The following is a 72,089-nucleotide window of genomic DNA, read 5'->3' as shown; positions in this document are numbered from 1 at the left end:
AAAATATGCCTAGAAAGCAGCAGTGACAGGATTGAATGTCATTCTTTATAGAAGAGTAAGAAAGCAGGGTAGTTATGTCACATTAATCTATGTGACTGTCAGATATTGCCTGCATATGATGCACCAGGGACTACAAGGGGTTAAGTCTTTACAGATATCACATGTGACTATATCAGCCAATGAACTCTCTTATTGGACTCTTACCCAGAGATCACTTGGATATCTTCCTTCTCTCTTCTCATCTATCTCTGAGCACGACAACAGGTGAACTTCTCTCTCCTCTCAACATCTGAGTCATACAGTTAGGGTAACAAATGTAACAGGACACCCTGTTCATTATTGTACGCATGTATATATTTGTAAATAATAAAACAACCTTTTGAATCTGAAGCTGTATTGACCAAATAACTTCCTCATAGAACCAAATGAGCACGACCGTCAATATATATCTGACAAATGGTAGCAGACGATGGAAAATTATTGCGCAGGTCTATGAATTTTTTGAAAATTTTAAAATCATAGAACGATTTTTCCTTACATGGAATCCTTGAACCTAAACGGATTATCTTTACAAGAGATTGATGCATTAACTGTATCCTTAACAAAACAGCACCAATCATTATCCAAAAGACTAAAAAAACTTTCTATTGAAGCTACACAGCAAGTACAAACCTCTTTACGAAAGGACCCAATTTTTTTTTCTTTTCTTCACCCAAACACCGAAAGAACAGAACCACGCTTACAACAACCTTGCTTCAATCTCAATTCTACTCCACCTCATGACTATCATCAAGGACTTCAACCTTCAGAATCCCTTATATGTTCCAAACCTATAACTTCAGACCAATTTTTATTTTCTCAAGCTTCTCCAAAACAGCATTTATATCAAGTTTTACATGCGACAGGACTGCTAAATGCAGGCTGGACTCCTCAAAGAACTCTTGAACTGTTAAATACCCTTTCAACCTCACCAGACCTGGTAAGCGACAATTTTTTGCTTCAACCCATAGATTCCCAGACTGACCTTTTAAACACTCATTTTATCAAAAATCCTCCCTCCCCACCTATTGACTTTATTGCTTCCAAAATGGCTTCCACCTTCCCCGAAAGCATGGCTTCAAAATGGCCAACAAAATGGCCGCCCACATACCCCACCATGCAGTCCACAAAATGGCCGACAATTTATATGACCACACTTTAAACAAAATGACGTCTACCACTTCAGACCACAAGGTCCCAACCAACCCCCTTACCTCCATACATCCTACTGCCCACCCCACAACTGGAGATATTCAGACTGATTCCCTACCTTCTTCATCCAGAGCACCGAGTTCGAATCCTCCCAATTTTTTTTCAATGTTCAAAACTTTTCTATTTGTGCTGCCGCTGCAGACCTCCCCATCTATACCGCTGCAGCTGCAGCAGCTGCTAATATTCCTACTGATACCAAAATTGTTTCCAATGTAAAAAGATCCTTTTCAGTCTTTGCAGCCGCCGCCTCGCTCCCCCCACTTATCGCCGAAGATGCCGCCACTGCCGCTGCTGCTGCCGCCTCCAACACTACAGATGCCCCGTCCAAACAACAAATTCACACAATTTTTGCAGCCTTTGCATCAAAAGCCAATCTACCTTCTACTGCAGCCGACGCCATCGCAGCAGCTCTTCAGAATCAAACTACAACCACCACCTCCATTATTCCTCCTATCGTTGAATCACCTATGACATCTTCTCTCACACCAGATGACTCCAATCAACAATCCGATGTTCAATTATCTATCTCTGCTAACAGTAACTCATTTCAGCCTTCTATTACTGTAAACTGTAATGATTTAAATATTAAAACTAATAATTCCTTGTCTTTATCTACTAATGTAAATTTATCTTTAGAAATTGAAACTGTTTTGCAACATTTTAAACAACATGGCCCATTACCTTTATCACCAAACTTCAAAAAATTACAAACCTCAGGTAATAATTTCCCTACTTGGGAACAAGAAACTCATTTACATCTTTTAAGAGAAGGCACATTTCTTATAATTGAATCTCCCCCTAACAAACCTTGGTCATCTGACTTAAATTTTCTTCACAATAGTGTTTATGCCACTCTTATATCAACTTTAGAAAGTGATATTGTTCATTCTGTACCTACAGGTTTTACTGCACAAAAAGTATGGCAATACTTACAAAAACATTACAACAAACCCTCACATACAACTATCGCTACTCTTGCTGGTGACTTTTATAGCACCATATATAAACCTGGCACATCTATGGCCAAACATCTTTTCCAACTCAAATCCATGCGAAAACAACTGATTCAACGCAATCATCCTGTACCTGAAACTGCCATGATTGGTATCATTTTTAATTCTATTAAACACATCCCTGGTTGGTCAGGATTCATTAATAGTCTCCACTCCTTATCCACCCCCCCACATGTACACTGTCCTGAAATCAAATCCAAATTAATAGATGAAGATAGAAGAGGATCTAATACTTATAAACATACATCTGAACCTCTCTATGATAGAAGACTCTATCATACTGATAAATACCCTACTTCTTTTGACCACCCCTTTTACCCTAAACATGATTCCCATCCTTCACATTCTCCACACAAACCCTTCTACCAAAACTGGCAGAAACACCCCTCTCAATATCAAAATAATTTTAATTATTGTAACTATAGAGGACATTATCATACCTACAACTCCAATCCTCCACACGGTGACAACACCACCCACACTCATGATACAAGGGGATACACCCCTACAGACAAGACTAACAAAAGAAATCATACTATCAAAGAACATACTGAACCTAAAAGATCCATGCACACTGAATTTTACATTAGAAAGGGTCCCACACACAAAGATTATAAAGACAGAAGGGGACAGAAGGGGAATCTATATATTCTAACTCCAAATCCCAAACATTTGGCATCTTTCCCAACACCCAACAATACCTGTGTGACACCACGCACCTATGGGTCATCGATTCTGGAAGCATACACCATACCACCAATGACAAATCCATATTATATGATATTCACCCAACCAATATTTCTATTACAGCTGCTAATGGTACTTCCAATACTGTTGAATATGAAGGATCTAACTTTATGCCCGGTATAGGGGAAATTAGACAAGTGCTCTATACACCTAACTTTGGCCACAATATTTTGAGTACTTCAAAATTAGGTAAAATCGGTTTTAAAATATCTCTTGATGATCAACATGGTTTTATAAAATCCAAACATGATAACACTATTATTGCGAATATTTCTGTCATTAATGATTTACCTTTTCTTATTCCAGATTCCTTTACATCATTCTCACCCACGACTCAACTACCTCAATCCTCATCGAGACCTGACCCTGACAATCATTCCGACCGTACCCCTGACACCTACCACGAAGGTAACACACCTCACCATACCAATACACATGACACTTCCGACTCACATAACGACCAACACAACACACCTCTCTCCAACTTCACCCACATCACAAAACCAACGAACCTTGAAAACAAAAATTCAAACTCATATCCATTAACCTTTACACGATAATTGTGCCCATTTATTACACAGACGTTTAGCACATGCCAATACTGTTGCTGTAGACAATACTCAAAACTTTTCCCAAGGCATATGCACTAAGGATTGCCCTATCCAACTTGACTGTGAGATTTGTAAAGCTGCAAAATCAAAGGCAGCCCCAATTCCCCACACCAGCACCAGACGAGCACAACACATATACGAATTGGTACACGTTGACATTGTAGGCCCTTTTCCACTTTCTTTGGGCAAACGCAAACAGTGACATTGGTACTTCTGGAACTCAGAGGACTCAGGGTTTGGCCCATTGAATATCCTAACTGCTGACTAGTTATTTCAACATTCATGATGGTACAACCTAAAGCCAACTTGGGAATTAGTTCCTTTGAGTTTAAAAGGTAGAACAGCATAACTTCATTTGACCGAGAGCTGTCTCAGAGAGTAGATGTCAAGGACCACACTCCAAAAATGTGTAGAATCGGGACCGGGTATGTGATTCTTTTTGAGTGTGTTTGTGTGGAATTTGTGCATTAAACTTCTTATAGCAGTGAAAAAACTAAATTTTTTACTTCGCCCACTCTGGAGGCAGCAAACCAGATCTATTTTGCATTTAACAATCAGGTTTCAAGAAGAAAAGTCAAACCAGTCACTTAGATGTCTTAGGTTTAGGTTTTTTGTTTTTTTTTGTTTTGTTTTGTTTTTTGTTTGTTTGTTTGTTTTTTGCTTAATTTGGTAAAAACTAAGAGTGATAAGATTGAACATTAGAATTTGGTGGCATTAGCTGTATTATTGTTTAATTTGAAATTTAAGTCTAAATATTCCTAAATATTCCTTCTCCAGCCTGATGCCCTTGAGGCGTGTCAATTCAGATGAGGCATTAGGTTCGAGGAGAGTGCTCTAGGCTTGGGATGCACAAGTTCTAGAATACGCCTATAAAGTATTTTCACCTGGAAGATTTTAGTGGTATGACTGCCTGCCCATGCTTTTTTTAACTTATAGTTCCACATCGGTTTGTACTAAATACAAATTAAACCATCTCTATATACTTGAATTCTATACTTTTCTTAGGTGGGAATTGCAATGTACCTCCAAGAAGTAGAATTGATTGTGGATATCCTGGAATAAATGAAGAAGTATGTTTAAGTAGAGGATGTTGTTTCAAAACCAGTTCCCAGATTGCAATATGGTGTTTTTTTCCCAGGTGAGTAATACTTTTCTATGGGACATTTATAGCCTTCTTGCAAAAAAAAAAAAAAAGTATTTGCAAAAAGAGGAGACCAAGAAGGATGAAAATGGGTGCAATTAAAGACTTCGTTAGAGTGATCTCCTGCTACTGCCACCTGGTTTTTATGAGGCTGAGTGAGCTGATGCAGCTTACTAGACATGGATCCTCTTTGTCTGTCTTGAAATGTTTAAGCAGATGGAAGAAGTACATAGAAGTAACTTCATTCTTTTTTCAAAGAAACAGCATAAGCTGTAAGCCACCCAGAGCCATTCTGAAATGAGATAGACAACAGATTAGATAGACAGACAGACAGATAGATGATAGATAGATAGATAGATAGATAGATAGATAGATAGATAGATAGATAGATAGATAGATAGATAGGTATGCAACAGCTTAACAGATTTCTTGCTTGTTCCTCTCCTTCAGATAATTATAACAAAATGGAACCTGGAATCAAAAATAATTTGAATGGAATGGAAATGGAAACAAGATGGACATGTCAACGGCATGACATATTATCTGCTGTTTATCTAATGTCTTGTAGCTTTTCTTGCAGGAGGTGAGATATAGTAGACATCACTTATTCAATAAATCATGTATCAGGAAATTCAGTTATCCTGCCAAAATATTTGGATGGGGACATATTGAAGAAGTATGGATACTTTCATACGGCTTCAGTAATTTTCCATATTTAAAGTATTCTGAAGACCTATTTGTTTACTGCAGCCTGGCTAAGCATTTCTGACAATCTCAGCTCCACGCCCTTATTGTTAAGCTTTGCTATCACTGTAAAATCTAGAAAAATGTCATACACAGCTCGTCTTTTCAGCAATATATGCATGAAACATATATGTGAAAGGTATTAAAACATGATTTTAAAAAGTCATAAGTTGCATTTTTCCATCTTTTTTAGCATACTACTAATTGTTCTTAATTTTCCTCTGGTTTTGCCCCCATTTAGCTTAAAAATTATAAATAACTTTCAAAATGTAATTTAGCTAGCAGGAGATTCATTCAGATCCTGGCCTGTGGGGTAGCAGAATTCTTATGGTCTTGTCCTTCTACTTCCCAATACAGCTCTACCTGTTATAATAGATATAAGTGGGCAACCTGAGGCTGCGTATCCCCCCAGCACTTCTTTGCTCATTTTCACATTTGGAGTATTTAAATTCAATGACAAATGACAAATTTGGCCACTTTGGGATTAAAACCTGAGAGTGTGAATTTGGACTACCTTATAGGGTTTAAGGGAGGGTAATAGTCATAATGGAGGGGCCTCCCACTCCCATCTTGAAGATCCCTCTCAAAATATTGAGCTAGCTGAATCCAGGACTGTCACCCGATAGTATGTTGTGGCCCTTTAATAAGATTGAACATTAGAATTTGGTGGCATTAGCTGTATTATTGTTTAATTTGGAAATTTTAGTCTAAATATTCCTTCGCCAGCCTGATGCCCTTGAGGTGTGTCAATTCAGATGTGCCATTAGGTTCAAGGAGAGTGCTCTAGGCTTGGGAAGCACAAGTTCTAGAATACGCCTATAAAGAATTTTCACCCAGAAGTTAAAGAAATATTTTAGCGTTTGTTTATTAAATTTGTTTGCCACCATCCCACCACAAGGCAACTCTGAGCAGTTTATAACACTAAAAGCAATAAAACTATGACAATAGGAATACAAAATTATAATGAAAAGAATATATGTTTATACCGATATTTTGATTATTTTGAAATTATATTGCATTGTTAAATTAGTTTTTCTTCTGTTACGTTTTGGATTAGCTGTGAAATTCCCAGATTCTGGGACAATAGAATACATTCTAAGATCACCAACAATATTTTCCATATGATTGGGACATGGTCATTTCTCACAAGTTACCTTGTAGTTTCTGTTTCCTATCTTCACAGTTAAGCTTTGCTATAATTGGTTGCATTTCTCTCTTGTTGATATTCCTAATGCTTGTTCTACTCTTGGTTCTTACTGCCATTTAGGCATCATCCTATATGTTGTTTTAAACATGCAGCTAGCAGGAACTAGCTATATACGTTTCATGTATCTGAGTCATAGAATCATAGGCCTGGAAGAGGCCTTGGAGGTCTTCTAGTCCAAATCCTGCCATGACAGGAGTACTTTTTCAAGTGCCTTTGATTTTTTTCAGGCCTCAAGATCTTTGTAATCAATACAACTATAAATTGAAGAACTAACTTAAATCAAAACAATTTCTGATTCAGAAATTTACTCACATTCACCTTACCAAAAGTTGAAGAAAAGATCAGTTGTGATTGAAGTACTAATAAATAATATTGTTCAAAAATTGAGTTCAGATTTGAAGAGATTGAATGACATCTAAATCAAATGGACTTTCACAATTGGCTCACTATCTTAAAAAATGTAATTTAGATCAGAAAATTTGGTGGCGGTATAGACTTGTACAGATAACCTATAATCAAATTAAAGCAATGATTCAAATTAAGTTGATTAGAATAAAAACACAATTCAAATACTAAAGAAGATATTTTGAAACAAATATTAAAATATCACAGAAATTATCCTGGGAAATGAAAGACAGAGTTCTGGGCTCTTCCTGAATGACCACTATTGGATATAACATCTGGTCTTGCTGAATTTGATTTGGTTTTAATAGCTGGAAGTTTGTTATATCTCAAAAATATTGTTGTAACCTGAAACAGACACAAAAGATTCACCAATATTCGTTCATTTAGGATTTGTTTTTTTTATTTAGCATGACTAAATCAGAAGTAAAGTTTTAATATATATATATATATATATATATATATGTTTTCTCAGGTTTTCGCGGGTGTTTGTATGTAGGTCTTTGGTTATTCGGGTCTTCTCCCACGTAAAATTGGAAGTGTCTTGGCGACGTTTCGACGAAGTCTCATTCGTCATCTTCAGGCTGGTGTTCTCGGCTTCGTGCTTCCAGGAGCAATGTGAGATCGCAGCTGTCTCTTCCTTTTAACTGCTAGTGGAGGTGTGAGCTGATTGGGTGGGAACTTGGCTGTGTTCTGATTGGGTGGAGGTGTGTTCTGATTGGTTAGGGGCTTGGCTGTGCTCTGATTGGCTGGGGTTGTGTTCTGTTTGGGTGGGGGCTTGGTTGTGCTCAGCTTAGTCTGAGTTGCAGGGGGATTTGAGCTGGTGAGCTGCGTTGTTGTTGTTTGGCTTCGTGTTTGTGGCCGTGCAAGCTCTTCATGGTGGGTGTCAGTCTGCTTCATGTATGGATTGGAGGGGTTTAAAGTGGCTAATGATGCAGCTGCAGTCTGGCTTCTGGTCCTTGGTCGTGGCTCATTATCAGTGTGGGTTTGAGTCTGCTTTCTGCGTGGATGTGTGGTGGTGACATCAGGTGTGGCACTTGTGAGTGTGGGTCTGGTGTCATTCGTCGTGTTAGGGACTCGTTTGTCAATAAGGGCGGGTTTCCAAATGGCTGGTAGGCGGGAGGTATCGTCTCGTTTGTTCATGCTGTGTGGGCGTTTTTCTATCTCAATGGCTTCTCTGATTATTCTGTTGTTAAAGTGTTCAGTTTTGGCGATAGTTCTGGTCTTTTTAAAGTCAATATCATGTCCTGTGGCTTTAAGGTGTTGGACCAGGGAAGAAGTTGGTTCCTCTTTTCTGACTGAGTTCTTGTGTTCTTCTATGCGTGCACTTATTCGTCTGTTGGTTTGTCCGATGTATGTGGTGGGGCAGGCGGTGCATGGGATTTCATATACTCCTTGATTTTCTAACTCAATTTTGTCTTTGGGGTTCCTTAGGATGGTGGATATTTTTCGGTTTGTGCAGAATGCTGTCTTGATGTTATGTTTGTGGAGGATTTTGCTTATTCTGTCTGTGGTGCCTTTTATGTATGGGAGGAGGGCCTTGCCGTTTTCTTGTTCTCTGTCTTGGATTTTAGTGGGGGTTTCTTTTTGGATTAGGTTGGTGATCTTATTTCTTTGGAATCCATTGGATGTGAGTACGTTAGTGAGGGTGTGTAGTTCGGTTTTTAGGTGTTGTTCGTCAGCTAAGCGTTTTGTTCTGGAAATGAGTGTCTTGGCTACAGAGTTGATCTGGGCAGGGTGGTGGTGTGAGAGTGCGTGCAGATAGCGGTTTGTGTGTGTTTTCTTCTGGTATATAGTGTGTCCTAAACGTCGCCAAGACACTTCCAATTTTACGTGGGAGAAGACCCGAATAACCAAAGATCTACATATATATATAGATATAGATATAGATATAGATATAGATATAGATATAGATATAGATATAGATATAGATATAGATATATATAGATATATAGATATATATAAACAAGAGCCTTTCTAGTAGAGGTGTCTCTACTAGATGTGTGGTGTCTGGTGTCTGGATTGATGCAATTTTCTTGGAAGTATGACAGAAGTGATTCACTACTGCTTTCTTCTGGAAATTTTTTAAATTATTATTTCATAGTTCAGCCTATAGCTCTGGATACCAAAAAAATGTTCCCTTCAAATAATGACCAGGAAGAACTTTGCAATAATTTCAGATCCACCTTTGGCCAATTGATTAATCATAATGAATCATCAACTGCCATTTTGTTTGTACTAAACATCCCAAATATATTTGCCACTTATTACACCATCTTAAATATATACTGCTCAAAAAAATAAAGGGAACACAAGCAGAAGACATCCGAGATCTGAATGAATGAAATAGCCTTATTAAATACTTATTAAAGTATTAAAGACATTGAAAAGATCAAAGGCATTTGCCACCAGAAGAGAGGCTGATATCTCTTGCTACATAATCTTCCTACTAATAGTAAATCCATCGTTACCACATTTTGATACTATATCTGGGTATACATAGAAATCTTTGTATCAAAACAAAGGTGGAGTTATGAGGACATAAAAAGCCCTCCAAAGACAAACATTACCTAAAAAGATTGAACAAACAGGCTAGTATAAAAATTATTTTCAGCAAATCTTTTGCCTAGACCTTGCATAGTTAATTTCTTGCAGAACACTAAAACTTCCTGACAGAGGAAAGCAAGCTGCCATGGAACAGAAGAAGTTCTGTTTACTGGTGATGGTCCTTTTCTTAGGATTCAGCAGCCTGGCTGATGGGTTTTTCCTGAAATTACGTGAGTGGAACTTTTTAAAAATGTTTACGGGGAATTATTGATTCAGTTTATATAAAGGCTGCCTATTCTATACTTTCTGCAGCAGCCTTTTGCCATCAATATTAATTTTGTCAGCATTTGATAACATGTGAAGGGTAGACAGAATCTTCCTGGGATTCCTAGTACATAATCTTTGTTACAATATTTTTACAGTTGTTCATCCTCAAGTGGTCAAACTTCTTGATTTATAGTACCTTGAATCTGAGGGAAGGGGTGGCATTTGCTGTCCTGTCTAAAGCATCAACATATCGAATCAAATACCCTAATGGCTTTACCTTTCTGAGGTGGTGCAGTGGTTAGAATGCAGTACTACTGCAGGCTATTTCAGCTGACTGCTAGTTCAGCAGTTCAGCAGATCAAATCTCACCGGCTCAAGGTTGACTCAGCCTTCCATCCTTCCGAGGTGGGTAAAATGAGGACCCAGATTGTTGGGGGCAATTTGCAATATGCAATATGCTAACTCTCTGTAAACCGCTTAGAGAGGGCTGTAAAGCACTATGAAGTGGTATATAAGTCTAACTAATAAATAAATAAATAAATAAATAAATAAATAAATAATAAATACATTAATCTACTGGATTAATTTAGACTGTATTTAACAGTTCCAGAACAATGCCAAGTGCAACCAAATGCCAGAGTGAATTGTGGATACCCCTACATCAGTGCCAAGGAATGCTACAATAGAGGATGCTGTTTTGATTCAAGTGTTGTTGGAGTCATATGGTGTTTCTTTCCACGACATAATCCAGGTATTGATTCAGTGACTGATGCTACTGGTTAAGGAAAAGTCTTTACAAAGTGATTGTCATAATCATATAAATGCAACTCGTATACCAACACTAAGATACCTACCATCTGGAATGGGATAACATGTTGCAGTCAACTTGCCACGGCCAATTTACCATAGCCAACTCACCATAGGACAACTCACCACAAGACAATTCAACAATTCAATTTAATTATTTAAAATAATTTAAAATTTATTTTAATTTTTGCCATTCACATTTCATTTTTATCCCTCCTTTTGCATTCTTTCTTTAATGATTCTATTCCACCATTTCTTTGATATTAGTGTAACTCTTTTCCTGTGGCAAGTTGCCCCATGGCAGGTTAGCCATGGCAAATTGTCTGGGGTGAGTTGTCATAGACATCTACTATCACCCCTCAAAGCCAAAAAACCATAATTAGAAAACATTATAATCTCGCAATAACAGTAAAGTAGTAAATGACATGGAATCAACCCATGATTTAATGGACTGTTGGGGAAAAGGAGTGCCTGTTTTATTTTTTATTTTATTTATTTATTTATTTATTTATTTATTTATTTATTTATTTATTTATTTATTTATTTATTTATTTATTTATTTATTTATTTATTGAATTTATATTGCCCATGGCGACTCAAGGCAGCTTACAAAATATAAAACCACATTTAAAACAATAAAATTAATAAAAAGAATCAAATAAATGAATATAGTATAATAATAAAATCACCCCCCACTCCCCACCCCAGTGACAGCAGATCACACAAGCCATTTAATGGGCTCCATCCCACTCTGGGTTTCCCAAGCTTGCTGGCAGAACCAGGTCTTCAATACCTTCCAGAGGAGTATTAGAGTGGGGGCCATTCTAAACTCTGGGAGAATGAGAGGGAGCCACCACGGAGAAGACCCTTCTTCTGGGTCCCACCAGGTATATCTCCCTTGGGGATGGGACCATAACATTCCCTCCCTCCCTGTCTGATGGATCGGATAGATGTGACTGGCAAGAAACGGTCCCTCAGATAACCTGGTCCCAAGCCGAATACCCATTCAATCTGAATTGGCCTAACTAATTTTCATCTAAATCAGGGGTGAAATCCAGCAGGTTCTGACAGGTTCTGGAGAACCGGTAGCAGAAATTTTGAGTAGTTCGGAGAACCAGCAAATATCACCTCTGGCCCCAGAGTGGGGTGGGAATAAAGATTTTGCAGTATCCTTCCCCCAGGAGTGGGGATTTTGCAGTATCCTTCCCCTGCCATGCCCACCAAGCCACACCCACAGAACCGGTAGGGGAAAAAAAAGGATTTCACCACTGATCTAAATGTGTCATTTGACATAGTTATGAAGTAATATAAATTAACATGAATGATGTTGAAGCAAGGACTTATTCTGCATCAACTCATCCCCACACACTTTATAGAAAGAGCTACAGATTTCAGTTCTATCCTTTTATAGCAACAACAATATCAGCAGCAGCAGAGGAAGCAACAACAAAACACATCTGCCAACTCATTTACTTTGGAGATAGATAGCATCATACAGTGTGCAGAAAAGGATGAAGAAATAAGAAGCCAAAGAAATTTCAGACAGGAGAATTTTTAAAAAGGAGGGTAAAATAAAAGATAGCAAAAGTACTTTTCACCAACACCATCTACTATACGAACCATCTTTGTTTCTGTCACAATCATGAACTATTTTATACATTGCCATTTGTTTTTTAAACTTTTACCTTTTTCAGAATTTCAGCTCCACTTAATCACGACTCTCTTGGTCTTCCCCTGCATTTCAAACTTATTCAATATTCCTTTAAATATCTCTGTGGCAATTAACTTTTCTTTATATGACCAAACTATCTCAAAGTATTTATTTTGTAGCGTCACTCAGTTCTGTATTTGTTTACATTCACTCAGTACCTCTTCATTCTTCTATTCCTTTTTTTTTTTTTGCCCCATGCAATGTACATTAAAAAAATGTAAAGCCCACTTATGGCCACCATTTTGATGTTTTTGACCCCCTTTGAAGATGCCCCTGCTTTGGCCAGGTTTTATACATAGCTATTTGTGCTTGTTTTGACAAACATTCATTCTTTGCAATAGACAGCATACTACCTACAACCTTTCCGTGATGATTTGCATATTAATATTTCTCTTAACTGTTTTCCCCATCTTTAGGAGTAGTTTAGTATTTAGTAGTTTAGTAAATATTTTACTTTATCATTAAACTCCTTGGATGGGAGGTCTAGAAACATGAAATATAAATAAATAAACAAATAAACAAATAAATAGAAACCTACTTTCCTCATTTCAGATATCTAGTTGAGGTCAATAGGCCTATACTATAATGGGAATATTTGGCACTGCAATTTGGATGAAAGTACTAATTGTTTTTAATTGTATTTTGTTTCCAGGATGCTCCATCTAAAATAAATGGGATCCCAGAATCTGTCTCCTCCTTCTAGAGTTCCTGAGGAATTAAAAGAAAATTATTTTTGAATCTGTAGACATATGCTCTCTTCTGTTAAAATAAATATTGGTCTTTGAAAACATGTCAGCCTTATCTTAAAAATTAAACAGACTATTTAAACACAAATGTGATTTTTCCAGTCTATTGTTCTGTCAAATACAAATCTTGAACTGTCATAACTTTTAAATCTATGTCATTTTTCATATTACTTTGTACTGTTTTGTTCTACAAATCCTTTTGGTTTTCCCAAAAATAAATGTATATTAATACTTCAAATCAGAGTCCATAGTTAACATAGCACTGTTGTATTAACTACAAATATTCTAAATTCATTATATTTGTTCTTCAAGCCTAGTGCATTATTTGGTGGGCATTACACTCTGTTGGCCCAAACTCTGAGCTTTGGCAGAGTAGCATATTGAAGAAGTTATAGGAAGACATTCTTTTCCAACCTCTTTCCTTTTCCAGAAATAGTTAGAGCAACCCATTAGCCTGGCAGCAATCATGTCAAGAAATCTTGGCAACTTTTAGTTATATGGATTTCAATTCCCAGAATTCCCCAGCTAGTATAAACATTGTTGCAAATTTGGGGAAATGAATTTCACACATCTGGAACTTGTCAAGTTTGGGGGATATAGTGAATAAGACTAATGGAATTAATATGAACTATTATTTTCTCTCTGAAATCCTAGTAATTATAGTTTTATGAAGAGGTAGGAATCGCTAGTCAATAGAAAAAGAAAAAGGGCCTATGGTACTGGTAACCCCTAGAGCTCTTACACCAAAGTTATTATTTAAGTTCACCCCAGGATATATATATGATTTTGCATATGTATGTATGTATGTATGTATGTACTCTACCCAAGGGTTAGCATTACCCAAGTTCTACCCACTGCCATATCAGTAACACGAGGAGGATCTATGAAAACTTTTTTGAGGCTTTTGTTACAGAAGCCTGTTGCATATTCCCAATTTTTTTATTGCCAATCACTTTAGCTACAACATTTTCATTTAAAAAGCTCTCCTTGAAGTTTTACTAAATAGAGTGTAAATTTTTATATATTTCATTTTTTTTAAAAAAATTAAAAATAAAAAGTATACAGTTCTAATCTCTTTCTCCCCTGAAAATACAGAATAAGATATAGAGAAACTTTATGAGGGAAATTTAATTTGAGCAAGACTTAATTTCATTGTTTATTGAAGAATGCAGCACCCTCTAGTGTATAAACTTGGCTATATTCTAAAAAACATCATAAAGAGAAAACTTTTTGCCTACTGGCCAATTTACATTTATTGGATGGTTTAGAACTCATTTTGTTTTCATTAGTTTATATGCCTCATGAATTCTAAAGGAAGGAAGAAATAAGAAAAAAGGAAGAAATAAGAGGCAAAAACAGGAAACAAAGGAAAAGACAAAGAAGAGATAAAAGAAAATTCTAAAAGGGATCCGTATTTAATCCTGGGATAAAGAAAGCTTCAAAAGCTGAAAACTGAAGTCCCACTGAAACAGGACAAGGACAGCAGTTTGAAAATATCAATGCTTTTATTTAATTATTCCTTTGTTGCATTATCATAAGAGTTCCCCATTTTCAGAAAATGAGCTCTAACCTGAAAAATAATGCACATACAAATATTCTACAGGAAATCAACTATACAGTCAGAAATATACAAAGCATTTTGTTAGTTTATGCAAAATACAGAATTAGAATGCCCAACATCCTAAATCTTCTAATACATGAATCAAAGTACTCATAGTTCAGTTAGTTATTATCATTATCAGAACTATAAAAGATAAACAAGCCACCTGAAAAAAAGACAATGTTTACATGTATCTACAACAGTGCAAATGTATCACAGCGTGCAAGCAGCAGCAGTCTCTAGAATAGCAAAACCAAGAGGAATTCAAAGTAATGCAGTGTGCATTACACAACCAAGACAGAAGAACTGTTATTATACAGTAAATGCACTCTAGCACGCTGAGGTTTTGAAATTACTTGCATTGACTTTTGCTTTTCTTAAAAAAAAGAAAGAAAAGAAAAGAAAGGAAAACCACACATATGCATATATGTCTTAAATAAGTAAGTAGGTTTTTAGGGCAACAACTCACCACAACTAGGAATCTACATTGCACAGAAGGTATAATTTAAAAACAAAAGATGTCAAAAATACTGTCACATTGATACTCACATACAGGTGATACCATAATTCCTCTCTCACCATTTAAAATGCCTCAGATAATAATAATAATAATAATAATCCATTATTGGTTTTAAAACTACAAATAAGAAATTTTGTTGGGCTGTTTTTGGAGTAGGGGTTTAGCAAAATTTCAGCATACTTAAGCATGAAGCTCAGTAGAATATACTTCCTGAAAGAAAAGCAGGATATGTATAGCGTGAAACTTAGAACATGCATATTAACTGAAAAGTTTCATGATCTCTATACATCATTGTTCTGATATTTCTGAAAATAGCAAGTTTCACGTAAAAATGCAATAAACCAAATGGCTATATTGGCATGACATGCTTAAGCTTGTTTATTAGAATAGTAATTTACCCCATTGATTCAATTTTCTGGATTCGTATAACACAGTGAATCATAAACTAGCTGCACAGACTGGAATTTCATGATGCATTAACCTAAATTGTGGTTTGCTAATTTGTAGTTTAGTGTGTTCTATGAACCAGTGGTGGGTTGCTGCCAGTTTGCCCCGGATTGGGCGAACCAGTAGCGGTGGCGGGAGGCTCCGCCCACCCGCCCGGACATCTCTGCACATGTGCAGAAGTGTTGCGTGCACGCACGAGCGCACATCCACAAGCAAACTGGTAGCGACAGGATTTGAAACCCACTACTAGTATGAACTCATCCAGGGGGTTGGGTTAGTTGGGTTCTAAGCCAAGCTCAGATATATGCAAATATATATGCAATTAATAAATTTTATTGAAGTGGGAGAGGGACAAGATTCCTGCTTGTCTGTCACAACACCATGAGTGTCTTTTGTCTTCAGATTAAAACATATTGTAAAAGCCAGAAATACCGTAGGGAGCAATCCTGAATCCTTTCCTCCTGCAATGCACTCCCAGAATGTGTGAAACAGACTTGGCCACTACTCTAACTGAAAAGCAAGGGAGGTCCTGAACAACCTCAGTTGTAATAGCTGTATGTGACTTCCTAATAATGCTTGTCTGTTGTAGATTCTCACTGTATAATATATTTAAGGTATTTTCAGGGATGTCAACAAGAAAAAAAAAGTTTATTTTTTATATTACATTTGCTATATGTGAAATCATTTTTGCTTACTAATTTCTCACAGTAATTTCTTCCAGTTTCCACTGATGAAAATAATTCATGTAGATTTACAATTTGTAACAGAATTTTCTTCATTGTGGAAATATCATGCCAATTATTATTTTGGCTTAAGAATGGAACTGCAGTATCTAGGACAGCTATATTTTTAAACTTGATATATTAGACAATTCTGGCATGTTAACAAATTCTCTAATAATCTTTTAGAAACAACATGATTAAGTTAAACTGGCCAAGTTTAACTAACATAACAGAACCTAAAGGGGCTTAATGTGGATTGTGTTCTTTCTTTTTCAAAAGAATTAGGAATTTATTAGTGACTTGATCCAATATAGTATCAGAATATGGAAATGATTACATTATCCAAAACGGATACATCACACTGGACATAAAAATGATTATTAAGGATGTAATATATAGTCCCAACATAAACCAGTTTCCTTCCACCTGTTTTATAACATGATGGAAGAATGTGGAGATGGCCAACTCAAAGGTTTATAACCATTGCAAATTGATTACAGGGTTTTAGATTACTCACCACAGGGTGGATCTTATTTGAAAAACCCACCACTTGGCCTCTTCCCCCCTTTCCTTAATCTAGTGGCCTTCGGAGAATGTATTGCAAAATTATCAAGCCCCATATTCTCTGTGGCCCATGTTTCCTGTAACAAAATAATGTTATATTTAGAGATATAACCCATAAATGATTTATCTCTACACTTGCAGTACCAACCTACAGTATTCCATGAAAGGATGTTCAGTTCCTGTGAATGCCTTACTTGTCAATTAGCAGATACATCAGAGGAGTTTCTTGGAAAGCACTTCTTGTGTGACTCTTCCAAATCTGGTGGTAATCCATCACAAGCCATCTACTGATTTTGAGACCAATTATCCTCCAAAGTGTATAAGAAAAGTTTTCTTGTTGAAGGTGTTGAAGATAATTACATTCTTGGAGGTTATCTGTGCTAATCACAAATGTTGTTACATATCTGTTGTTAATTTACAAAGTTCTTAATGGTTTCTGGATACAAACCTACAAGTACCTAATTAGCAGTGCAGATTTGAATCCTGTGATACGTCTGGACTAAGTTGCATGCTAATTTAAAGAACAGTGTCTGTTTTTATTTTTAACTCTGAAGTTAAGATTAAAAGACTAGGATTATGGAGAGAGAATGACTTTGGCTTTGCCAATGAATACAATCCTAATTATTTGATTATTTTCCAGCAATATAAACTATGCACTTCAGGAACATGTTCTAGTCTAGAAGAACTGTGGAAGAGGCAAATCTTACAATATGGATAAAACAAATTTATCTTCAAATTTATAACCTTGTTTTTGTTTCAATTTCTATTTGTTTTGCTTTGATGCGCTAGTTAACTCTGGAGATCTGGCTTGGGTGATTTAGTATCCATTCAACAACAGCCCCTGGTGGAAACAGCCATTTGATTTGGTTTCTGAACATACAACTTGAAATCTGTTTTGGATTGAAAACAGCTTAATCGGTTTCTTTAATAAACCAACCTGAATCCATTGCACTGAGGTAGATAAGACTGGCCCAGAGTGCTAGTCTTTTTTCCTATAATGTTAATTTTATCAAATAATGTTCTGAGACAAAGTGCTATGTACAGCTAGTATTTGAAATCAGGATGTAGGCACTTTTAGTAATCGGCATCAGTTTACACATCTCCGTTGTCAAATTAGATGTCAAATTGGCAACAAACCGTTTAGATAAATTTGGTTGGAATACAGCAAAAAGTGAGTGAGGGAAAAATAAACTGTCTAGGAATGGGTTTGGAATCAACTAGCTTTGCTGGAATGTGAAAATAGCATGGTTTGAATTTCTTTTTGAGAAAGTCATAATTGGTGAAAACAAAAATAATAGGTTTTGTACACAGTATTATGTATACTGCTGGGTAGAGCACAAACATTTCACTGAGACCTTTTTAACTAAGTCCTTAAGCATTCATCATACCAAACACTAAACTATGGGCAGTCCTTTCTCTTTTTAGAATATGTGTTATTAAAAACATGCTAGAGTATTCAAATAGGCTTTGAGATTGGTTTCCATTTTGCTCTGTTTCGGGTTTTGCATTCACAAAAAATAGATAAAACAGACAATGAGTATTTGAAATTCCAAAGAAACTAAAACCGAAAAGACACTACAAAAACAGAATGCTAGGAGAAAGGAGCTAGGTATGCATCTTGATTTTCAAATTCTTCTACATCATTCACTGTAATATGATACAATATTAAAAATTTGGTACATGAGACCAGCTCATGTGATTAAAGCTCCAAAGCTGGGTATTAAGGAGAACCAATATCAGATTTCTCACTTCTTTATTTTTAAACATTCGGTTGAAAGAGCACCTTTTCATACAACTGGAAAAATGTGTGGACTAATGTGGAATTTCTTGTGGGAAAAACACTTGTAAGATGTAGCAAGAAGTGATGACACATTTCATATTTTTCCCTTATAATAAAAGATAGACACTCTCATTCTAGTTCCAGATCTACAGCTACCTTAGAAGAAATACATTTTCCAGGAGAGGAAACCCTTGGGATCAGCAGTGGCATTTTTCAAAACTGAAACAAGTTTCCATTTTAGTTCTTCTAGGGGTCAGAAGACAACATGATTTGCAACCGAGCTTTGAAAACTCATCAGCCACAACCAAAGAGCAACAGTCTAGAACTTCATGTTATCACATTTGTTCTCTATCTCTCTGCTCGGATTTTGTATCTGAGAACAAAATAGGCAATGAGACGTAAGGAGATGAAGAAAATTCCAAGCACAATGAAGTCCAAATAAAGTTTAGCATTTTCTACATCCAATTCTTTGAGGATAGCCTCTGACTTCTGAAAATGGCAAGTGTCATCTTTGTCACAATGAAGATCTTCTCGATCCAAACCATAGATGGAAAGAATGACACCTTCAAATCCATACCTATAGGGAGGAATCATTTGCGAAGTCAAACTCAAAGCAAGCATAGTTCAGCACTATGCTAGCAAAGAAATGCTAGAAATGTATAGCAACAGAACTACTTTTTGATTAGTATTTTATATTTGGTTATCCTGACCACTCAAGGCAGTTAATAATAAATGAAATAAAGACTATAAACAGATATTGAAAACATACAGTTCAATTAATGCAAAAAAATAGTTATTTTTTTTTTAAAAAAACTCTCCAATTGAAAATACAGGTGTTGTCTCAACAAAAATTTGTTTACCCCTCATGGTTAGCAGAGTTGCATTTAATTATTAGTCTGAAAACAAATAACTTGACCCAAAACAATTCAGAGACTTTGTGCTGGTCCAGGCTTTGAACTCAGGCTGTACAACTCAGGTACAATTTCAGATATCCAGCAGATCAAACTGGCTTACTCACATCTAGACTCCGTAAAGTGAAATTATATACAACTTTCCTGCACATTCATCTTTTTTAGAAGCACAAGAATGCATGTTTGCACAGCACGTGTATCTGTGTATATATACAAATACACATACCAAGAATAGTTAAAGATGAAAATAGCTAGCTCTGTGAAAATAAAGTTCCAAGAGAATGATCTAAAAAGATATAGATTTTGCAGAGTTAGCTTGAAAAAACAGGAAGCACCCTTCAAATGTACCTGACATAAGAGATGTAGGATATCCACTGAAGATAAGCAGGAATGGTATCAAAGCTGACAAAGAAGCCTGAGAAGAGAAGAACTGGGATTGCTGTAACAGGACCAACAAATGTTGCCACCTTAAAAAACAAAAGAAATATTTTTTTAAATTAACAAATCAAATTGTGGATCAAACTTTTATCAGAATCATATTGGCTAAAAAAACCTGTTTTAGTGACATATGGTATGGACTACAAAAGCATAATGAGTACAGTTCAGTTCCAGCTACCAATACATCATTCCCCAACCTTTGGCTATGCTGGCTGGAAACAATGGAATTGGAAATCCCAAGCCCCTTGGAGGACATCAGGTTGAGCCAGGCTCACCAAAGAAAGAGATACAGAAGATCACATAAAGCAGAAGAGACCTGAAGTGAGGTGGATGCTGCTCCAATCAGAAGTCCAAGGGACTGAGCCACAAGTGATGTCATGGTCCCCAATGCTGCAAACAGGACAAATCGCAGAGCATCAGAGGGCTGTGCTGTCATCCAGTACACAATGCTGCAGTAAGCCACAGGAAACATAATCTGTAGTAGAGAAATAACAGAATATGGTGCTCTGTTAAGTCAAAGTAAAGGAAGGAGTTATATCCCTATTTAACATCAAGAAAATAAAGTGAAAGCAAGAGGTGGGTCTTTGTCTTTATGAGCTGAATGATATTTTTAGTTCCTGTATCTATCAATTCACATGAAAAGTCAGATACTATAATACGTTTCCTACTTATCAGATGAGTCATGTCCTGTCACAGTGATGGTGAATCTTTTCGACACTGAGTGCCCAAAGCAGAATGTGCATGCATGTGTGTGCACATGCATGCTGGAGTGCTAGAAACCCGAAAACCAACTGGCCATTGCACATGCTTGTTTTTTGGCTGCTTTTGGCCATTTTCTGGGTTGTTTTCGGCCATTTTTCGGGCCATTTTCAGACTGTTTTCAGGGCTGTTTTCAGGCCATTTTTGGCCCAGAAAATGGCCTGAAAACAGCCCAAAAATGGCCTGAAAACAGCCTGGAAAACGGTCTGGAAAATGCCCCCCAAACAGCCTGGTTTTTGGCCATTTTCAGGCCATTTTCTGGCGATCTGGTGCCCGCGAAGACCAGCTGGCCGACATGCATGTGCATGACGGAAACCAGAAGAGAAGCTGGCAATGGCGTGGGTTCCCACAAAGAGGGCTCTGTGTGCCACCTCTGGTACGTGTGCCATAGGTTCACCATCACGGTCCTATGAGGATTTTTCCAGAGTTAGAGCTCTAGTTTACGAAATGGTTGGCACATATATGTAGATGGGGATTACTGGAGCAACTTCAGAAGCAGACACAGTCTTGTGAAAAAATACAGCTACTGTGATAATTTGAAGTGTGTGTTTTCTTTGCCCAGGCCCATAGAATGAAACATATTATTTTAAATGCTCAGCACATGCCTAAAGTTTTGTTTATTTATTTAATTTATATGTAGCTTGTTTCCCTGATAAGGCAACTCTAGGCAGCGTACAGTTTTAAGCTAATCGCAACTGAAATATAGCTGGTTTATATTTCTCCTCAAAATTTGGCAGTGGAATAATGGAAACTGATTCATGAGACCATCTGTGACTTAAATTTCATTTCTTGATATAATTATAAAATGCGATTTGGGCATCCCATTTTCCATTGTATAATAAAAAGAAAACATTTACAACTGGTTGTATACCATATAGCATATATTTATGTACTATAAATGGATTTTTAGCAGTATTCATATTCCTGATAAAATGACATATTGCATTTTGCAAACCGCGTAAGAAAATTTCATGTGATTACTACTGTTATCTATCTTCCTGTCCTAAAATAATGATGAGGTGCAGAGAGAGATTTACCTGAAAAGGGACATCCGCCATAGTTTTAGCCAAGTAATAAGCCTTCAAACTGTACCAATAATTCAGATGTTCTCTAAGAAATACTCCCATCTCAAGAGGAACTATATAGAAAAATAAAAATAGCACTTGAAATAAATAAAATCAAAAGCAATTCTAGAAATTAATGCCATAAATGATAGTTTCCTACTCTACAGCAAGTAAGAGAAAAAGCTACTTAGATGCTCTCCCGAGTCTCTTATATTTTGTCTTGTCATACTTAGCCTCTCCTTCATTTGAAAATGTATGATTTAAATGTGCTTATTCATTAATATATTTTATAGAAAAGCCATGAATCAGTTTTATTTTTATGAATATGTACTTCTGAAAAATGCAGATCTTCACAATTTGTTTTTTCAAAAGTGAATTGCACTGTTTTAGATATTTCAGGAAATTCTTTCCCTAATATATTATGCAGGAAAATTCAGTTTTTGGATATTTTTTTTTATTTTCCAGGTTTTTTTAACTGCCATATACTGAACCAATAGCAACCTCTATTGAATTAAGCATAATTAACCACAAAATCTAAGTGTAAGCAGTAGGTTTCAAGCTTGGCTCTTGGAATAACTCCTGAGGAGGACATGATTCCTCCAGAGACATATAAGATCAACAATTCCTGGTGGGAATCCATCCTGACTAGATTCTTTCAAGAAATGGGTAAAAGATACTGTATGTTATACTTCCCCATTGGAAACAAATTATAATATACCTAATCTTTAAGAAGGGCAACTGACAGGAATTTGCCAATTATCGTCCATTTAGTCTGCTATATATTTCTTCTAAGCTGTATACCAAACATCTTCTGAATAAATTAGATGTTTGGGGAGCAGGGTTTCAAAAAGGACATAGCATGCTAGATTACTGTACCACTTTGAAGGTGATTGTTCAGAAATATACCAGTGGGTATACAAAACAACTCTATGTTGCTTTTACTGATCCCTCTGCCTTTGATTCCATTGACAGGTATTGATTATAGGAGAAACTAGCTAGAGCAGATATCAATAATCATCTTCTTAAACTATTGATTGGATTACAGCTAGAATAAGAACAGGCCCACAAGGGTTCTTGCTAGACTCTATGTTATTGGAAAGAGGAGTTAAACAGGGCTATTTACTTGCTCACCTCTTGTCCCAAGGGTGTTTTTTTCAGGAGGCAACTGGACTTCCTTGTTTTTTTCTTTTGAGTGAAATGTCTTCAAAAGAAAAAAAACAAGAAAAGTCCAGTTGCCTCCTGAAAAAAAGCATCTCTGGGACAACAATGACCTGGATGACTGAGGATCTTTATAGACTTCTCCCTTCCTATTTAACTTCTATATTAATGATATTACAATGGTCATGAAGTCACAAAGTATTTTTCTCCCTTTTATTTAATGGATAGAAAATGCCACTATTAATGTATGCTGACGACATGGCTCTTATTTCCTGTATTGAAACTGGCTTTAGCAGATTAATGACCAGCCTTGTTGTGAAAATGGAAGATAATGGAGAAAATGGAAGATAAATAATAAAACAAAGATAGTAAGGAGAAAAGTAAAAGTGAATACAGATGGACAATTGATACTAGACATGAATCAGCAGCCTTAAAAGTTCCACAACCCACTTGACTCCTGGAAGATTCTTTTCTTTTAAATAATAAGTCTTTAATAACATGATTGTACATTGTTGGTTGATCAAAGGGATTGTTTGATAAGCAAGCACAACTGCAGGTCTCCCATCCTCCACTTTGGAGCAGCTGTTGGCACTTTAAATAATCAAACCCTAAAGTGAAAAGACAATTTCCCTCTTAGTTGCACAGATTTAGCAATGAAGGACAAGGATTAGGTTGGAAGACTAGATCTCTTTCAGCTGCTGAATTCACTTACCTTGCAGTAAAGAAAAAGGATTAGGATGAAAGGATGCTAAAACCAAATTAGCTGATTAACCAGAGGGAAGGGGATAAATAACCCCAATAAATGGTCAGAGAGAGGGAAGAGTTTTAACTGGTAAACAAGCTTCCTTTTATTGTTCTCATGTTTGTTGGTGAAAGAGTGCTAGCCAAAGTGGTAGATTTAAGATATTTCTCCTGAATCTTGATTGGGAAACATCACTTGTTACTGATTATAAAGGTAGTCTTTAACACTCTACAGCAGAGGTGTCAAACTCACGTCGTCACATTGTCGTCACGTGATGTATCATGACTTTTCCCCCTTCACTAAACAGGAGTGGGCGTGGCCAGCTCATGATGTATCCGGCCCGCAGGCTGCGAGTTTGACATCCCTGCTCTACACTCTAATCTGTCCCCATCCAAGTTCTTGGGTGTTTGTGTAAATAGAGCTATCTACATTATCTATCATTAACTAAGCCAAGCAAGAGTAGCTGGGTTGTGTGAAAATGGGGAGTTATCTGACAATACCCTCCAGTGGAAGAACTAGGAAACACATATGGGAAATAGAAAGGAATATTTGAATGATCAATTGATAATCTCAGATTCAGAAATATTTAAACACATGCATATTTCAGGTACCAATCACTTTTCCGAACTTACACCATGTTGCAAAGGCTGCAAACACTGCCCAGCCTCACTGCTCACTGAGGTAAAATTCAGTTTGGGAACCACTGCAGTTTACACACATTTTTTCCTGCCAACTTATAGATTGGAGGAAAGTGGATGTATGGATGAACTATATGCTGTTTCCTGGGATCATCTGCCACATACTCCACAGAAAAGATACATTGGCTTGGGCAAATGCAGGCAAGTGCTGACCTTAATTCAAGAAAGCTGACTGGGAGACATTAGGACAGTCATTCTTTCTCAGACCAACTCACCTCACAGGGTCATTGTTGTGGGGAAAATAGATGGCAGGAGTATTAGGCATCTTCACTGTCTTGAGACATATATAAGGCAGAAAATGATGATAATGGTGATGATAATATATGCACCTCTGTAAACTCTGTACAGCCTTTTTTCTATGAACCCAAAGTGCTGCTCAGTCCTTGTGTGTGTATGCATGTATGCATAAAACAACTACATGGAGTTTTATTAGTATTACTGAAACCATCTAATAGATGGCTTATCAAACTATTAGCATATTAGTAACCTTCCACCACTGGTGCCATATAAACAGTTCGAGCTTCTCTTGTGTTTCCTTGCCAATGAAACCAAAGACTAGGTTTTTTGGGAATTGAAGTTCAGGATATTTGGGAAGCAACTGATTAAAGAAGCCTAGTTGGCTGTGTGATACTGGTTACTCACATGTAAGCACCGTTGGCATGAGAGCAGCAAACATAAGAAACAACATGGAAAAAAAGAGGAAGCCAGAATTGCTTAGGACTTTCTTAGCTTCATTTCCAATCCCCAAATACAGCAAGCCTATCAGAAGTCCAATTCCAATGTGAGATGTTACCCGCAGATGTGTCAGGACCTGTCAGGAAGGAAAATTATCTTTGAACTAAGAATATTTTTGACTTAGCAACTCCTATACAGCATGCTAATATCTACACATATGTATACACACTTCATGACAAACAGGATGATGTCTCTGTATAGCATAGAAGCGGGAATGCAAATAATTTTATAAAACAATGTGATTTTTATTCTAATCTCACCTAAGAGGCTTTTTATATGTAATGCTTCCAGTTAATGGTTCCAAGTTAGTGAAAAATTAAAGTATCTTCCTAAATTTTTCAGTGTGAAAAAAAGGAATAAGTTTGCAGTAACAATCAGATATGAGACAAAAGTGAGGGACTGGTGGGACGACAAAAAAGGTAGAAAATATACTTGGGAAGAGAATACAGGACCTGGCAGAGATTTTTGCTAGAGTTCACTTTATAATTTTAATTCCATACATTTCCAGTATTTTGTACTCATTAAGGTTGATAGGGATGCCCTAGAAGGGAGAAAAACTGAAGAACTCTGCTAAGAGCATGGATGAAGCTACAGAGATGGTAGGTCAAAACAGATAAAGAAAAAACCTCAGAGGCTTAAATACTAATAATGTGTTTAGTATTATTTAAAGCACGTTATACATCCATATAAAGCTTTATATTGATAGTTCCCTTTACATCTCCTGACTTTGAAATGTAATGATTAAATTATGCAACACTAAAAGAATCAACCTATCTTTCTTTTATTTTATGCACTTAATATCAGTAATATGGCTTCATAGATCAAAATGATACTGGTAGTTTACAATGCACTTTTCTTTCTTATACATAAAATCTGAACCTTACCGAATCCCTCATTATGGTGAGAAAAGTTCTTTTAAACAGAATGCAAAACTGAGTAAGACAGCTGGCTGAGAAGCTATGACAGCCTTCCATAGATGAAGAATCCTGGTGCAAAACACAAGTGGAAAAGAAATGTTTGGTTTGTATTGTTTCTCGGGTTTCAACACCAATATCAATGAACATAACTTTGATTCTACAAATTTGCTATCTAGCATTTAAGTAAGTGTTATATTGAATCAAAATTTGGTTTGTTGCAGTTGGTTTCTATTGAAGGACAAAATATTAAAAAAAAATGCTGGCTGGGTTACTTTTGGGACAGCTGAAATCATCCACTGATTTTAAGATATTTTAGCAGATAGATAATCTTGTAAAATAACAAAATATATAGGCAAAATGCCAAAATAAGCCAGGAAAACAACCAAGTGCAGCCAGATCAGAGAAACATCCACAATGCTGGCACAAAATCAGGTCAGACTGGGCTAGACCTACATTTGTATCAGCTGACTTCTCAGAAGGCAAAAAAAAAACAATGTAAACATACTGAATCTAACAAAAGCTCCCCCATTTCTGGTCTGCAGCAGTGATGTCTGACCTGGATTCAGCGCACAGTCAAATAATTTAGCTCAGTGAAGCGTTGGCCATTAGAATATATTGCTTAATATCAGACATAATTTTAATGGAACCTAAATTGAAATAATGTATGACAGGTCTGACTCAAATTTACAGTTTTCAGATAGAAAAATATTTGTTGAATCAGATTTAAGATCTAGCCAACTAATCTTTAACTTTCTAAACAGAACTCAACCATTTGATTTGAATTTAAAACAGTTCTTTTTTGAGGTATATCTCCTTCTCAACAACACTAAAGAAGAACACTAAACATAGCCTTTACCACTAACAACTAGTGATATATTTATCCATGCATGAGAAGTTCTTTCTTAGACTTGATTTCTCTTCTGTTCCAGGTGAGAAAGATGTTTCAAAGAAACACTGTAAATACTTTGAATAAAATACTTCGCATGATATCAAGTTTCAGCATATTATAATTTCACACTTAAAAATAACTCAGACATTTACATCAACTATAATCTTAATCTGTCACTTCCTTTGTGTTTTACCAGACTTGAATGGACAGAAAAAAACCGAAATTAAACTCAGGGATTGAATTTCAGACATAAACCTATTCTGGATGGACTGGAATTCCCACTTGAAGAACAGGTTGGCAGTCTATGGGTGCTTCTGGATCTAGCTTTCATGCTGAACAGCCACATGACATCTATGGCATGGGATTCTTTTTACCATATTGACTGTTAAATCAATTTCACTTCTCTCTGGAGAAGAAAGATTTCAAATTAGTAACACATATCCTAGTTGTTGCAAAATTGGACTATTACAAATCATTGTGAGGTCATCCTTGAAGATAGTCTTAAATTGCAGATGGGCCAGAATTTGACACTATAATGTGGGGAGTTTATTTCTACAAAGAAAAAGTAACACTGGTTGCTGGTTGTTTTCTGAGCCCAGTTCAAAGTGCTCACGTTGGCATATAAAACATTTGGGACAAAATTACCTGAGAAGCACCCTTGCATACTGGGGGTTTTATTATGGAACTAACTGCTGAGCCAGGTTCACTTTTTATTACAGTTTAGAAATAATTCAATACTAATGATAATACTCAATAAGTGGATAAAAATACCAAATCCAGTCTAAACATCTGCCTTGCTATGTGATGAACCAAAATAATAATAAATTTATTAAACATATATGTCACCCAACTCCCAGCCGAAGGAAGCGCTTAAAACTAAAGAACTCAAAGAGCTACAGTGACTGACGTGATCTCCTTTACTTTGAATTACCTCCTCTGATGGTTTGTGCCATAAAAAAGGGTTAAGTTCATTTTCTCCTCCAGAGTTTCTCTTGTAATCTGCATCACACATTCCCTCTTGCACAGCTCTTACAAGCCTGCTATTCTGATCTCCATATTCACCAGAGGCGACCTCCATCACTAAAGAAGTAGAAAAAACTATTTAATCCTACTACATAGTAGAATAAAAGTGAGATATATGAAGCATTATTCCTAGCTGTCAGGTATGCATAAAATTGTGGAGTTTGCCAGCCATCAAGATAAAGTGCAACAGCATGTACAGAACCTGCCATTTTCATCAGTAGGCAAATAACATATTGCAAAGTTGTGCCACAAACCTCAACTGTTTGGGCCATACATGGGACAGATTGCATTGTGAAGCTGTGACATGGGTGACACCAGAAAAGGGTCAGGGCTTGCATCATTATGCCCTGACTAACTCCCCTACATCAAAATGGCTATTGCCACTTTAAAGCATTTGACATGCATTTGTAAACAATGCTGTAACCACAAATTTTTATGACATACAGTTCATAATTTTAAGTAAGACTAGTATCCATTGGAATTTTAAAGATAGGAAACTGAGTTCCATCTTATGTGATAAAACTGTACTGTTTCAACATCTAAGGCAGCCACTTAAGCACAAACAGTATCTTGGAATTAGAATAAGGTGACCAGATTTTAACATTGGTAAAGAGGGATATTGTGGGCGTGGCTTATTTTGTGGGCGTGGCTAGCTGGTCATGTGACTGGGTGGGCGTGGCTAGCTAGTCATGTGACTGGGTGGGCGTGGCTAGCTAGTCATGTGACCGGGTGGCCATGGCTATGTGTATAGGGTAAGGTGAACATATTTTAACATTGGTAAGAAGGACACCATTGTGGGCGTGACTTATTGTGTGGGCGTGGCTTGGAGGCCATGTGACTGGGTGGGCGTGGCTAGCTGGTCATGTGACTGGGTGGCCATGGCTATGTGTATAGGGACTACTCAGAGGGCTGAAAAGTCATTTCTGACAGGTCCTCACACTTTTGACTGGTCCTCACACTTATGACCATCCTCACATTTATGCCCATGCAGCATTCTTAACAACCATGTCACTCATTTCACAACTGCTTCTCTTCACCATGGTGACAAGATAGGGCAAAAACGTAAAATGTGAGGACAGTCATAAGTTCGAGGACTGGTCAAAAGTGCGAGGACCAGTCAAAAATAACTTTTTCAGCCCTCCGAGTAGTCCATATGCACAAAAGGACTAACCAGAGGGCTGAAAAAAGTCATTTCTGACAGGTCCTCGCACTTTTGACTGGTCCTCACACTTATGACCATCCTCACATTTATGCCCGTGCAGCATTCTTAACAACCATGTCACTCATTTCACAACTGCTTCTCTTCACCATGGTAACAAGATAGGGCAAAAACGTAAAATGTGAGGACAGTCATAAGTTCGAGGACTGGTCAAAAGTGCGAGGACCAGTCAAAAATAACTTTTTCAGCCCTCCGAGTAGTCCATATGCACAAAAGGACTAACCAGAGGGCTGAAAAAAGTCATTTCTGACAGGTCCTCGCACTTTTGACTGGTCCTCACACTTATGACCATCCTCACATTTATGCCCGTGCAGCATTCTTAACAACCATGTCACTCATTTCACAACTGCTTCTCTTCACCATGATGACAAGATAGGGCAAAAATGTAAAATGTGAGGACAGTCGTAAGTTCGAGGACTGGTCAAAAGTGTGAGGACCAGTCAAAAATAACTTTTTCAGCCCTCTGAGTAGTCCATATGCATTAAAGGATACAGCAATAGAGAGGGATGAAGGAATGGAAATTAGAGTAGGAGTGAGGGTAAGAGAGGGAAGAAGAGAGGAGGAGAAGGAGAAAGGAAGAGGAAGTAGGGAGGAAAAAAGAGGGTGGGGGGAAGAGAAAGTAAGAAGGAAAGAAAAGAGAGAGGGGGTAGGTTTGAGGAGAAAGATTGCTGTACAATAAAAAAGATGAAAGGGAAGAAAGCCAACCCCAAGCAAATATAAAGATATTAAGATAAAGAATGAATTGTTAAACTTTAAAGAATAAAAGAGAACAAATATGAATAAATAGCAATAATTAGAAACACATATACAAACATACAATGTATTTTCTTTGAACAGAATATTTGGCTGGTTCACAAATTTAAACAGTGTTTAGTCATTTCAATTAAATTTACAATTTCTATATTTCCTTTTTGCCATATTTATTCATCTATTTTTTTAAAAAAACAATATTACCCTTCATCCTCATCTCTAATCTTAATCAAATTCAATTTTTCCCTTCTATTCTATATTATACCCCTTCCCATTGTCATCTGTTTTTATATCCATCCTCACATTGTTTAATTATGTAATTATGTAATACAGTTGTTTAATACAAATTCAACATTTTAATATAAATCAATTAGTTATAAAACTATCTTTTTGTATATTAATCAATATGAACATGTATATTCCAATTATTTCCATGCAATCCAATTTCTTACAAATCAATTAATTATATTTACCAATAATAATAAACCAAATAATTTCTCCCATATATTCCTCTGAACCACAACTTAACCATTTCTGCTTTCAACACAATATACAATTAATAGTATCTCAATTATTACAATTCCCTAGTTAAATACAGCTTTTTTTTCTTTTGTGTTTTAAAATCTTGAACTCTCCTCCTAAATTTCCCATTGTTTGCAGTTTTTCACCTACCTTTTTTGGGGAGGAAAAATAAAAATAAAAATAAATCTCTCTGCCTCATTTTGTCACGTTGCACCAAAGATCCTGGTTTCGGTTTCGTTTCTGCAGCTTAGCTAGGGGGAAAAAAAACTCTTTACACTGATTGCCTGTAGGGCGGCCCTTTGAAGCCCCCGGCAAGAGTTTAAACAGTTTTTTTTTCTTCTAGCCATCAGCTGGGGCTCAAGAGGCAGCGGGACTGAGGAGGCAGAATGAAAAATCGGGACTTTTTTGAAACGCCGCGGGACGCGGGACAAATTGCTAAAAAGCGGGACTGTCCCGCCAAAAGCGGGACGTCTGGTCACCTTAAATTAGAAGCAATAGTTCGGATACATGGCAGCCATTGAAAATTAAGAAAAAAACAGTAATAATTACAAAAGATCTAAGAATCAGATAAGGAATTAGGGTTAGGCCGTATCAGTGATGGGTTGCTACCAGTTCACCCTGGATTGGGAGAACCGGTAGCAGCAGCGGCGGGAGGCTCTGCCCACCCATCTGGATGCTTCTGTGCATGCGCAAAAGGGTCGCACGCGCATATGAGCGCGCACGCACGAGCAAACCGGTAGCAAATTAAATTGAAACCCACTACTGTGCCATAATCTCTGGAATGTATGCTTATTTCCAATATGAATATGAAATTATCTCCCAAATAAAGCCTGTCTTGAGCTTCTGTATTTTTGATCATAAAAGAGAAGGAAAACATTGATCAAATACAGCTCTGTTGTGTTCTACTTTCTCTTAGTTTTACTTCAAAGGGCTTTTTTCAATGAACTAGCTCTGGCAATTCTATCTACCACTAGAGGGTATAAGATATCAAAAAATAGATACCATATAATTACTATGCATAGGTATAGACACAAAAACAGACACACATATAGAAATTCAGTATCTTGTGAAAGCTTGTGAAAGAAAGTTAGAACCTCCATCATTTTGCTCACCAAAATCTGCTGGATTGTGATATGTTGGACAATTTAAACCCAAATCTCTCAAATAAGGGACTAAATTTAATACTTTCCCACGGTAAATGCATTGCCCTTGGCTCAAGACATAGAGCTGAAATAAAGAAAAACAAGAAATGATGAAGAATATTCCTGTCTAGCTTCAGAATTATGATATGCAATCTTATTACAAAAATATTATCTAAGTTAAAGGAGAGACACTGACATAGTTAAATCTCCAGGATGTTAATATACTTACTAAGAAGAACCAATAGGATTTTACAGTATATGATATCTCTTTCCAGGTTTAACTACTGGAAGATATTGCTTGCAATTTAATTTATTAATCTCTCTGCTCATATACATTAAAAACATCTATTTTTCTCATGCCTAGCCTTGCTGTACAACATTTTTATATCAATATTTTTCTCAGGTGTAGTTTTAAATTAGCCCTAAACTTTAATAAACAAAATTATTTGTTACATATGTTAGCATGCATGCACACTAGGGCTAATTCAGATCTAATTTCTAATCTCATTTTTCTCATCATAAACTTCCTAAATACACAACCTCAATATTTTCAATTTCTCAACAATTTCCTAATTCCACTATATTATATTTTAATGGCTGACAAATTTCAATATGTTAAATAGTTTTTTCTTATTACAAATGGATTAGTAATTTTGATATGAATTGTTAAACTATACAAATTATTGGAAATCTACTCCAAAGACTTATTTCACCTCACAGATATGTTTTCCTATCTTCACAGAACTACATTCAGTCACCTTAATGAACAGTTATGATATGACTGATCTATCTCAATGAACAGATTTACTGAACAGCAGCTATTTTCATCAAGCAAAGCAGTCATTCTGCTCATTTGCAGAAAAACAGGATATCCTTCACAGAGGCAGTTTGAAGAGATATTTCCTTAGACATCCAGTAAAATAAAGCATTATTAATTACATCTGCATAAACCTATTACATATCATATGTGGAACATAATAAAGTCCAAAGTCTGAGAAAGGTTGAGTGAAAGTTAAAAAGCTGCATGAGTGAAAATATGTGTGAACTTAGCAATGTCTCGTGTTTTATTCCTGTGGTAAACATTAGGGCTGGTAGATCTTCAAGGCAGCACTTTTATCTGACCAAAGCAACCCTTTCAAACCTCTTCTCCCTTATGAAATTAAACATCCTCACTTATATTCATCAAAATGATACGGTTACTTTCACTCAGCTGCTATGGTTCTGAGATCTGATGAGCAAAGCAGATTGTCGCTGCCTAGATTTTTGCAAAGGCAGAATATTACCACATCAAAGTGCTGCAGTGGAATTCTGTGGGGAAAACCACCTTATTAAAGATAATTACTTTAATATTTAGGAATAATCTGTATACTCCCAATAAATGCATTTACTACAATGTAAGCATTTCGAAGGAACAGCTGGCAAAGGGCAACTTCTCTATAACACTCTGTTCTAACTGATTCCCAAACAAATTTAACTGCATTGATTCATCATTTTCTGCAGGTGATGTATTACAGCTTTTCTCTGTGAATGATGGTTAAATATGATGCTAACAAAAGATCTTTTAATAATGAGGAAAGGCCCTTTCAAGACCAGCATCCAAGTGGCTATGACACAGTGTGCACATATACATGTCTTTCAGCCCTATGATTCTACCTGATCGAAAAGTTCGAAGAGTTTGGCACTGGGCTGATGGATAGTGCAGATGATGGACCGGCCACCCTGGGCTAAAGCCTTCATCAGAGAGACAACTTGAAAGCAAGATGCACTGTCCAGGCCACTATGGAAAAAATGAAGAAAACACAGTTTGTCCACTTTGTTCTTTTAATATCCAAAACTGATCTTGGAATAAAGAGTTTGAATGAAAGTTCAGCAAGAGAATCCTACAAGTAATCTGTCAGTTTTGGAAGGCAATTTTCCTTTTTGCTTCTTAACTGCAAACTTATTTTTTACCCATATTTTAGCTTGTCTTTTACAAGGTTGCTAATATCATATTCTGTGCACCAAAATGTAGCCTTGACTCCCTCATCTATCAGTTATGTTTATGCTTATTATATATTATTATGCTTATCACATATTATATATTATTCATATATAATAATAATATTATATGTGATACATTTTCACATATCACAGCACATTCAATGTTGGAGTGTCATGAACCCTGAGCAAATTAACCTCTCATTTTGGGAGCTTTTGAGAGGGCTGGCATATATTCAATTAATCAATTATTTGATAGGAAAGTAGTTTTGTCAAATAATACTTTCTGAATGCAAATGAGATATTGGAAAAACAGAAAACTCACATGATTCATTTTGTAAAGCAAAAATTCTTAAATATAAACAATTGCAAAGCATGTAATTATTACAATGCTACTAGAAACCTCTAGATCAAACTATATGTATGTATACTGTATGTATACTATACTGCTGTATGTATACTATACTGCTGTATACTATACAAAGATACTGTCTTTGCTTATGCTAGTCCTTTTTTTAGAGGAGAAACGAAGTCTGGACTATAACTACCCGACATTTTTATTTCCTTTTTTTATATATTTATTGGGTGCCCTGAGAGCTTCTTGAAAATGTAGGAGGCTGCCCCTTTTGTTGCATCGTCATTTTTTCTATTTGAAAATAGGGAGATTGGCAAGTAACAAGAATATGTCCATGAACCTCCTGGTATTCTCAATGCCAAATAGTTTGTTGTTGTTGTTGTTGTTGTTGTTGTTGTTGTTGTTGTTGTTGTTGCGGCTGTTGTTATTATTCAAGTTATTTAAAAAAACAACCTTGGAACCAACTCATGAAGTCATGGTGATGGTGATCAATGAATATAGGCATATGCTGTATATTTTGGTTTTCTTATGGAATTCAAAGTAGTATACATAGCAGTAGGCAACTCTGGTTAAATGCAGGATTTCACAACTCACATACACTGCACTTAATGAAGAGATAAAGGATATATTAACACAGTAATTCATACTGTGTATTTATTTACCTGAAAGGAAAGCAAGATCCCCCCCCCCAAATAATCATTATAAGTGGATAGAGATGCAAACAATTGCAGAGTGTACTTTGAAATATATGGGTTCTTCTAAAAATTAGCCTAAGGACTAGCTGTTGCTTGGCAGGACCAGCTACCCTGTAAATTTAATCTTTTAAGAATGAAATTTAGTTTTTTTTTTTTCCTTTAACCATCCAACTACTCCTTACTTTCTCATTCTTTCTACTTTTTTCCCTTTCTTTCCTTTTTTTTTGAAAAAAGTTTTTTGTTTTATTTCTTATAAATATATTGTAAATGTACATTCTCTTATCCATAATTAATCCCACATATACATATATTTTCTAAAGAAAAACAAATTATTTTTAATTGTATTCGGGGTTGCTCTTTTTTCCCCCCTTTCTTTCCTGCTGTAGCTACTCTACTTTGTCCCATCTCCATCCTGTTTTCCCATTTTGTTTTTAACACCTACGAGGAAGTGTCTTTTCCTCTGTATGAGAGTTATTTATGTTTGTTTGATTGAATGAATTCTAATATATAGAAATCCATGAATTTTATAACTCAAGTATCTTGTTTTACAGATAATTGAACAATATTAATGATTAATTAAATTTATAGGATTTTTTTTGTCTTAAGTATGTCAATTTGGTGTTTGATTTTAGCATCAAAATATTTTTTTATTTGATTCTGGTTTACATGCAGACATTTATTGGATTTATTTAGCCAAGTTTTTAGTATTGGTTTCATCTGGAGTTAACAATCCTAGGTTGACAAGGTGAGGAAGCTGAGCATTACACTAAATTTTTATCTGTGTTTTAGTATATTTTTCTTATCCTCCCTTTGGAGGGAAAGAATATCTTAAATTCAGGATTATATTCATCTTGATATAATACATTAATGCACAAAGTGAATTTCCACAGTCAAAGGTCACTTTTTTCTTTAAAAAGATCTATTTAAAATTAAAACATCAAGACAATACTTTTAACTTTTTAATACTTTAGATACTAAAAATAATAAATGTTTAAAGCTTATTTGTAATAATTGTTAGCCTTTTACTCCAGAACACAAATTACCTGGTAGGTTCATCAAAAAACATAACCGGTGGGTTGTTCACCAATTCCAAAGCAATTGCAAGACGCTTTCTCTGCCCTCCTGAAAGGCTTCCAGTGCGAGTACTGGCACACGACAGCAAACCCAAAGCTGTCAGGATCTCATTCACCTGTGAAGAGGAACAACATAAGGGAAACTTTGGTAATAATTTCTGTAATTGTATTCATATCACAATAGTGATCTCTGAAACATAAATATTTGAAACTAGAGAAGTGTATAAGTAAATATTTTATAAAATTTCTAATATGCCAACTCTGAAGTATTAGGAAGCACATTGTTTAATATTTATTTTAACATAGTTCAACTGTTTGTAAGTTGCTAGTTCTAATTATTGTTAAGGTTGTAAGGAAGCAAGACTAAGTAGTCATTTTGGATGAAAACTATGATCCTATTCAGTTCGGCAGTTCGAATCCCTAATATAGGTCTCCTGTGTGAGCAGGGGGTTGGACTAGATGACCTCCAAGGTGCCTTCCAGCTCTGTTATTGTTACCTATTATCCATGTATTATACACTCTGCTAAGGATCCATTTTATCATTTATTAGCGGTCCCTTTCTCATTTCTTATTTAAAAATCAAATGAAACATTGGGGCTACCAAATTTGGACTGCAAAAATGGACATCAGAATTGCCGCAAAGCGCCTTTGTATCTCTTTACTTCCATCTTTATCGGCTCAAATATAGTAGACCTATGAAAGAGGAATCCCTTGCACCCCAATTAGAATGCTCTAAATCACTGGCACTTAAATTTTAGGTAGATACCAGCCTTTCTCAGGAAGTCATATTCTATCTATCTATCTATTGTATTTTTAGTCCATGCACATTTTCCACAAATATCCATTTGATTTCTTTCTAAGTAAATATGTCTGGGTCTTCAGCTTTCACTGAAAAGATTCTAGACGTACTAAATGTTCCATGCTATATCCCATTTTTTTCCTGCCTCTATGCTTCAAGGAAGCATACAGGGAGATCTCTCCTAATTTTATCACATAACAACCACCCTATTAAAATAGTAAGTTGGGCTGAAAGACAGCAATAGCCTAAAGTTGCCCACTGAGTTTGATAAATGAATAGACTTGGAATCTCCTGATCTAATATCACTATACCAGATGGGCTCTCAGGTCAAAAGCATCTTTTACCACCAGCTCAAACCCTAAGTTACTGATCCAGCTAAGAACTCAAATTTCATGTTCAACGAAGCGTTCCTATCATTGCACAAATTCTTCTATATCTACATTTCCCATATTTCTTCCATTCAGTCTTTTCAATCTACTGATTTTAATTACATAAGTTATATGCAAACTGGATATTCTTTGCATTCAACATTTCATACATCTGGTCAAAAAAGGGAGAAAATATTCTATAAAACCTTCTAAATATACTACTTTTACATATAAAAATAATACTTTCAGATATAAAAAATATACTGTGTTTTCTTCTAAAAGAAAATGAGTACTACATTTTAAGTCAGAATAAAGTAATATACATACCATTTCTCTCCTGCCTTCATCTTTTTCTTGAAGTTTCAGGTGGGCAGACACCTGAAATAGTAGAATATTATACTTATTAAGTCAATTTATTTGGGGGGAGGATGTCAGCCATGCAAAATACTTACCCAATTCCGATAATACAGTATAGGTCTTTTGAAACTAATGTGGCTGCTTATTTAAAGTACATATCAGTAGCTATTATTGTATAGAAGCCAGGAAATAAATCCTTAAGAGGTGAAATTTTATCAATAATTTCAATTAGGATAAATATTTGTTAGAGTAATGTGAGAAGTTTGCAGGTTGTCAGATCTGCCATTGCATCACTTCAGCCCTGCTTTGCTTCAGTGGCATCCTGCCATAAAAGGGGGAAGGGAGTAGTAAGCAGATATGGGGAGGGGGAATGACAGGATGACAGGAACCAGAGATGCCGGCCTGGAACAAAGCCTGGCAGATCCAAGGACACAAGCATGAGAGCAGAATGTGAACACCCACCAAAGAGGTGCCAAACTTTAGGACTGTTACCAAAACACCCAGTTTGAATGCCATTGGACACTGACGAAAGGACCAAGGGGAGAGGACCCAGGAGACAGGGAAAGCACCAGGTTTACCTGGGAATATTCAGATCTGGCTTTGCTTATACTACAACACCTTTTGGCTTTATTAAAAGTATACAGCTGGCCTGACACAGGTATTCATGAAGAAAAAAAAATCCACCTTTAATTGAACCATCTCTTCAAGAAACTACCTGGAAACATTTGATTGGAAAATTATACGTTTATTATAATAATTTTGCTTAGAAAAATAATATTTTCCAAAGCTATGAATGCATTTATCCCGACTACCACACATTATCAAGAGTTCTGAAGCAGGTATCTAGCTCTGGTATTCCTTTAAATTGGCAGCAGTATGATCATAGGCAGATCCGAAATTGGATTGCACAGATATTTAAGGACATAAGTGCACAATCGGATATTGCACAGGTGACAGCAGTAAAAGTTCGCCCTTAGTTATTGGCCAATAAACAAATTTTTAAAATAGAAAAATATTTAACTGTGCCTTTGTTTCCCGTCATAAGGAGATTTTTTTACCAAATTGAGATTAGACCAACTTCAAACAAACATGCTTTGGGGTAGGTATAAGGGTATCCCTGTAAGTGAAAGAGTCTGTTTATGTGGGAACGGGGAAGTTGAAATAATGTCCCATGTAATTTTTGACTGCCCCCTGTACTCAGATTTGAGGGAACATCAGCTGGGCAGGATCTTTTACGCCAGCACCCCTAAGTCTAAAGAGCGCTTCTTGCAACATTGTTTGTTAGGTTCTAACTTGCAGCTAGTGAAATGGATTGCCAAATTTGCTGTAAAATTGATGGAAAAAAGGACAAAGTTGGTGCAGCAAAATGTGGTAGATTGCAGGAAAGATCACTTGATTTAATAACGTAATTCTAATAGTAGTTTTAAGACTGATTGGGTAGCTGCAGGGGTGACATTGTAATATAAATTTAATCATATTTAAATTTGTATCTCAAATTATTGTATTCTATTCTGATTTCATTCTAGATTGTATTTTACTCTAATTTCATTTTAAATTGTGTTTTATTCCTATTCCAATTTCATTTTAAATTGCTTCTACCAAACTTTTGTAATAATTGTTTCTGGAGCTCTGCAGTTTGATATGGCCCAAGGGCTAATCAATAAATAAAGATTGATACTACCACACCCCCCAAAAAATATTTGATTTGATTCTGTTGCAGTTCAAGAGAGCTCAAAAAGACCAGATTTTAATTTCAGATTGAATGCTTGCTTAGAAAGGACATTCTTGATCAACAATATAGAGTCAAGTAATTTTGATTATATCTAAGACTCCCAGCATGATAGAAAAAATGATAAAGAATTGGAAATACACATTGAATAGAATATCATGAAAATTGGCTGGCTGAAAAGTAATCCAAGGTCATCCCCCCCCTCCCCGCTTTTAATGAATCCATTGACAAGCAGTATCTATTCTGTAGTTCCTGCAAAATTGAAACACCACAACAATTTACTGAACAGTCTGGCTGGAACATCCTGGGATGCTGATGCTAATACTCTACAAACAACAGCTTGGTTTATTTCACAGATGAATATTGTGCCGGTGTGTGGCTTAACAGCACTCAATGGTTGATGTCCAAATCTGCCAGACAATGTGTATCATCTCTGGCACATTGCATTCCACTCCTGTGCACAGGTTACCAATACTTAGCAATATCATACCGCCCAAATTAGGAGACAATAAGCTCTTAATCGGCTATGGTCAAGGATACTGAACAACAAGGCCCTCCCTATTCACCAGGACAATACATAGCCCATCATGAGACTGAAATCCCGCAGGCCAGTGGTGGGATTCAAATTTTTTTACTACTGGTTCTGTGGGTGTGGCTTGGTGGGCGTGGCATGGTGGGCGCGGCAGGGGAAGGATACTGTAAAATCTCCCTTCCCATCCTACTCCAGGGGAAGGTTACTGCAAAATCCCCATTTCCTCCCCACTCCAGGGGAAGGTTACTGCAAAATCCCCATTTCCTCCTGATCAGCTGGGACTCGGGAGGCAGAGTATAGATGGGGGCAGGGCCAGTCAGAGGTGGTATTTACCTGTTCTCCAAACTACTCAAAATTTTCGCTACCAGTTCCCCAGAACTGGTCAGAACCTGCTGAATACCACCTCTGCCGCAGGCCAGCTATTCACTTAACATCAACCCAGTTTAACCAAGAGAAAGAAATGATCCAAGGTACCTTCTTGTGTGGCCTGACCATTAGTGATCCCTCTACCAAACCATCTGGTTTTGACCTGATTTGTTTTGTTCAGTCAAAATTGTACAGAATTAGGTATGATACTGGAAGAAGTGCCTCTGCCCTGTATCAGAGGGGATGGAAAGATTCCCCTTGTCACGATTGTGGTGCTGATATGCAAACTATTAAACATATTTTGCAAGATTGCCCATGACGTGTGTTGTCTGGTTCCCTAGAAGAGTTGCATGAGGCAATGCCAGAGACGATTGCACGCCAGAAACTGGAGGCTCAGCGCATGCGCGCCGGGAACTGCTCTTCCAGTTTCCAGCATTCTCCTGCGTGTGCACTGGGGAGCTGCTCTTCCAGTTTCTGGCGCTCCCACACACGCACGCTCCTGTTTCGGCACTTGGTGCCGAAAAGGTTCGCCAACTATATGATATATAGTTTACAATTTTCTCTCTTTTGCCCTTCCCCCCTCTCCCCCCTCTCTTTTACTTTGGAAATTTACCCAATTGCTGGGCAAAGGATACAATCTGTCCATTAGTTCTTCAGCAAGGCAGATTTAATGCAAGATTTTCCTTCCTGTGAATTGGGACAGGAATTATATTGTCCATAATTCCTCTTAATCCTGTTCACGAATGCATCTTATTTCTTTTCATTTTCTTTGATGCACAATAATTACTGCATAACCCAGGAAGAAGTTAATTCAGAAAAAAGAGAACTGTATGTTGTATAGATGTGGTTGCTATTATTAATAACCATACCATCATAGCTTCCTGGACAGTAAGATGTGGAAGCAGCATATCATCTTGCATAATGTAACAAGACACTTTGCGGAAAGAACGCAAGTCACGATGTTGCCCGTTGATGAGAATTTCTCCTTTCATCCCAGTCTCCCTGAAAGCAAGAGAAGAAACAGCCTATTTTTTTTTCATGCCTTTAAATCAGATTAAACAGGCAAGCCTACACATTCAGGTTTTTCACAGTACAGGAGTCAGTTCTTTTTTAGCACAAGCAAGTAAGTAAGTACTGTGTTTTTAAGACATTGGTCATAAAAAGATGAAGGTGTTTGTACACTTACTGACCTGTATCCTGCCAGAAGATTCATAAGTGTCGACTTCCCAGCTCCAGAAGGACCCATAATTGCCACCAGCTCCCCACTACTAAACTTTCCAGAATTTCCTTTCAGCAAAGTCTTGAAACCTATAAAAATGGAAGGGAGAGAGAGAGAGAGATAAAATTTAGAAAACATATTTTTTCTAAAATAGGTAGGCATCTTGTTACAGCCACTGACCAGCTCAAAACCAAACCAAACAAACAAACAAATAAAAAACAGAGTAAGAAAGCAAGTAAAAGACCACAGTGAAACCCACTAATTACAAAGGTGGTGTGGTCAAGATGTCATCCATTTTACAAAACTTAGCTACTTTAATAGAAATAAAATCTTAACCATGTTAAGATAAATAAAATGACATTGATCAGACATTAGCAACTGTAAATAATATTGGTTATATTTCTTCTTGGCCAATATAGATATAGAGCTAGACAGAGATATATACGGCATTTTTACTGTTCTTGTGCTTGGTTTTAATTTGGTTTTATGATTATTTGCCATCCGGAGCCACTTATGTGAGAGAGAGGCTATAGAATTTGAGTGAGTGAATAAGTGAGTGAGTGAGTGAGTGAGTGAGTGAGTGAATGAATGAATGAATGAATGAATGAATCTGATCAAGGTATCCTGGAAATCTGACTACCTGGATGTCATTAACTGCAACCAGGCATTTTTGTAGTGGCTTTGGAATTCCTTTACCACCGTGATAAGTCTTTGTGCATATTTTAAAAAATATTTTTCTATGATTTTATAATATGTTTGTATCAGCTCTAGACCTGGTTAAAACAATCTTTCAGTTCTTACAGAAAAAGCTTTTCATTATAGCCTAAATATTATGATGGTCTGGATTGATAGGAAAGTTGTTGTTATAAAACCATACTGAAGATAACTCCATCTGTTATTTGTTTTCTAATTCCAGTGTAGTCCCACGCCCGACAACTGAACAACTAAGCTCATGTAGATCCAGCTCAGCTCCATTTCAGCAAAATATCCAGCAGCTCTCTCTTATAGCTAAGGTTTTCTCAAAACAAAACCCAATCCAACTCAGCAAAGCAAAACAAATCCACCCCATAAGATTCTGGGATAAGGATAGAGAGTTGATCACTGATTCGAACAGCATTTTTGCATTCTTGTATTGACCAGCTGGAAAAGCTCATGAGTTTTTTCCACGGTTTCAAATCAGTGACAGTAAGGACACTTATGGGTTAGTTTTAAAATTGTTTCGGGGTTTGGCACAGGAAAATGATGAGAATTCTTTACATTTTCCTGGTTTCTCTAGAAGAAAAAGTCCTATTAACCTAGATTCTCTTAAATATTTTCCTCTCCCAATACCAACTGTACGCATTCAATTCATTTCAGATTTGCCCTGGAGCATTCATCAAGATACACAACTTGAACACATTTGGGAGATGTATCAGATGGTGGGATGGGAAGGCTGGAGCCAGCAATGTCCATATTGCTCAGGAAAGATATAATTGCATGCAGCTAGTAATTTTTGTGGATAAAAAATTACTATTTTATTAGCTAGTATTTTTTCTTTTAGAGCTCTCTTAATATTTATGCCCCTTTGTCTATCTGCCTTTTAGTAATTTAAAAATAATATAAAATAATATTTCTTTGTAGTGTAGGAAGTTAGCACCCACCCCTTTCCTAGAAGAATGAAATATTTTAGGAAATATTAAAAAGGCAGAATATTATGTTTCCCTAGATGAGAAATGGAGAAGCATGTTTTAAAGACAAAGCAGCTCCCACCTTCCTGCCCCTCCACCCTTTGTCAATGGACCATCATCTGCAACACAATAGGACCCATCTAGCAACAGAAACTCACCACATGGCACCTGGGAAGATTACATCAGCCAGCAAGGCTAGCTAAGACCCCCCACTCCCTGGGAGTCTGACAACCAATCAGGATACTCTTTCGAGGCCCAAGGAAGTTCAAAGCCAGAGAGGGCATAAAACCTGGGGACTCGCTGCATCTTGCCCTTTCTGTTCAGGAACTCAAACCATGTGATCCTGTCCACCATTAAACATCTTTCCAAGCAGTCTCCATGTTTCCAGTGTCTTTTTCCCCACTTGGAGCTGAACCCAGAAGGATATTTCTTCTAACAGTAGTAACCATTGTAATTTATTCAGGACATCTAGGTGTTCCATTTTATACACATCAACTGCTTTGTTATTACCCATAACTCAAAACTTATATTTTGGTTCTATTTTCATGGATCTCTTACAATTCAGGGCTAATTGCACAGGCATCCAAGCAGTGGGGACAATAAACCCTATGGCCTATATCAGTGATGGCTAACCTTTTTTGCCATCATGTGCCAAAAGTGGGGGGAGCGTGGGGGGGTGGCACGTGTGCGTGCCCATACCCGTAATTCTATGCACCCCGCCCCTGTGCATGCGACCCCTGTGCTCCCCCCATTTTTGGCACGTGATGGCCCAGTGGGCCCGGTAGGCCCATTTTTTTGCCCTCCCCAGTCTCCAGGGCCTTTCTAGGAGTTTGGGGAGGATGAAAACAGCCTTCCCCACCCCGCTGAAGACCCTCTGGAGGTTGGAAATGGCCCGTTTGCTAACTTCCGGTGGGACCTCATGTGCCCACTGATATGGCTCTGCGTGCCACCTGTGGCACTCGTGCCATAGGTTCGCCATCACGGGCCTATATACTTATATCTGATGTCAGGGCACAAATAAAGGTCAGATTTGTATTGGGACATTACTATGTACAGGCTGTCATTAATGAGGATTAGAACACTTATTCGGAAGACCCTACCAATCTTTCTATGACTTAATAGCACACTGAAATGTCTCATGGTCAGTCAACCACAGTTCCATGGTGAGTTTAAAGTTTATAAACAACTGCTGTTCTCCCAAAATAAAAACAGACGAATTCCTACGTTGGAATTTCAGCTTACAGATCAATTTTTGTTGAATTCTTTTAAAACTGAATTTTCTATTGTAGCAAAATACACTGCTCAAAAAAATAAAGGGAACACAAGCAGAGGACATCCGAGATCTGAATGAATGAAATAGCCTTATTAAATACTTTGTTCGTTACATACAGTAGTTTTGTGTTCCCTTTAGTTGTTTGAGCAGTGTATAAACTACTGTATGTAAAGAACAAAGTATTTAATAAGGCTATTTCATTCATTCAGATCTCGGATGTCTTCTGTTTGTGTTCCCTTTATTTTTTTGAGCAGTGTATATACGTCAAATATAAAAGCAGAAACAAGAAATGATTTCAATATAGCTTCCAAACCTCAAATACAGGTAGTCCTTGATTTACAACAGTTTGTTTGATGACTATTCAAAATTACAATGGCAGTGGAAAAAGTCAATTATGAATATTTTTCACGCTTACAATTGTTGCAGCACCCCCATGGTCATATGACAAGAAAGTCAATGGGAAGCCAGATTCACTTAATAACCTTGTTTTAATTTAATAACTGCAGTGATTCACTTAACAACTATGACCAAAAAAATTGTAAAATGGGGCAAAGTTCACTTAACAAATGTCTCACTTAACAACAGAAATTTTGGGCTGAATTGAGATCATAAGTCGAGGACTACTTATAAAAGAGAAAAAACTAAGCCTGCCCTTTGGCTTCACAACCCCATCCAAGGCAACCCTCCAAAGTTTGTTCACCTTTATTTTGCCTACTTTGTGAATAGGATTATCTTTGAATTAGTCCAAATCACATTTTAAAGAATCTGCTCTCAGTTCCACAAACTATCCCCTGTGTCTATTGATGATTTGAAGCATATACGAGTACAGGCAGAGCTCCGATATGAATTCTGAGTTAGAATATTTGGACAAGATTTTATCACTGCAGTACCAACAGCGTGATCTCTTAGGGCTCCTTTTCTCAGCCAGTGACTGTACAAACCTTCAGCAAAATTTATTCTTTGGGTTTCTCTATCTTCATTATTCATTAGCATTATAATGGATAAACTGCAAACATTTTTTACACCAATCTCAAGAGCTATACTTAATCCCTTACTTATAGCAGATCCATTCATAAGGGATTCTTAAAAGATTCCTAAAACAGAACGAATCTGTTCTGGATTAAGTAGACATAAAAAAAATAAATAAAACATGCCTTTTGCTTCTCTTTCTTTATCTCTCTTCGCTTCTTATATTTGATATAAAGATTTGGAAAAATTCTTTATCTGCCTGTTGTTTTTCATATGTTTGCCTTTTTTCATGAAGACTGTCTAGTTCTCAGTCACTTTTTAATTACAAAGAGTCAACAAATATGCTACCCTTTACATTGCTAAGTATCTAAGGGGGGTGGGGGGGGCTATTCATTTCAGAATGAAAACAGTTCTCCTAGTACTTGTTCAACCCAAGATATGTTTGGATTGCTCTTCAACAAGGCTATGTTAAGCTTGTGGATACAGGCCAAGAGCCTTTCCCCCAAAGGACTGAAGCAACTACAACCTCCAGGAAATACCATGTGGCTGCTCCAAGGCTTTCCCAGGATCTTACTACACACACCCACATGCACTGTGGCTTGGTTTGGCCTCAGTACAAGTCTTGGCTCTTTAAATGCAACTAGGGAAAACCTCAGCACATTTTTATTTTCATAGAGATTCTTTGTGTACTTCCAAATAATTTTCAAAATGTAGCTGAAATGATTTTGGGAGCCCTTATAGTATATGAACAAGAAGCCACTATTTGTCCTTATAAATGCATTATTTCATTTGGTGGGATTGCAGAGCTGGTTTAACAGTATGAAGCATCTTATACCATGCTGCTGTATTAAGCTTTCGAATCATTCCTTGTAATGTACCATACAAGTATATTTGCATTTCTGTTTTAAAAGGAGAGGGTATAAAAAACTTATCAAATTGGATTTTCTTAAGTAGTACTGCAGGCCAAGGGATTTAAAACCCTACAACATAGGTTATCCCTCTAGAAATGGGTGAAATTAAGATCTTATGAAAGTCTACCATGCAAGTTGACTAGTTAATACCAATGCTGCTCTTTGTAATCTAAAATACTCAGACACAAATAGCAATAGTATTTAGACTTATATACCACTTCATAATGCTTTATAGCATTCTCTAAGCAGTTTAGTATATTGTCCCCAAGAATCTGGATCCTTAATTTACTGACTACAGAAGGATGGACATCTGAGTCAGCATTGAGCTGGTCAGGATCTAACTCCTGGCAGCGGGCAGAATTAGCCTACAATGCTGCATTTTAAGCACTGTGCCACCATGACTCGTGTGCTGTCATCCTCTGCAGCACTTATTAGTAAACATATATTTCAAATAACTGGACTCTTTGCTATAACAAGCTGAATATTCATTGGAATGCATTGACCCATACACTTTATATTGGCATCACAAGTATATTTGGCAATATCTGATCCTTTCAGATCTTTGTTGCTTGCCATGGATTTATCAAGAATCAAAGAGTTTAGAAATGGCTGAGGATTCCACTAAAGAGCCATTGCCTGAGAAAATAACCTACATTAGTACAGGAAAAAACTCACATAAGGGCTATATGATACCTGAAAAAAAATACCAAAGTCTTTTCTCCATGGTACCATCAGTAACATCAGTAAGACCTTTACCTAATTTGCTGGCTGGGAATTCTGGTAGCTAGACTCCAAACATATCTAGAAGACATCAGGTTAGAGTAAATTGCAATAGCAACATCATTCTGTATATTGCAGAATTAATTGCAATTAATAAGTGGAACAACTTGCCTGCAGAAGTTGTGAATGCCCCAACTCTGGAAATTTTTAAGAAGATGTTGGTAACCATTTGTCTGAAGTGGTGTAGGGTTTCCTGCCTGGGCAGGGGGTTGGACTAGAAGACCTCCAAGGTCCCTTCCAACTCTGTTATTCTATTCTATTCTATTGAACGGATAAGAGAAAAACTGCAATTTTGATTATTTGCTATCTACTTGCACAGCTGACAAAGACAAAAAGCTATATATAACATATCTACCATTAATCTGTGTACAAAGTACCGGATGCTTCCCAAATATTTCTTAAACGTATGATTGTCTCTTGTGCTAAGTTGCCAACACAGGTAATAAGTGATATGTCATCATATCTCTGAGAAAAGAAAATATACAGCCATTTCAAAACAGAAGTTAAAGTTCAGTCACTATAAATAAAGTTTATGGCAAAGCACCATTATTTCACAACAAAGATTTGTATTGTGCCAAGCCAGTTATTCAGTGCTAAATGTTAGTCATGGGTGCAGTCATACAAGACAAATTGGAAGACACAGCAATATCTTCAATACCTGCTAAGCTAAGAAATTGATGGAAACTATATGGCTGAAGGAGGTAGATCCCATATAAAAAGAATGAAGGACTTCCTTCATAAGTCTTATACTGATCTAACTAACCAGTTTCAACCTCTGTGAGCCAATTTACAATTGATTAGCTAAACTGACAACTAAAAAAATACTGTCATCCTCTGCAGCATTTATTAGTGAACATATATTTCAAATTCTCACTTTTCATGCTGTCAAAAATGGCATTTTTAAGCACACCTTGTATGTCAACCAACCTTTGAAGACATGGACCCCAAAAATCAAAGAATTAAATGTCTCCAGGAAAAAAAAATCCCACAAACACATCAAAATTAGTTTAGGTATAAAATAAAATCTTAATTTAATTTAATTATCTAACTTAGACTACAACTGCTACAAGATTGTAGTGATAAAACAGAAAATTAGAGTAAGATTGTAAACACTGGTTCTTAAAGTCTTTATTCCACATTATGACAAAATGGAATTTTCGAGAGTAAGACAGAAGTTATAGACAGAAAGTTGAAACAGAACTAGATAATCTGGCTCCGCTGGAATTGAGAGAGAAGGAATTTTGTTTAAAGACCTAGAGCAATCCCAGAGGGATGAAGATATTAGAAAAAGGATTATTAAAGTCTTGGCAATTATTTGGATGGGGAAGAGAATGATATAGAGGCAGAAACTGCAAGAAATACCCCAAGGGAAGTTTTGGTGTACTTTGTCAGAAATAAAACAAGCTTTTGAATTTTGTAGCAGCATTTTAATACAAGATTGAATAGTGATAATACATATATAACTGTCCCTAAAAATACTGTACCTATCAGAATTTTATGTAAGAGAAAAGAGGGATTTTTTTAATTGAAATATTAAAGCAGAAGATCCCATTTCAATTGGACAAAGAGTTTTTGACTGTCAAACTCATTATCCATTGCAAGGCTCTGCTTATTTTCTACCATCAGTACCATCAGTACCATCTCTACCTAATTTGCTGGTTGAGAATTCTGGTAACTAGACTCCAAACATACTTAGAAGGCATCAGGTTAAAGTAAAATGCAATATCAATATCATTCTGTATAGTGAATGGATAAGAGAAAAACTACCATTTTGATTAGTTGTTCCAAGAGACAGGAGCTCCCACAGAGAATGCCCACTTACATATCTTCAGCAGGAGTTTTCTGGTCAGACAGTTGGTCAGATAGAATCTATCTACGAAAGATAGCCTCACAAATACTGTATATACCAGTAAGTCAAGCTTGACTTTATTTCCTTTTTTAGCTATAAATCATGTTGTTATACTGCTATCTGATATACCATTTAATCCATGTGTCAGAAACATGAAAATAATCTTCTAAATCGCATGGAATGCAACTAAGATGAAGGCCTGGAGACTAAAACATATGAAGAATTGTAGGATTTGGGTTTGGCTAGTCTGGAGAAAAGAAGGACTAGGGGTGACATGGTATCAGTATTCCAGTATTTGTGGGGCTGCCACAAAGAAGGGGTCAACTTATTTTTCAAAGCACCACAGGAAGAAACAATGGATGGAAACTAATCAAGGAGAGAAGCAACCTGAAATTAAGGAGAAACTTCCTAACACTGAGATCAATTAACCAGTGAAATGGCTTGCCTTCAGAAGTTGTGGGTGCTTCATCATTGGAGTTTTTAAGAAGAGACTAGACAGCCATTTGTCTGAAATGGTATAGGCTCTCCTGCTTGAGCAGGAGATGGACTAGAAGACCACCAAGGTATATTCTATTCTATTCTATTCTATTCTATTCTATTCTATTCTATTCTATTCTATTCTAATTTTCTAGTACCATGGACTCTCACAGTATTTAAAACAACTTGTTAAGCATCATTCCTGGATCTTGATCATGAGGCTTTGTTCTCAGTTACTCACGACCTCATGACCTCTCATATGGATTACTGCAATGTGCTTTAGATGGGGCTGCTCTTGAAGAGCATTTGGAAGATTCAGCTGCTGCAGAATGCAGCTGCATGGGTAGTAATAAATGTCAGATATTCAATACATATAATACCACTGCTTTGTGAGCTGCATTGGTTGCCAGTGTGAATTGCTAGATGCAATTCAAGGTGGGGCCAGGTTCCCTTAAAGACCATTTTCTTCCAGTTGTTTCTACCCATCCAACTCATGCAGGCAGGTTGGAATTTGGGTCCCTTTAGCCATGAAATGTCAGCTTGTAGGAATCAGGAGACATATTCTCCCTTTAGATATCAGGATGACCCTGAAACTGTTGGCATTTCTCAGGACTTTGAATCTTGGTTATATGCCTGGGCCTAGAGCTCCAACTGTGTTAAGAACTCCATTTCCTGGCGGTATTAAGATCCATATTATCATTTTTACTTAGTGTCATAAATATTTATTTTGTACTGTTTTGTTTTTATGGTTTAAAAAGAGTCATTTGTTGAGATGGGCAGCTATAAAAATTAAACAAACAAAAAAACAAACAAATAAATAAAATGTCTCTTCATAATTCAAAATCTATTCAGTTCCAAGAGAAACTAAGAATGAAAAAAACATTCTCTCCAATGCAGCCAATTTTCTATCCCTAAAGCTTAATCTCTTGATCAGAGGTTTTGGAAAACATTTTGTTGCTATTTTTAACTTATAGATTCTATGGCCTGAAAAAGTTTGAAAGCCCCTTCTCTAATACATCTAACTGAATATAGCATAATTTTATTTATTTGTTTGTTTGTTTATATCCTGTCTTTCTTATTTTTACAAATAACTCGAGGTGGCAAACATATCCAAAATAATAACTATTGGCAGCAGTAATTGTCAACAGTTTCATTCATAAACCTTTTCTGACTCATTTTCTCCATGGTAATCTGTCCATAACCTGTCCTTCAGGTATTCCAGTGGTGCGGACAAAGAGTATCAGAACAGATTGTCAAGCACTATGTTTGTAAGCATATAGGAAAAATGCTGCCATTTCCAGAAGTTAGTTTGAATTCATAAAAAACAATCAGGTTATAGTAATCTTATTTTTTCACAGCAGATAAATGATGAGGTAACATAGGAGGCTGAGAAAATGAAGTGGCTATAATGTTTCTTGATGTCAAGAAAGCATCTGTCAAAGTCTTCAGTGCTAGCCTACTTGAAAAGTTGGATAAAGTGCAATCTGGTAGACTTGCAAATGGTCAAACATGTTAGAACCTGCTTCTCAATAGTAGGCACTAGGATTATGTGAGAAAGATTAAGGCAAATGCAAATAGGTACATAGCACTGTTGCAGCTCAGAACAGAGTGAGTCTTTTAAATAGGTCAATGAATGATAATAACCCTGTAGACACCAGACTACATGCAAGTGTTTCTGGGACGTCTTCCATGAGGCAATCTTTCTGCCATCCACCTGAAGAAGTTATCCTTTGCTCAGAAATCACTATTTGTCCATTTGCTTTTTTACCAGATAAAGGGAGAAACAATAAGAGAATGCTTGCATGATTCATGATTTTAATATTTTGAGTGACTGACAATTTATACAAATATTATGGACTCCCCCCCTCCCAAATTCAATTGAGTAGAAGCTAGAAGAAAAAGGTTAAAGGGTTGTTGTTTTTTTCAGAGTATCATAAGTATTTTCTTATGGATTGCCAAATACATAAACATATACTTAAGAAGTAAGCAATATGGAAATACATGTGCAGAAAATAAACATGGGGTGAGAGAGAAGCACATTTACATCATGTTTACATATAAAGCCTTATATTAAGATAAAATATCCAATTAAAAACTATTTCAGCTTTAAAATTGAACAACTGTACAGGTAATCCCCAATTTACAACTGTTCACTTAGTGACCATTCAAAGATACAACGGCTCTGAAAAAAGTGAGTTATGACCAATTTTCACATTTATGACCGTTGCAACATCCCATGGTTATGTGATTTACATTTGGATGCTTGACAACTGACTCACATGTATGATGGTTGCAGGGTCCCAGATCACCTTTTGCAACCTTCTGACAAGCAAGTTGAATGGACCGACTAAAGTTGTGCTTGCCGGTGAATGTTGGCGCGGGAGACCTCGGCTGCAGTGCTACTCCAACCAGCCAGTCCAAGCCCAAACTGGGCTGGCTGCTCCATCCCCACCGGTGGCTGGGTGATGCTGCACACAGGGCATTGAGTGGCTGTTGGTCGTATGTCTCTTTGCCAGTGGCCAGCCTGGAGAGGAAGCGCACGGCCTCGGCTGTGCGCTCAGGGAAGTGGCATGACAGCAGTTTCCCTGCTCAACCCCAACAAGTGATGCATGGTGCCCGCATCAGCGTCCTGAGAGAAGTAGGGAAGATCACTGCTTGCAAGCAGACAAGCAGAGGCAGCAAGTGTACGCCGCGCCGTGGGAAAAATGAGAGGCCTTGTTGTCCTGCAGAGCCTGCCGCTGCTTGGGGGAGGGGGGCGAGGAGAACGGCGAGACTCAAGGGAGTATGTCAGGTGGAGATGGCTGATTTAGGGCTGCTCAGAAGCAGAAGGCCCCGCCGCTGCCAGAAATTTGGGTGCCTCAGCTTCAGATCGCTCCCTCCCTCCCTCTCTCTCTCTCACACACAAATACAAACAGAGGTTGGAGAACTCTCTTGCTCTCTCTCTCCAAGTGCCCATGCACAGCCCATTTAAAGAAAGGGCATGCACGGCTGGGCGCGCTTGGCTGCAGGAGGAGGTGTGGTGCAATGGGGTTGTTTTGTTCTCTGCGGTGGTGCTTCGGGAGGGCAGGTGGACGTCTGCAGCTGACAACTATAATGAATACATCCACCTGCCCTCCCAAAGCACCACCAGCTCTGTTTGCTTTCGTTTCACGGTGGAAGAAGGAAGAAAGTGAACAGCGATGCCACAGCAGTGCTCCGGGAGGACAGGTGGATGTCTGCAGCCACATGGGAAGGGAGGGTGGCAAGAGCGGTGGCGGCCCCTTCCAAGCGCAGCACATGGAGGCGGCGGGCAAGGTGGCCCCGGTGCGCTTGAGCGGGCGACCAGGCGGGCGGGGGCGGGGCCATCAAGGATGATTGCTACCGGTTCGGCGAACTGATGCCAATCATCACTGCTGGTTTGCCCGAACCGGTCTGAACCGGTAAGATTTCACCCCTGAACTAGATTCAATTCACCAGACAATGGGAAGCACCACATAGCTATTGGTATTGTAGGGATGCACTGCAATCAATTAAAATTATTTAAAGCAGCCTATTTAAGATCAGGCTATTTATAAAAATAACGTTTTTTAAAGTTTTCTTCTGCCACCTTCAGTTGATATGAAAAAGGAAAAGGCATTTGCTAATTTCTGCTTTCCCAACATCAGATAACTCACTGGATCAAAGATTCCGGTCTATGAAGTCTAGTAGTAAAATGTGCAGCTGTTGCAACAGCAAAAAGTTTCATTATATTTGTTGGATTAGAATAAAGACAATTAAATTGATCAAGCAGAGTTTAGAATTTTTTTTTAAAGATTCCTTTAGCACTGTCTTTGCAGTGAGTTGCTACATCCTGAATTTCATTCAGTCTAACTGGGTATTTCCTTTTTTCTTTTTTTTAAGGTGGTTAAATCTTTAGCTAACTAAGATGTAAGCACACCTACTGTCAGAAAATGTAAACAAAATCCTGACTATAATGTTTAGGTATTTTGAATGTTAAGAAGAATGTGCATTTTTCTCTGGCGAACCTTCCTTCCTTGCTTGCTTTCCTCACTCATCTTAGCAACAGACGTAGTGCACCAATCAACTTCTGCTTCGTCACTGCCCCAGCATCACAGGCTGAGGTTACTGTAGTGCAATGACTGATAGTAACCGAGCAGGAGTGAGAGAGAACTGCTTCATGCGGCACCTCAACTGCAATGCACCTGCTACACAAGAACAGGCTTTTCTTGAATTCTCTGACTAGAAACAGCAAAACATATACAATAAATCCCATTTTTCACCATTTGCATTTCAAAAGGTAGGGTGTGGAATCTTGCCAGCACAATACAAGATATATATTTGTTACAAGAATGTGTCAAAGTGGAATTTACAACACCTCAACATTTTTTAAAACAATGGCATATTTATGCCACACTATTTCATTTGCCAAATGGGTGTACTCTTCAGTAAAATCTACTTCGATAGTGTTTAAATAGTGGTTTGCAGATTAAACATAAATACTTAACAACTGAAGTCTATTACTGGATCAAGTTTATCTTTAATTCTGATATTTGAAAAAACAATCTAAGATAAATGCAGCTAATCAAAATACATTAATTTGCATAGCAAGATAAACATATGAAAAAACAGCTGTGTTTCTTAATAACCTGAAAAAGTTGAGAATGTTTCAGACATTTGCTACAAAATGGAAAAGCAAAACATTTAACAGCATGCATGAAATTCACTAATCAATATATATACAGAAAAAAATGGGTTTGTGCAAATATCTTAAAAGGTTTATTTGCAATGATTAGATATTTGTAGTATTTATTATAAACTTATATTTTGTTGGGGGCTGCATAGGAATTAGTCAATAGATTGTACCAGAAATGTTGTAAGAGTCCTTCACATATTTTAAAGGTGAATATTTAATAGCATAATTGTAACATATGTGTACTAGCATGCAAGTCTCACAATGTTTAAAGGGGATTACTCCCAAGTGTTCATAAAATGGCAGCATAGCCCTTTAAAGCCAAATTACCAATTCTAAAAATGTAACAGATAAATAAGATAATAACATGAATTTCAAGCAAATACCAAATAGGCATATTTTTCAGAAATCCAGTGTTGATTTACAGTTAAAAATTGACAACCCCTATCATTATTTCATTAAAAATACTAGTTCAATATTTCACAACCTTTATCTTGCTTTGACCAGGTGACAGGATAGCAATGGATGAAATAAACTAGGCTCAAATGCATTAATTTGCTGAATGTAGATAACTCTATCTTCACTAAAAAACAGAGGAGCTAAAATGGCAGCAGAATAGCTGTGTGAGATGAGAGCTCTATATATTTCCATTTTGTTTTGGTTTTAAGTTTTCTGATGATCTTAGAGTGCTCGTCTTGGGTATCCACAGCTTGCCTTTACTCAAAATACTCCAAGCAGCTTCTTTTATGGGTATATAGTGTAGTGTATAATATAGGGAGCTAACTTTCCACAGGCATGGATGAATATTATTAGCAATCCTATAATTAGTCTTAGGAACCTATATTCTGTACAGGTAGTCCTCAATTTATGACCACAATTAAGCTCAAAATTTCTGTTGTTAAGTGAAACATTTGTTAAGTGAGTTTTGCCTTATTTTACAACTTTTCTTGCTACAGTTGTTAAGTGAATCACTGCAGTTGTTAAGTTAGTAACATGGTTGTTAAGTGAAACTGGCTTCCCCGTTGACTTTGCTTGTGAGAAGGTAGCAAAAGTTGATCACATGACCTTGGGACACAGCAACAGTGATAAATATGAACCCCTTGCCAAGCATCTAAATTTTGATCACATGATCATGGGGATGCTACAACCATTGTAACTGTGAAAAATGGTCCTAAATCACATTTTTCAGTGCCGTTGTAACTTTGAACAGTCACTAAACGAACTGTTGTAAGTTGAGGACTACCTATATAAATACAACCATGTTTGGCCTGAAAAAATCTAAGATGATCACTAGATGCAGCAAAGCTATTCAGGAACCATAACTCTTTGCTGCCATTTAGTGGTCATTAGTATTTTTACATACCAGCTCTGGTTCCTCTTGTATAAATAACATAACAAATATAGTAGACTATGTTCACAGAAATTAAAGGGAAATTGTACTTATTGTTGAGTATGGGGAAATGGAAAATAGAATTCAAATTAGAAGGAGGAAAAACAGGCAAATCAGTACAGTATACAATATCAGTTATTAAGCCCTCAACAATCTAAGACCTTCAATGGTCTGACATTTAATTTTCTGAATATTATTTATGGATGTTATTGTGCCACCTAATATATTGTCATATGGAAGGATTAATCTATTTCACAGTAAACAGCCAGAACCTGTTAAATGATCCTATGGGCTATAATCAAAACATCTGTTTGAAAACAGTAATCCCGAATACAATCGCTGGTAAAAAAAAGATTCCCTCAAGTTTAATGCTTGGTGATTACCTTGGCACTTCCATGAGTTTTCTTAGCAATAGTGCAGAAGCAGATGGTTCTTGCTTTCTTCTGATCTGTTTTTTCAGCTGTCCATCATCCCATTCCACTGGGATTTTTGATGGTCTCCCATTCAAATATTAACCAAGTCTGACTTTTGGGTTTTTCAATCATAGCTACTTGCTGTCATATGTTGCAAAGGGGATTCCCCTAATCTTTTTTATAACCAGAATTGAAGTGGACAAAACTGATCAACATTCTCTTCCTATAATCTACTGATTCTGCAAAGAAGCTTTGATCAAAGAATGAGGCTTCAGGAACTGGGAGTTGTGCTTTCCTTGATGAATCCTTACTCCAGGCTTCCAAGGTAAGTGGACAGCCTGGAACCTGAGTTAGATTTGGCTTTCTATAAGGGCATCTCTCTGTTACAAGGACTGTCAATAACATTCTCTCTCCTGAATAAAATGGAGGATTCATAAAATATAGCTTTTCCATAAAGTTATTATATCCTACTAGCGTAACACTAACCATTTAGATCGCAATTCATTCTTTGTTCACTCAACACTCTGTGCAAAATAGACTTCATTCTCTAACATGCTGAGTCTTTGAATTAATCAAGGATGGGGAGAAGGGGAGAAGCATTTTAGTAGACTATGCGAAAAAAAATTATAGAGAATTACCCATCAGAAATAAGCCATGCTAAAATTCTGTGCATCACTATGTTCTGAAAGTGTAAAACAAACAAGTGATATCATACAGCCAAGTCCAAAGACCCAGGTGAAAATCTAATTGCTTCATAATAAATATGGGACATTAGCCTCAAGGGCTTCATTTTTTTTCTCTAGAGTAATTATCTCAATAGATTTATTGACTAATGGAAATATCATGTGTGGCTTCTTCTTTCCTGGCAGAATACACATCATAAAAATTAAAGCATAATGTATAACTTTAGCAGTCCAGAATCATTCCTGCTAAACACTATAATTCTGTCAGCATGTTCCATTCAGTTTTAACAAATTACCATCAGGCTGATCAATGTTGTTGGAGATTATCAGTACAATATAGATTTGAAATTGGGTACTAAATAGAAAGCACTGCCTTTCACTATCTGAAGTTGAAAAACAGTATGGATGAGTTCCCATTCTTTTTAGCAAACATTTCAGAAATGTCAAATACCACTTTGAAGAGTTTTTGTCAGAATACATTTTATAAGTCTTAATCATATAGATGATGCTTATAGTTTTTTACAACAATTTTTTGTTGAAACACAAACTGCAAACTGTATTAACAAAAGCCTTAACCTTTTTGTAGTCTTCCATAAATTTGCAATTTTAATTTATTAAAGTTCAATTTGATAAATGGGAGTTGCAAGTTGTTCCAAGAGACAGGAGCTCCCACGGAGAATGCCCACTTCCATATCTTCAGCAGGCGTTTTCTGGTCAGACAGTTGGTCAGGTAGAATCTATCTAAGAAAGGTAGCCTCACAAATATACAGGCCCAACTTTACAGATAATAATCAGCATCTTCAATTGCACTTAGAAATGTATCAGCGGCTGATGCAGTTGTCACATGTAAAGAAAATTACAGTAACTGATGTACAAGATGACAAAGTATAAATGTATAAATGTCTTCAGTATTTCCTGCTCCAATAAAGGCCACAAGTGGTGTACTAGTCAGAGCCATCTTGGCCATGGCTTCTAGCCACTGTTCTAGCAAGAGCTGTGAGTCCAAGTGGGCCCCTAAATTACAAGCCTGCTCTTCAAAATGGAGTATTACTACCCTGAGAGCAAAAATTAGTAATAACCCAGAATCAGTGGGGTTCTGAATGAACAGATACTTTATTATGCCTGGGATGGGTATGAATATATATATATCCACCTGGCTGTTGGGAAACATAAGGTCATCTATGTTCCTCACTGGAACTTTGAAATATGGTCCAGATCACTGGAAGCTGCCTGATACTCAGCAGATGAAAAAAAGAGTGGAGAAACAGCTTTATCTTTCCACCCTTATCCTCAAACAGTAGGCTTAAAGTTGAGTTTATGCACATGTCCAATCGTGCTTAATCTTCATCTTCTGCCAATAACAGTCAAGATGATTTGTTACTGGTTTCATTCTCTGGAGAACCCAGGAACCATCCAGAACTGGTATATAGGGAGAGCCATTTTAGAGAATTCTCCCATCACCCTGTGTATTCTATATTTCAAACATTAACAAGGTTCTCAACAGAACTAGCACTGGGATCTCTCAAGCACAATTTGAAAAGTTTTGGATTCATGAGACACTTGAAGCTGATCTGAACTGGAGCCTCCTTTTTGCACAGGCTAACTGCAAAGCCTCTGGTCAATCCCATAATTAAATATCTACTTCTTAGGTTGGGACAACATTTCAGTGAATAGATTTCTGAGGGATGTGAAATCTTCTGGTTTCCAGTAAAAAAAAAAAAAAACACTTTTCATAGACCTATAAATACCACCTATATAGGACAACATGTACTCTGACTAAAATGCCCGAGTAAACATCCCAATGGTAATGCTTAGATACAGTCTAATCTCATGTTACTTTGTTCAAAATTATTGTTCTATTTTAAAAGGAATGTAATCTTTCCTATTTCTTGTTATTGTTATTTTCTTTCTTTCTTGGTTGCACTTTTAAACATCTGTTAAAATAGTATCAAATTAAATTATTTTTTAAAATGTCAAATCCCAAAGTTCCCAAAATGAAACACTACCAAACTACTTTTTAAATTGCAACAACATATTTTGTTAATCAAAACTTTTGAAAACATGGCACAACTATTTATACAATATTAAAAGTACCAGATTAACAGATTAACAGAGTTGGAAGGGACCTTGTACATCATCTAGTCCAACACCAACACCCCGCCCAAGCAGGAGACCCTGCACCCATGATGGTGAACCTATGCCACACGTGCCAGAGGTGGTACACAAAGCCCTCTCTGTGGGTACACGCACCATTGCCAGCTGCTCTTCTAGTTTTCAGCCAGTTGGTCATCACGGGCACTGGAGCACTGGAAAATGGCCTGAAAATGGCCCAAAAAACAGCCCAAAACCAGGCCGTTTTCAGGCTGTTTTTTGGCCATTTCTGGGCTGTTTTTCAGGCCAAAAGCGGCCTGAAAAATGGCCTGAAAATGGCCTGAAAAACAGCCTGAAAATGAAAACTATTTTTAGTTCAGGGTGGGAATGAGGGGTCATTAGTATTTTCTAAGCTTGGTTGCTTTCTTGCAGACATTTCATTACCCAAACCTGGTAACATCAGTGCTCCGCATCAGCCTAGTTTACCTAGTTTGGGTAATTAAACATCTGCAAGAAAACAAGCAAGCTCAAAGAGCCTCAAAAACCTCTCCAAGTCAAAATTAATCTTTTTAAAAAAATTTCTATTAATGTTCCAAACTATATTAGGCTGAATTGTAGACTAAGACTAAGCAAACTAATAAGAAATTGTGGATAGCAATCAAGAGCAAGAGATTATGCCACCAAAGAAGATGAGTACAACTGTGCAATAGAGGTTCTTAAAACATTTGACTATAATTTTTTCACTAAACTACAGAATCAACCACATAAAGAAATCAGCATCATAACAGCAGTGCAAGAAACAGAAGCCCTATATCATTAAAGACTTAATTTTCACCTCAAAACATCTAATAAACAGAATTCACACATTAGCCATGACATGTTAACTATGGTCTCCCAGCAAGTTATATAACTTAGTTTAATTCATATATTAGATACACTGAATTCACACCCATACTGAGCAAAATTGTGCTACAATATGCTCTGATGTACAAACCAATAATTCACTGCCCTTGCTACTGTTTGGTATATTACCACGATGTAAATTACATAAATATTCATGCTAGCTTACCCTTCTTGTTCCACCATGGTCCTTCTGGTATAGCATAGGAGAGGTCTTTAAATTCAATGTTCACAGCTGGTCTTCGAGGAAGGTAGGAGAAATGATGGGCTTCAGTCAAAACATTATCCATCTTCTTTAAATGGCCATTGAGCAAATGAATCTCTTGTGTATCTGTACCACCAGAGACCACCTCATCTACTGAAACACATATTGACTTTGGCTCAGGCATAGTAGATGAAGAATTACTGGCATTCTAGAACACAAGAGGAGAAAAAAAATAAAACATAGCTTTCTTGTGTTGTCCTCTCCTTCTCCCTCTCTCTCTCCCTCCCTCCCTCCCCCCTCTCTCCCCTCCCCCCCATTGCAAATGCAATTATTGTATATGTGTCTCAGAATAAGTCTCATACTACTATAGAAAAAGAGTTAACTCTATGCTGTTCTGCTAACATTGTTATTTTACAAGAAAATATGGCTTTGGAAATAGGCAAATCAGTCAAAGTGTGGCCCATTTTCTCATTTCCCCATTTTAAATTTGTTCTGCCTTTATGCATCATTCCCCATTCTCCCCCCCCCCATTTAAATAGCACTCTGCACCACCAAATATTGTTTCATAACTGCATTTCACTTAATGTGTAAATTTGAGAATTCTAGACTATGTTATTTCATAGTAAAGCACAAATTAACAAATGTGTTTTTCATGCTGAAAGGACTATTCCAACTCCAGTGTTCATTTTTGCCAATCTTAAATGTATTACTTTGGTTTCTTTGTCTGTAAATGAATGCTTACATGTTTCTTTTTCATAAACAACCTGAGATGTTCTTATCTTCCATTTGTATAAATAAACAACAATCCAGTACATTCATAATACTTTAGGTTTTATTTACCCCCTCCTTTTTTGCCTCTGTCAGGTCCACATAGCATTCATACTTTATATTACCCACAGTTTAGTAAGGTATTGTACCAAAATTGTACACTAAGGTTAATTTTAACTCTAATTATCAGTTGGATAATCTACCGTTAGGGGCATGCTTCCATTAACCATAGTTAAAATCAACTTGCACATTGTTTGACCCAAACACCATAAGTAAAAGCTTCCCATTTTTCTTTGGGGCCATGCTAGGGGAGAAGATGGTAACATGTGAAGCAATGTTTGTTACCGTTTATTGTAATACTGTATGTTGCCTCATAACTGAATGAGTATCCACAGGCACAGTGTAATCCAGGCAACAACTAGTAACAGTGTCATTAGTATAGTCAATGTGGAAAGCTTACAACAAACACTTTATTGCTAAGGCTAGGCTAAACACCAAGAATAAATTTGAACAATGCAGTTAAAGGTTTAGAGAATCTTCCAGAGTCATCCAATTAGTGTTGTGCCAACATGATAGTAATGATGTTACTTAACTTATTTGTATATTCAGGAAATACAATGAAGATGCAAAAAATTGATAATGTGTAAAACATCTGACAAAATCAAATATAAAAGTACTCAATAATCTATGGAGCTGCACTATATCAGGCCATTCTGGGAATCATCATATTTCTACAACACCATCAATGGAAGAGTCAAAGGTGGATTCCAGAATGAAAGAACACAGCATAAATTCCTTGGCTGCATCAGTGTCTTAGAGATAACAGAAAGCCCTTTTATACTTAAGCTAAATAGGGCACCAGATTTCTGCTATTTCCTCAGTCTATAAAATATGTTTCTGTGCAATTCATATTCTTCCAAACTCTCATGAGCAACTTTTCAGAAGGCATGTTAGGGCAAGAAAATTGACAAAACATGCACTTATATCATGCGCAGAATGACACTGAACTTGCTTCTTCACCTTTCTACCAGTTGGTAGAACAGTAGGAAATGTCTAAATAGCTATTAAATAAGTAACCTCTCCAGACAACCAGGCAGAAACAGGTTGTTTATTGTTTGCCATTTTTATGGCATCTTTTATAATGTAGTGAAGTAATTAAGGAGCCAAGGGAAATGTCTTGACATGAATTTGTGTGGGACCTTTGAGATGGGACAGATCAGGAAACACATCCCATAGAACTATATTTTCCTGAGATAGCTTATAAAAACAGAATTTTGCAAACCTGATCATGCCTCCCCTCCCTTTTTAAAAAAGTTTTTTTTTATTTTTCTACAAACATATCATTGTGTGAACAGTGTGGAGCCAGAGTTACATTTTAGTACAAATAAAACTAAAAGTCTATAAGATTGTTAATTGTAAATATGAAGAGTATTGTTTTATTTGTACTAAAATGTAACTCTGGCTCCTCCCCTACCTCTTCTACCCCATTAAATCAGTGAGGAGTCAGCCTGAGTCTCTTGTTAACTTTACATAACTGTTTCTGAATATTTGCTGCAAGGTTCTCTCCCAGTTCTCTACAATTTGGGATGGTAGTGTATGAGACAGCTTATAACTTGGACTCCAGGCATACACATTGCTGTCAGATACTAATGGCTTACAGGCTTGTAGTTATTCTTGGTATGTGTAATACTTGTGCCATTGATATATACACTTTATGCCAATTTCAAATATGAGAACATCTGTATTTGTTAATGTGCATCAAGTTGGTGTCCATTTTTAGTGATCACATAGTTTTTCTTGAGAACTATCTTTCCCCCCAAGGAAGTTTGGGTCTTCTAATGGCGTACCCACTGACTCCATCCACCTTGCTGCTGGTCACTTCTGCAGACTTCTCAAGAGAGCTAGGTGTCAGGGTTCCCAGTGTCTGACACTAGGTCTTCACATAATGTGCCCAAATATGACCCTGATCATTTGTGCCCTAAATGAGTGAATTGATTCAATCCGATCTATGATCCATTTGTTTTCTTGGTTATTCATAGTATTCTCAGCATTAGCCCCAAGTTAAAGTCATATTTAAGACCATAAACACAGATTTCACATAGCAGGAACTAAGGATCAATTTATCTGCTTCAGACATACCTTCACGCTATTGGATTATTTAGACTACTTCCACTCCACCACAACTTCCACTCTTAGTCCAGTGGTTCTCAACCTGGGGGTCGCGACCCCTTTGGGGGTCGAACGGCCATTTCACAGGGGTCGCCAAAGCCCTCTCTCGCCCCCCCCCCCACACCTTCACTCACCCTCACTCTCTGCTCTGTTGGATCGCCGGCTGTTTGCTTACCCCGCCCACTCCCAATCTACTGCTGCCTCCTGAGTCCCAGCTGATAGCTAGAGGAAAAAAAACTGTTTAAATTCTTGCTGCGGGGCTTCAAAGGGCCGCCCTATAGCCAGTGGTGGGATTCTGCCGGTTCTAGGGGGTTCGGCCAAACCGTTTGTTAAATTGCTGGCTTGCCCCACCCCTCCGCACACTATTTATTGCCAATAAATAGTGGTGGGCGAGGGGCGGGCGAGCCAGCAATTTAACAAATGGTTCGGTGTTTTTTTGTAATTTTTTTGCTGGAGCAGATTTTTTTTCCCCTAGCTATGCTGAAAAATGAAACTGAAAGTAAAGCAGGCTGTTGGCTTTGCTGTTGCTGCAACGTTGGAAAATTAGGCAGGCAGATTTCTTTTCTTTTTCCTCACCAAAAAAGGTAGGTGCAAACAATGGGAAATTTAGGGAAAAAGAGGAGAGTTCAAGATTTTAAAACACAAAAGGAAAAAAAGCTCTATTTAACTAGGGAATTGTAATAATTGAGATACTATTAATTGTATATTGTGTTGAAAGCAGAAATGGTTAAGTTGTGGTTTGGAGGAATATATGGGGGAAATTATTTGGTTTATTATTATTGGTAAATATAATTAATTGATTTGTAAGAAATTGGATTGTGTGGAAATAATTGGAATATTCATGTTCATATTGATTATGTAGCCACGCCTACAAAATAAGTCACGCCCACAGAACTGGTAGTAAAAAAATTTAGAACCCACCCCTGGTTGGGGGTCACCACAACATGAGGAACTATATTAAAGGGTCGCGGCATTAGGAAGGTTGAGAATCACTGCTCTAGTCCCTCAAAGGAAATGTGAAGATAAGCTGTTACTTTCTTTTCTGCTGATCTTGTAACATTGAGAACAAAGAGAAAAGAATTATCATCCTGTCTTCAGCTGCTACAGGTCTTGCAGTACAAAAATCCTCTCATTCGACTCCCAAAAAGGGGGGAAATATTAAATTGCTTGCATGCACACACATCCTCTACTTCATGTTCTATGCCTTTTTCTGAAATAAAGTATTCTGATGGTATGAGACCACAAAATTGGAAAACTGCTTTGTAACTGTATGTAGAATTCTCTTGCAGAAGCACTTCTAATTCCAATAAGGTACTTGGGTTTAGCTCAAACTACATCATTTTGATGTTTGTTTCTGTTGTCTTGTTTATTTATTTTACAGTGCAGAGGGAAAGAGAAACATGCAATTTGGACAAGAATTCAGAAACTTAATTTTAAACCTCAGATGATAAAATGAGCATTTCAGAAATAATTAATTCTAGTTTGCTTCTGGCTGTGATTCAAGATGCTGGTCGCCACATAAAAAGCCCTGCTTGACATATGGTCTGGTTATTTGAGGGACCACCTGTCTCCCATTGTATTTGATTGGCTGGTTTAATCCTACAGAGTTGCCACACTCCAGATTTTACTGATTAAATAATGCCATCTCTCTGGACCCCAGAAGCACGCCTTCTTTATAGTAGCACCTGGTTTCTGAAATGAGGTTCCCGTCAAATTTGAATAGCTTCTACCCTACTTGTATTTCAAAGAGTCCTAAAGACATGGTTCTTCATCCAGGCCTTTGGTGAGGACAACTGATGCCCCTTTCTTCTTTTTTGTTTCCTGCTTTTATTTGCCATGATTGTTCTTCTGTCTTGTGCTGTTTTTGTGAGATTTTTGTTTTGTTCTTAAATGTTTTTAACAATTATAAACCACTGGGAGTCAGGCAGCATACAAATTTAATAAATTATTTCCTTTTAAAATCTTCATCCCTAGCTACCATATGTAAGAGTTTTATTGGGTATGAGGCAGGGAATTTCTTTTAGTAATAGTAAATTCAGAGATCATAATAATGTTAAGGTGCTTATTTTGGGAAATGAGAATTCATAGAAAAACCTGACATATTCTGGTAGAGAAGTTCTCTGAGGATGGGCTCCGGCAAAGGTCAGAAGACTAAACCTCTGATTCCCTAGACGGACCCAGATTGTATCCTGCAAAAACAGTTCAGTCTTGGATAATGTAGAAAGAGACCATCATTCCAAACTGTAATGAAGAGACTTAATAGTATGCATGTCAAACTTATAATTATATATGTCTAACTTCATGCATTACATGACGTAACAGATATGCTCTCCATCTCAATTTAGGTAACCTAGCTCTGCTTTAATGCTCATTCCACTTTCCTGTGGCTCTTTAAATCCAGATTTCATCACTAAGGGGGGATTTTAAATCCTGTTACACAACAGTAACTATAAATCCATTCCTTAGCCAGCAGATGTATTTGATTACCAAAAAAAAAAAAAAAAAAAAAGAGTTTATCTTCCAATTAAGAACAATTTTAAGAAAATCGACTTTCTGGTTCCTTTTACATCAAATTCATTATATAAAGAGCAGCAAAGGTATTTGTGCTTCAGTAGAAGTGTTTTCGAATCACAGGATGCGCCCGTGAAAGTCTGAGCATGCTCAGAAAACCATCCTCTTCTCTCCCCCTCCATTTTTTTAATGAGCGCAACACTGAGGTAACTTTCGGTCAAACCCAAGCTATATGCAGCTGACTTCAAATACAGGATGATGTAAATGACGCCCTCCCTCCCCAACCCCCAATCCCAACCCGCGCCGAGGAAAATAAACATAAACCTTTCGAATTTAATCAGTCTATTTTGATACAATAAATTAGATCTTAAAAAACTTTGGAGGCTTTCGGTTTGGGCATCTGCCGCCCAGCCAATGGGCAATACATTCATATAAATTACATTAGGGGATTTGCATTGTGAAAATCCTTTCCTGACATTACCAGCCATTTCCGTGTCAAGGATACCTTCAAAAAGCAAACGAGAAAAACCAGAAAACATCCGGCCAAAAGGAAAAAGGAGAAACAATTGCTTACCACAGCAATTTGCGTGCTGGGAAACAACGCAAGAGAAAAGGCGAAGGATCCTTCTTCTGTCCCTCCAATAAGAGCAAGGACTGGCAAGGGGAGTCAGATCCAGGAAGCCACCGCTAACCCACCTCCGAGCAGGCTCTCCAGGTCCCTTCTGGAGAGGAGAGAGCGGCGTCCTTCCCCTTGGTCTACACATGAAGGAACTCCGCGCTTTGAACTCGGCCTCCTCTCTCGGGGGGCTTCTAAGCGCTGGGCTTAAAAATAGAGACCCAGCTAACAGCCCGGCTTCCCTTTCGGAAAAGAGGAACAAGCCAGAGGGGCGAACAAGATCAAAGGCTGCAGACGCGGAAAGGGAGGGCGGGGGGGGGGGGGTGGCAGGCAGCAGGAGTTCTCCGCGCCTTCAAACTCGAGCAGCGCTTTCTGCCAGGGGCCCAAATTGCACCTTTTTGCTTGCTCAGTTCCTCCCACGACTTTCCAGCTCCCGGTTTCCTCCGGGGGTATCCAAAATGCCTACGGCAAAGGTAGGCAAGGTAAGACCCTGCTACGATTTGCGGAGGGACGGTGCCAGCTGCGAGGCGCTCCGACGTTGCACCTTACCGAGGAAGGGAAAAGAGAGAGACTCCAAAAGCATCTACTTACCAGAACGGCGCCCAAGGAGAAAGCAGCCATCAGACATGCCATGTGCCCCCCAGGCGGCAATCACGGGAGCAGGAGAGGAGAGAGACAAAGGATTGGGCGGGAGGGAGGGAGAGGAACCCGCAGCAGCGCCCGCAGTCAGCCGAGATTGATCGGCTGCTGGAAGCGGCGCCGGGAAAGCAAAGGGGAAACGGGGCCGGTCCAGATCCCGGCCGCTTCTTCGCCAGGGCGGCTCTATCTCGGCATCCTACCGGCTCTTGCGCCCTATTGGCTGAGAAGCCGAAGGGGGGCGGAGCATACTCTCTGAGGGTAAACGTGCTCTTGTTTTCCTTCAAGTTTCTCCAGGGCTGAGCGTCGCTTCGCTTCGCGGCGGTTTAGATCAGCTTGGAAGGTTTTCCCCCGCCCCGCCCCGGCAAAGGGGGACCGTACACGACTGTACGCTGCCTGAAACCGATATTTCCCGACCCAAGAGGGAGAGAGCGGGGATAGGGTTTCCAAAGTAAAAAGTGGCTGAGGAGGGCGGGAGGTCAGAACTGATTTGAGGCTCCTGCTCTGCATCTTCCCTCAGCACAGCACTCAGGTAAATGTAGGTCATGCTGCAGCTTGTTCGGTGGTGCCGGCGATAGCGCTCTATACATTTCCAGAAGGACAAGAAGTTTCAAGGTTTAGACTGAGTTTTGTGTTTTAGCCCAGAATAGTAAATAGTGATATGGAATGAAATCGGTTTGACTAATCCCACCTGTTGATTGTTTATATTGAAGGAGCAGGAAATTCATTCATTGGCAAAACTGTTTCCCCAATGTTTATAAGGCATGGTGCATGGGGGGAGAGAGTATCCTTGTTGCTTGTGAGTTTGGAAGATTTAGGTATGAAACACTAGTGTCCTTCCTAAGTGGTGGCACTCAGGCATCTAAAATATATTGCAGGTCTTATCCTTAAGGTAGATTTCTTGCTGTATTCTTGCTTATGATTGACAAGTTGCCATATAAATTAATATCTGGATGTTAACTGTTAATCAGAACTAGCCACAATGAATTGTATGCAACTGTGTAAAGTAAAAAAATCAGCTGAAGGAAGATTACAGAACTGTAATGTTTGTTTCCATACTACTATATCTATTTATCTTCATGTGGGCTATGATATCTCTGTTCCTTGAAAGTCTAAAAAAGTGACAAGAAGAGTCATGAAATACTACATCTAACTTCCTCAGTGGTTTCCTGTTCTGAAGTGATGCAACATTTTAATATCTCACACTTTATTTGAGATGTCCAGAGATAGATGTAGTAAGGTGTTCAGCAGTGTTATTTCAGAATTTTTACAAACACATGCTATATAAGCAACTAAAACAAATTGTTTTCTAAGTACAGCGGATATTCCTTAACATATAAGAAAGTGACCTTAGGGTACAAAACAACACTCCTTACTCTTTAAAAGGAGATTCCCTAAATTATGGATCTTTCATTGCTTGGGGGACTGAAGATGTGACTCCCACTGCAAATATATATATGAACACTGTGGAAAACATTTCACCGCTAAGTGGCTTCACCAAAAGAGTTCCACTGATGGATATTTCAAAATGGAAGAGAGTTTTGGTGAGATAAGGACAAAGCCATTTTCATGGAGTACAGTATATTATGGCTGCAAAGAAGGCCAACAGCATCCAGAAGAGTATCAAGAGTGTCATAAAGTTCAGATTGTGGGAAGTAATTATCAGTTCTATTCTGCCTTAGTCAGACCTCACCTGGAGTATTATGTTCAGTTGTGTATGCTCCAGTGTAAAAAGAACATTGTTAAACTGGAGCAAATTAAAAAAAGGGTTACCAAGATGAAGAAGGGCCTGGAAATGAAGTCCTTTGAGGAGTAATAAAAAAATCCTAGGTAAGTTCAGCCTGCAGAAGAGAAGGTTGAGGAGAGTCAACCTTCCCAAGTAGACCAGACAGGAAACACAACCAGGTGAAATAATTCTAGTTTACTGTAAGGCTACATTAACAGAATCTTGTAAGTCTGAAAGCACATACTGCCACTGTTTCCTTTACAACCCAAGAAGCTACATATGGTCCCTTCTGAGTTCTTGCTTCACCACTAGCCAGCTGTGGGCTATGCCATCTCATATTTGTCTATCCCTTAGACAGCATCTCTTTGTCTCATCTTCCAAGATTTTTCCACATACATTACAATAGGGCATATGGTAGCTGTTTTCAAACACCCGAAGGACTGTCACATAGTAGAGGGATTGGATTTATTTTCACTTGCTTCAGAGAGCAATATTAAAACTAATGAGATGAAACTCCATAAATGTAGATACAGATTCTGTATTTGGAAGAACTTGACAGTAAGAGCTGTCAAGCAGTAAAATATGTTACTGCATGGAATGATTTCTTCCCCTTCACTGAAGGTTTTCAAATAGAAATTAGATAGATAATGATCAGGAATTATGTACTGAATCCTGCAGCATACAGGGGGTTGGAACTGATGATATCTTAGGTCCCAGTTCACAGTTGGTGAATGACTGTATCCAACTAGGGCTTAATAATGATGCCCCTTCAGCTTGGAGGAAAGTACTGTAAGTAGTAGAATACCATTGGTCTAGGTCCCCAGCTCTGTGTTGTTCAACATATTTTATCAATGATTGGATGAAAGAGTTGAGGAGACACTTATAAAGTTTGCAGATTATACAAAACTGGAAGAGGTAACCAAATAAAATGAAAAAGAAGATTCAAAAGAACTAATCAGGCATGAGCAGTGGGTAGAATTCAAGGAAAAACAAGTTCTGCATCTGGGTAGGAAAAATGTATGGCACGAGTATAGGACTGGGAAGACCTGTCTTGGCAGTAGTAGGTGTGAAAGGTATCTGGGTATCCTTGCTGACTACAAATTAAACATGACTCAACAGTGTAATACAGTTGTTAAAAATTCAGGTGGCAACTTGGGGTATAATAACAGAAACAGAATCAAGATGACATGAAATACTTCGTTGCAGTCAGATCCCATTTAGATCATGTGACAACCTGAAGCAAGTTCAGAAGAAGACTACCAAAATTATGAAGGGTCTGGAAATCAAGCTGTGTAAGGAATGATTAAAGAATCTGGATATGTTTAGTCTACAGAACAGATCAGTAGGCAGTGTTCAGCTGTCTGAAAAACTATTACACAGAAAATATGGAGTTTTTTGTGTGTTTTTGTTTTTTGTTTTTGCCCCAGAAGACAGGGCTAGAACCAGCAGATTCTTAAACTATAAGAAAATAGGTTCAGGTTAGGATTCAGGAAGAACTTTCTGCATACTAGCTGCCAGCTAGTGCAACAGGTTGCTGCATAACATGATTCTCCTTCCCTATGGATCTTCAAACTGAAACTAAAGATATTAGTGGATCCCACATTGAGGAATTTGACTATATAACCTCTACGTCCCCTTTCAACTCTATGGTTCCTAGTCCCTCATGTCCTATTTGGTGGCCTATTTCCATCAAACAAAACAGCAAGTTTGAAATAGCTTGCATTAAGTCTTCAGCATTTTGGAATCATAAATATTGGGTTGTGAGTGTCTTGACTATATATTTTGTACACCGGAAATTACCTTACATTGTTACAAATAGCTGGCTTATCTTCTACACACTTTGCATGCATTGGACATTAATGCTGCATATATTTTATTCCTATATTCAGTGACCATACTGGGGTGTATCCAAGCAGAATATACTGTACATCTAGACACCAAGAAAGCAATCAATTTTATGAAAAATGATTTTTATCTTATTGAATAGTTTGATGTATCTATCACATACCAAGAATTAGTTTGGTGTAGTTAAGCCATCTAGCTAGTCCTACCTTAGGTATGATTCCAACTGGGTGACTTTGGGCCATTCATTCTCGCTCATCCCTAAGAAGCAGACATGGTAAATCATTCTGAAATCTTGCCAAGAAAACTGCAGAAACTTTGCATGGTGTCACCTGTAATCAAGATTAACTAGCCTACACAGATACAAACATACATATACACATAAAAATAAATAGCAGGATCAGATTAATATTCAGAAAACATAATTTTCACTTTTCCCAGAACACTCTGAAATTCTTCCCTTTTTCTTTCCCCCGTCCCTCTAGAAATCCTCAAAATGTATTCTATATTTCAAAACTGATTTTTTTAAAGGAGCTTGGGTTTCTCACTGAGTTACTTATCTATAGAATCTCTGAAAAATCAATATATGATTCATCTTCATGTGGGCTACTGTGTAATATAAAATATGTTCACTGCTACCAAAATGCACTTAGGGATATTGCAAAGCAATGAAATTATGTCATGGACTATTATGTAAAAATAGCAAACATGTTTATATGTTCCAATTTTTTCAATACCTTTTCAAATAACTTCCATAGTACCATAGTAAAATTATTATATATTCACACACACACACACACACACACACACACCCCAGTGGTAGGTTGCTCCCAGTTCGGTCCGGTTCTTGCGAACCGGTAGTAATGGTGGCAGGAGGCTCCACCCACCCACCCTGATGTCATCACTGACGATGCACACACGCTCCCATTGCAAACCAGTACTAAAGGTAAGTGGAACCCACCACACACACACACACACACACACACCTCAACCACTACATGTTGCTTTGGAATTTGAGACTAGCAGTGAATATAGTGCAAGTTTGATCAATCCTGTGATGTCCTCTCAAAGTTGTACTGCTGGGTAAAGTAATTTCACTGGTGCTACAAGGCAGGAGTGAAATCAGGGGTGAAATGCTCCCGGCTAGGACCGGATCGCCCGATCTGGTAGTGATGGCGGTAGGTGGTTCGGAGAACCGGTAGCAGAAATCCCTGCCCCCCCCTTTACCCAGCTAAGTCGCATGATCATCAGAGGCTTTTTTTTTTTACTTTTAAAAACATTTTTTCTACAAATGCTTTTAAAAGTATAAAAAAAAACTTTCTTATGATCGCACGAGTCAGCTGGGATGTCAGAGCCTTTTAAAAGCATTTTTTCTACAACCTCTTCAGCCGAAGAGGTTGTAGAAAAAATGCTTTTAAAAGGCTCTGATGATCCCAGCTGAGTTGCCTGATCGTCAGATGCTTTTTTTTTCTTTTAAAAGCAAAAAAAAATAAAAATGCTTTTAGCGGAAATTTTGAGTAGTTCAGAGAACCGGCAAATACCATCTCTGGCTGGCCCCAGAGTGGGATAGGAATGGAGATTTTGCAGTAACCTTCCCTTGGAGTGGGGTGGGAATGGAGATTTTGCAATATCCTTCCCCTGCCACACCCTCTAAGCCACGCCTAGAGAACCGGTAGGGAAAAATTTTGGATTTCATCCCTGCTGCAAGGAGCATTTCAGCTGTGATATTGCATCCTCGTGTACCTGCCAATCCCTGCCTGGGATTGCTAGGAAAATCTTGGAATTGGATCCAGTGACTGCTTTGTGCTTTGAAGTCTGTGGGAAGAGGTATTGCTCCACAAAACAACCCCAAAGGGATGCTTTGCTCAAAACACTGAAACAGAGACTCATTGCAGCTTCCCAAGACCATAAAACATGTATCTACTCACATAATCCACCTTCCAGGATTATAGTAATCACACATTCAAGTGTTTGTTTTGAGAATTTGCTCATGAGTTTTGATTGTTTAAAAGATTATGAAACGCAATAAAGCAATATAGCTCAGTTTAGTACAACAATGTTCAATAAATCTCTCTAGCCAGGTAAATCTCAACCGTACATGTGGCTAGAGAGGTTTGTTGAAGATTGTTGTACTGAGCTGGGCTATATTGCTTTTCATAATCTTTTAAACAATGAAACTTAATGATAGGCAAAAAGATCAGATATCACTATTGGCTTTCACTCCATGATGGGTATAGCCAGATTTACCAGAATCTGGTCAAAAGCACCTTGCAGTTAGAT

General features: G+C 37.5%; 2 protein-coding genes across 3 annotated transcripts; one reads left to right on the top strand and one right to left on the bottom strand.

The window, feature by feature from the left end:
• The first annotated feature begins 226 nt into the window (after window positions 1-226).
• LOC148113386 (trefoil factor 3-like) lies at window positions 227-13,282 on the top strand. The gene is made up of 7 exons (XM_087895188.1): window positions 227-264; window positions 3,318-3,419; window positions 4,628-4,760; window positions 5,214-5,346; window positions 9,772-9,893; window positions 10,535-10,681; window positions 13,101-13,282. The coding sequence occupies exons 4-7, from the start codon at window positions 5,228-5,230 to the stop codon at window positions 13,112-13,114; spliced, it is 402 nt and encodes a 133-aa protein (XP_087751314.1). The 5' UTR covers window positions 227-264; window positions 3,318-3,419; window positions 4,628-4,760; window positions 5,214-5,227; the 3' UTR covers window positions 13,115-13,282.
• A 1,614-nt stretch (window positions 13,283-14,896) lies between these two features.
• Window positions 14,897-66,437, bottom strand: ABCG1 (ATP binding cassette subfamily G member 1). 2 transcript variants are annotated; one of them, XM_034423946.3, is made up of 15 exons: window positions 66,197-66,437; window positions 59,506-59,749; window positions 41,236-41,353; window positions 40,915-41,047; window positions 37,389-37,439; window positions 35,865-36,010; window positions 33,448-33,571; window positions 31,765-31,879; window positions 28,070-28,218; window positions 26,217-26,318; window positions 25,240-25,408; window positions 21,973-22,073; window positions 20,493-20,651; window positions 20,087-20,205; window positions 14,897-19,404 (listed from the first exon to the last, which is right to left on the bottom strand). In XM_034423946.3, the coding sequence occupies exons 1-15, from the start codon at window positions 66,236-66,238 to the stop codon at window positions 19,176-19,178; spliced, it is 2,001 nt and encodes a 666-aa protein (XP_034279837.1). In that variant the 5' UTR covers window positions 66,239-66,437; the 3' UTR covers window positions 14,897-19,175. The 2 variants fall into 2 exon arrangements, with proteins under 2 accessions (XP_034279837.1, XP_034279838.1); XM_034423947.3 differs by lacking the exon at window positions 66,197-66,437 and adding an exon at window positions 65,564-65,901.
• Window positions 66,438-72,089: the final 5,652 nt, after the last annotated feature.

The sequence above is a fragment of the Pantherophis guttatus genome, chromosome 5, assembly GCF_059756535.1.
Source record: "Pantherophis guttatus breed Tessera chromosome 5, ASM5975653v1, whole genome shotgun sequence".
NCBI lineage: Eukaryota > Metazoa > Chordata > Lepidosauria > Squamata > Colubridae > Pantherophis > Pantherophis guttatus.
This window is presented reverse-complemented; position numbering and strand designations above follow the sequence as displayed.

Bases quoted from the DNA above. Each gene is read 5' to 3' on its own strand.
- LOC148113386 (XM_087895188.1), top strand. From the start codon at position 5,228: ATGGAACCTGGAATCAAAAATAATTTGAATGGAATGGAAATGGAAACA. The intron at 5,347-9,771 runs GTGAGATATAGT...AATTTCTTGCAG, and splicing joins TGTAGCTTTTCTTGCAGGAG to AACACTAAAACTTCCTGACA. The intron at 9,894-10,534 runs GTGAGTGGAACT...TGTATTTAACAG, and splicing joins TGGGTTTTTCCTGAAATTAC to TTCCAGAACAATGCCAAGTG.
- ABCG1 (XM_034423946.3), bottom strand. From the start codon at position 66,238: ATGGCATGTCTGATGGCTGCTTTCTCCTTGGGCGCCGTTCTG. The intron at 33,572-35,864 runs GTAATTTGTGTT...TTTTTTCCATAG, and splicing joins TTTTTTGATGAACCTACCAG to TGGCCTGGACAGTGCATCTT. The intron at 26,319-28,069 runs GTAATTCAAAGT...GTTTTGCACCAG, and splicing joins GGCACAAACCATCAGAGGAG to GATTCTTCATCTATGGAAGG.